Source organism: Petromyzon marinus, chromosome 51 (assembly GCF_048934315.1).
Source record: "Petromyzon marinus isolate PM22_M1 ecotype Great Lakes invasive population chromosome 51, UKy_Petmar_22M1.pri1.0, whole genome shotgun sequence".
Classification (NCBI taxonomy): Eukaryota; Metazoa; Chordata; class Hyperoartia; order Petromyzontiformes; family Petromyzontidae; genus Petromyzon; species Petromyzon marinus.
The window spans coordinates 14,635,709-14,707,797 of NC_133717.1; the positions used below are offsets into that span (position 1 = coordinate 14,635,709).

Genomic DNA, 72,089 nt, shown 5'->3' on the forward strand with positions numbered 1-72,089 from the left:
GCACGCGCCCGGCTCTCACTCACCCCGGACTCGTTTTACATCTAATAAAGATTAGTTTTTTAATTGTTCGTTACACGCATGGAATCGTGACAGGGGATGGTGCAGAGACAGAGAGGGGGGAGCGTGTAAACTAATTTCTTGAGAACTGCTTCTTGTGTTTAGGTTGTTGTCCTTCCCTTGCACCGGACGTGGCCAGCCGTGATAATTGGGAGGTGCGCGGGAAAGGCAACAAACTATGGGTCTCTGTGTGAGTCTATGGGTCTGTGTGTTAGTCTGTGGGTCTCTGTGTGAGTCTATGGGTCTCTGTGTGAGTCTATGGATCTGTGTGTGAGTCTATGGGTCTCTGTGTGAGTCTATGGGTCTGTGTGTGAGTCTGTGGGTCTCTGTGTGAGTCTATGGGTCTCTGTGTGAGTCTATGGGTCTGTGTGTGAGTTTATGGGTCTCTGTGTGATTCTATGGGTCTGTGGGTGAGTCTGTGGGTCTCTGTGTGAGTCTATGGGTCTCTGTGTGAGTCTATGGGTCTGTGTGTGAGTCTGTGGGTCTCTGTGTGAGTCTATGGGTCTATGTGTGAGTCTATGGGTCTGTGTGTGAGTCTATGGGTCTCTGCGTGAGTCTATGGGTCTGTGTCTGAGTCTATGGGTCTGTGTGTGAGTCTGGGTTTGTGTGTGAGTCTATGGGTCTCTGTGTGAGTCTATGGGTCTCTGTGTGAGTCTATTGGTCTCTGTGTGAATCTATGGGTCTCTGTGTGAGTCTATGGGTCTCTGTGTGCGTCTATGGGTTTCTGTGTGAGTCTATGGGTCTCTGTGTGAGTCTATGAGTCTCTGTGAATCTATGGGTCTCTGTGTGAGTCTATGGGTCTCTGTGTGAGTCTATGGGTCTCTGTGTGAGTCTATGGGTCTCTGTGTGAGTCTATGGGTCTCTGTGTTAGTCTATGGGTCTTTGTGTGAATCTATGGGTCTCTGTGTGAATCTATGGGTCTCTGTGTGAGTCTATGGGTCTCTGTGTGAATCTATGGGTCTGTGTGTGAGTCTATGGGTCTCTGTGTGAGTATATGTATGTATGTTGAACTTCGTTCGCACCGTACATAGCCAACCGTGCTAATTCGAGGTTCGACTGCAGTGGCATCCTCTGGACATCCGTGAGCGAGAGCTTCATTGCTCATCCAATTCTCTGCCTCCTCCTGCACGCGTATGTTTAGCCACAAGTGGGCGTCATTTGCTTTCCCCAATGGTGAATAAAATATGAAACTATTTTTTATTTTACCAGCTAAGGTCCACTGAGCTATACAGCTCTTTTTGAGAAGCCACAAATTATAGCTCCACAAAGTGGCTTATCGTGTGGAATTTTATAGTAGCAGCCAAATAATCTAACCGCGTGATGTTGATTCTAAATGTGGAGGGAGAAAAAACGCAGAAAAATCCACACAACCATGGGGAGAGAGAAAGACGCAAACTCCAAATAAACAGCAGGCACTTCCTACGTACGGCGCGATAGAAGTTCAACATAAATACATACAGGCGTCAGAGTCGGGACCGAACCGACGATCTCCTGCAATAAAGTATGGCCACTGCATCAGTCCTATCGTTTTTTATGAACTTGTAACGGACGAACCGGCTCTCTTATTCGATCGATATAGTCATTTGTTAACCAGGTGAGGTGAGGGCTATAAAGTGGATTCCACAGCTCGCTGTGTCATCGGTTTTAAGTGGTATCCCGAGGGCAATGACATCAGCTGCTTCTCGGAAGGGAACTCGGGGCGAGGCGCGGGGATGGGGTCTGGGCAGGCACGCGAGCTGATGTAGGCGCAATATTTTAACTGTTCACTCACAACTATTTACAACTGATATAGCTGCTCAACCCGAGATATACATGCTCTGATACGAGTGGCATTGTCTTTGTACCGTTCGCCTTTTGGCGTTCTCGAGTCTGACACTGGTGGTGAGACTCGGACATAAAGAAGGCTATCTCTAGTGTAGGCCAATCAGTTTCAAGACAATGCAAATATTATCAGATCATGTTTGTGTGCATGTTCACCACAAGTATGTTTGGTTTATGTAATCATGATTCCTTGCAAAAGGTTTATATTTGGTATTTGAACATCGTAACACCTGTTTTATTGGCAGTGTAAAACTTATTCTTATTTTTCATATTTGCAATGAATTATATTAATTGTACCAGGTAAATTTTTGATAATATCAGCTTCATAGCTTTTTTTCAGAAGCGACTTGACCAAACGTAATGATAGCCAAATTAAGTGGCTTATCGTCACGCAGAAATTCATTGCAGCCAAAAACTCTAAGCGTGTGATGTTGATTCTAAATGTGGAGGGGAAAATCGGAGGACACGGAGAAAAAAATGCATGCGGATTTTTCTCCGGGTCCTCCGTTTTTTCCCCTCCACATTTAGAATCAACATCACACGGTTAGATTATTTGGCTGCTACTATAAAATTCCACACGATAAGCCACTTTGTTGAGCGAAAATATGTGACCAGGTCGCTTCTCAAAAAGAGCTGTATAGCTCAGTGGACCTTAGCTGGTAAAATAAAATAAGAAGTTGTATACTTTGTTCACCATTGGGGAAAGCATTGATGTTCACGTGTGGCTAAACAAACCCGTGGAGGAGGAGGCAGAGAGTTCGATGAGCTATGAAGCTCTCTCTCACGGATGTCCAGAGGACGCCACTGCAGTTGAGCCTCAGCTTCGCGCGAATCTCCGCAGCTCCCAACTCCAGCAGGGAATGCGAATGGAAGTTTACTTCCCGAGTAAAGCGCATTGAGCGACTAATCCCTTCTTCAAGAAAAAACTCGGTTGGCGGACAACAATCAAAGGGCCCGCCACGTAGATAATCTTCCCTCTGGACACGGGTCCCCTTGCTCGACTAACCACCTGCACGGTCCAGCAATGCAAAGGTTTACGTTGGAGGGTGCGTTTCATGAAAAGTGCGACAACGAATATCGAAACGACTTAAATCAAAGCGATTTACGGAGCAGTAGTAGCAAGTGGGTGGTGGAGGCAAAGGCCGAGATGCTATGGATAACGAGAAAGGAACGGACGATGTTGCTATCAGCGACGTAAGTGTATGTGTGTCGGGGGTGGGGGGGGGGGTTAAGGCGACGCAACTCGGGTGGCGTAGCTTCGAAACGATGTTAAAGGGGGAGATGTAAATCGGGATATTGCTGTACTGGATACCTTTTGTCAACGGAAACTCGGTGACTGGAAAAGTTGGACATTGTCCGTCAGCCGTTGCGACACCAGTGTTCAAACAGGAACAATATGTAAACGCTGCATTGCGATGTTTATGCAATGGCTCGAGATCATAGTGCACATTTCCATGGCAAGAGCCAGTCTCTCCAGATAAGGAGGAGGATTTGCATTCATATGGGGCTTGTGCGCATCGGTAACTCAAAGCGCCTTACAACTCGTCTCAATTATACCAAATGCCCTGCTGCAGTCTAGCCAAGGGGACCCCCTGTGGCAGCTATCCCCACGTGGCACAAGGTGCACAGCACGGCACCAGCCAACAAACGGGTGCGAGTCCTCTGTGTGTAGGACTTCTTTCGCACCCCGACGTAGCCAACCGTGCTAATCGGCGGTGCGGGGGAAGGACAACAAACAACACAAAAGCAATTCTAAGGAAGTGAGTTTTCAATGTAGTATTGTGGTGTAGTGTATAGTGTAGTGTATAGTTGTGTAGTATGTATTTTGAACTTCTTTCACACCTATATGTAGCCAACCGTGCTAGTCAGAGGTGTGCGAGAATGAAGGACATCAAACTCAATACCGTTCCGGGACGATGTTAAATCCGTGCACGACAGCAGCTACAACAACGGAGCATTTTCGGAAGAAAACACGACAAGCACAGGCTCCGTTTTCCTTCCGTCCCGCTGACTTCTCACGAGGTGTTCCCGTCCCAGTCGTGACGACTGCCGTGCTGCATCACGTCCCGGGATATCCTGCTCTCGCGCGGGTTTCGTCTCCATGCTGCCATCTCTGTCCTCATGTAAACTTGACCCTCTAATTAATATCAATAAATTTTTAGAGTGAATGCAATTTAACTACCTGGTTGGTATTATTACGGTTTTTTTTCTTAATTGTGGAATGCTTTGATGTTATCTGCCGGCCGAGTCGCCCTTGAAAAAAGTGCGTGGGTGAGTGCACATACGAGTGGGCAAGTGGATGAGTGTGTCGCCAAATGAGTGGGTGAGTGAGTGGGCGGGTGAGTGAATGAGTGTGTGAGTGTGTGGGCGGGTGAGACAAGACCTACATCTTTGCTTTATTGACCTGGTAAAGGCCTATGATACCATCAGTAGGCCTGGGCTTTGGGTTGTTCTTCATGCTTTCGGAATCCCTGGCCCTCTGCTCACGATCATTAAGGACCTTCATGATGGTGAGCGGGCCGGGAGTCAGAGCCATTCCCTGTACACCTTGGGGTGCGACAGGGATGTCCTCTGGCTCCCACATTATTTAACATCTATTTCGACCACGTAGTTCGTGAAGCCTTCAATAGCTGTACCGGAGGAATTTCCATCTGGTACAGATACAATGGGAGGCTGATCGATGCCCGGGTGCGGTCAAGGGATGGCTCCCTATTGCTCAACCACGTTATGTATGCGATGATCTGGTAATTGCTGCTCACTCAGAGGAGGAGTTGGAGGCGCTGCTACTGAACCTGGAGCTTGCCACTAAGAGGTGGGGCCTTACCATCAGCCCAAACAAAACTAAGCACCTGCCTGGGTATTTTGTACCATCGGACACTCCACCCCCACAACTCTCAATTGGGGATGGGGCAGTTGTGGAGAGAGTGGAGAGTTTCCCATACCTGGGCAGTGTGCTCATTACCGGCTTCGGTTTAACAGCAAAGGTCTCCGAATCAGTCGAGTGGCAATATATTTTCATCAGTTGCGTCACGCTGTGTGGAAGCTACCTGGTCTGTCGCTCCGCACGAAGCTTCAGGTCTTCTCGGCCACAGTCATTCCCTTCCTTCTCTATGCTTGGGAAACGTGGACCCCTCCTCACACAGAGACCCATAGACTCACACACAGACCCATAGACTTACATACAGAGACCCATAGACTCACACATAGACGCATAGACTCACGCAGAGACCCATAGACTCACACACAGACCCATAGACTCACACAGAGACCCATAGACTCACACAGAGACCCATAGACCCACACAGAGACCCATAGACTCACAAAGGGACCTATAGACTCACACAGAGACCCATAGACTAACGCAGAGACCCATAGACTCACACACCAAAACCCAGACTCACACAGAGACCCATAGACTCACACACAGACCCATAGACTTACATACAGAGACCCATAGACTCACACATAGACGCATAGACTCATGCAGAGACCCATAGACTCACACACAGACCCATAGACTCACACAGAGACCAATAGACTCATACAGAGACCCATAGACTCACACAGAGACCCATTGACTCACACACAGACCCATATACTCACACACAGACCCATAGACTCACACAGAGACCCATAGACTCACACAGAGACCCATAGACTCACACACAGACCCGTAGACTCACACAGAGACCCATATACTCACACAGAGACCCATAGACTCACACAGAGACCCATAGACTCACACACAGACCCATAGACTCACACAGAGACCAATAGACTCACACAGAGACCCATAGACTCACACAGAGACCCATATACTCACACAGAGACCCATAGACTCACACAGAGACCCATAGACTCACACAGAGACCCATAGACTCACACAGAGACCCATAGACTCACACAGAGACCCGCCTCCTCCACGGGTTTGTTTAGCCACACGTGAACATCATTGCTTTCCCCGATGGTGAACAAAGTATACAACTTCTTATTTTATTTTACCAGCTAAGGTCCACTGACCCATGGTCACATATTTTCGCTCAACAAAGTGGCTCATCGTGTGGAATTTCATAATAGTAGCCAAATAATCTAACCGCGTGATGTTGATTCTAAATGTGGAGGGGAAAAAAACGGACGACCCGGAGAAAAATCCGCATGCATTTTTTTCTCCGTGTCCTCCGATTTTCCCCTCCACATTTAGAATCAACATCACGCGTTTACAGTTTTTGGCTGCAATGAATTTCCGGGTGACGATAAGCCACTTAATTGGGCTATGATTACGTTTGGTCAAGTCGCTTCTGAAAAAAAGCTATGAAGCTGATATTATCAAAAATTTACCTGGTACAATTAATATAATTCATTGTAAATATGAAAAGTAAGAATAGGTTTTACACTGCCAATAAAACAGGTGTTACGATGTTCAAATACCAAATATAAACCTTTTGCAAGGAATCATGATTACATAAACCACACATACTTGTCGTGAACATGCAAACAAACGTGATCTGATAATATTTGCATTGTCTTGAAACTGATTGGCCTACACTAGAGACAGCCTTCTTTATGTCCGAGTCTCACCACCAGTGTCAGACTCGAGAACGCCAAAAGGCGAACGGTACAAAGACAATGCCACTCGTATCAGAGAATGTATATCTCGGGTTGAGCAGCTATATCAGTTGTAAATAGTTGTGAGTGAACAGTTAAAATATTGTGACCACTGGGAACAAGCGCGCCTACATCAGCCCGCGTGGCTGCCCAGACCCCATCCCCGCGCCTCACCCCGAGTTCCCTTCCGAGAAGCAGCTGATGTCATTACCCTCGGGATACCACTTAAAACCGATGAAAAAGCGAGCTGTGGAATCCACTTTATAGCCCTCACCTGATTAACAAATGACTATATCGATCGAATAAGAGAACCGGTTCGTCCGTTACAAGTTCATAAAAAACGATAGGACTGATGCAGTGGCCATACTTTATTGCAGGAGATCGTCGGTTCGGTCCCGACTCTGACGCCTGTATGTATTTATGTTTAACTTCTTTCGCACCGTACGTAGGAAGTGCCTGCTGTTTATTTGGAGTTTGCGTCTTTCTCCCCGTGGTTGTGTGGATTTTTCTGCGTTTTTTCACCCTCCACATTTAGAATCAACATCACGCGGTTAGATTATTTGGCTGCTACTATAAAATTCCACACGTTAAGCCACTTTGTAGAGCTATAATTTGTGGCTTCTCAAAAAGAGCTGTATAGCTCAGTGGACCTTAGCTGGTAAAATAAAAATAGTTTTATATTTTATTCACCATTGGGGAAAGCAAATGACGCCCACTTGTGGCTAAACAAACGCGTGCAGGAGGAGGCAGAGAATTGGATGAGCAATGAAGCTCTCGCTCACGAATGTCCAGAGGATGCCACTGCAGTCGAACCTCGAATTAGCACGGTTGGCTATGTACGGTGCGAACGAAGTTCAACATACATACATAGACTCACACAGAGACCCATAGACTCACATACAGACCCATAGATTCACACAGAGACCCATAGATTCACACAGAGACCCATAGACTCACACAGAGACCCATAGACTCACACAGAGACCCATAGACTCACACACAGACCCATAGATTCACACAGAGACCCATAGATTCACACAGAGGCCCATAGACTCACACAGAGACCCATAGACTGACACAGAGACCCAATAGACTCACACACAGACCCATGGATTCACACAGAGACCCATAAACTCACACAGAGACCCATAGATTCGCACAGAGACCCATAGACTCACACAGAGCCCCATAGACTCACACAGAGACCCATAGACTTACACAGAGACCCATAGACTCACACAGGGACCCATAGACTCACACAGAGACCCATAGACTCACACAGAGACCCATAGACGCACACAGAGACCCAGAGATTCACACAGAGACCCATAGATTCACACAGAGACCCATAGACTCACACAGAGACCCATAGACTCACACAGAGACCCATAGACTCACACAGAGACCCATAGACTCACACAGAGACCCATAGACTCACACAGAGACCCATAGACGCACACAGAGACCCAGATATTCACACAGAGACCCATAGATTCACACAGAGACCCATAGACTCACACAGAGACCCATAGACTCACACAGAGACCCATAGACTCACACACAGACCCATAGACTCACACAGAGACCCATAGACTCACACAGAGACCCATAGACTCAGACAGAGACCCATAGACTCACACAGAGACCCACAGACTCACACAGAGACCCATAGATTCACACAGAGACCCATAGACTCACACAGAGACCCATAGACTCACACAGAGACCCATAGACTCACACACAGACCCAAAGACTAACACAGAGACCCATAGACTCACACAGAGACCCATAGACTCACACAGAGACCCATAGACTCAAACACAGACTCACAGATTCACACAGAGACCCATAGACTCACACAGAGATCCATAGACTCACACAGAGACCCATAGACTCACACACAGACCCATAGACTCACACAGAGACCCATAGACTCACACACAGACCCATAGACTCACACAGACCCATAGACTCACACACAGACCCAAATACTCACTTAGAGCCCATAGACTCACACAGAGACCTATAGACTCACACAGAGACCCATAGACTCACACAGAGACCCATAGACTCACACAGAGACCCATAGACTCACACAGAGACCCATAGACTCACACACAGACCCATAGACTCACACAGAGACCCATAAGCTCACACAGAGACCCAGACTCACACAGAGACCCACAGACTCACACAGAGACCCACAGACTCACACACAGACCCATAGACTCACACAGAGACCCATTGACTCACACAGAGACCCATAGACTCACACAGAGACCCAGACTCACACAGAGACCCACAGACTCACACAGAGACCCACAGACTCACACACAGACCCATAGACTCACACAGACCCATAGACTCACACAGAGACCCATATACTCACTTAGAGCCCATATACTCACACAGAGACCTATAGACTCACACAGAGACCCATAGACTCACACAGAGACCCATAGACTTACACAGAGAACCATAGACTCACACACAGACCCATAGACTCACACAGAGACCCATAGACTCACACAGAGACCCATAGACTCACACACAGACCCATAGACTCACACACAGACCCATAGACTCACACAGAGACCCATAAGCTCACACAGAGACCCAGACTCACACAGAGACCCACAGACTCACACAGAGACCCACAGACTCACACACAGACCCATAGACTCACACAGAGACCCATAGACTCACACAGAGACCCGTAGACTCACACAGAGACCCATAGACTCACACAGAGACCCATAGACTCACACAGAGACCCAGACTCACACAGAGACCCACAGACTCACACAGAGACCCACAGACTCACACACAGACCCATAAACTCACACAGAGACCCATAGACTTACACAGAGAACAATAGACTCACACAGAGACCCATAGACTCACACAGAGACCCATAGACTCACACAGAGACCCATAGACTCACACAGAGACCCATAGACTCACACAGAGACCCACAGACTCACACACAGACCCATAGACTCACACAGAGACCCATAGACTCACACACAGACCCATAGACTCACACACAGACCCATAGACTCACACAGAGACCCATAGTTTGTTGCCTTTCCCGCGCACCTCCCAATTATCACGGCTGGCCACGTCCGGTGCAAGGGAAGGACAACAACCTAAACACAAGAAGCAGTTCTCAAGAAATTAGTTTACACGCTCCCCCCTCTCTGTCTCTGCACCATCCCCTGTCACGATTCCATGCGTGTAACGAACAATTAAAAAACTAATCTTCATTAGATGTAAAACGAGTCCGGGGTGAGTGAGAGCCGGGCGCGTGCAGACGTGGCACTAAGCTCTGTCGAGCAGTGACGGGGCGGGATTGCTCCGACGTGACGTCCGCTCGCCGCGGTTCGCTTCCACGAAAGAGGGCAGTGACACCGGGCAAGGGGGATGCTTAAATAAGAGACGCGAGGGAGACGCAGCAGCAGTGCCAGCCACAGCAGCAGCAGTGCCAGCCACAGCAGCAGCCCCAGCCACAGCAGCGACTCGCAGAGCCCGGCACGTGGTAGTAATTGTGTGTGTGTAATATTGTGTGTGTGTAATATTGCGCGTGTAATATTGCGTGTGTGATATTGTGTGTGTGTAATATTGTGTATGTGTAATATTGTGTGTGTGTAATATTGTGTGTGTAATATTGTGTGTGTAATATTGTGTGTGTGTAATATTGTGTAATATTGTGTGTGTGTAATATTGTGTGTGTGTAATATTGTGTATGTGTAATATTGTGTGTGTGTAATATTGTGTGTGTGTGCGATATTGTGCGTGTAATATTGTGCGTGTAATATTGTGCGTGTGTAATATTGTGTGTGTGTGTAATATTGTGTGTAGCGGTTAGCGCGCTGCGCTATGAACCTGGCGACCCGGGTTCGATTCCCGCTCACGGCCAACACGCAGTGACGATTATCTGAACCGGTCCCGGGCCTCCCCTAGGTCGACTCAGCCTCAAATGAGTACCTGGTGCGGTGTGTAAAACATCGCAACTAGGGAGACAAAGGCGGTCGGGCGTGGTGCTGGCCACCCACCCCCTCGTGTACCGTTCCGGCCTTCATAGGTGCTGCTCGCTAACAGCACTTGCCCCTACAGTCTGTTAAGGCTACATGAAGGATTTTGTGTAATATTGTGCGTGTAATATTGTTTGTGTGTGTAATATTGTGTGCGTGTAATATTGCGTGTGTTTAATAGTGTGTGTGTAATATTGTGTGTGTGTAATATTGTGTTTAATATTGCGTGTGTAATATTGTGTGCGTGTAATATTGTGCGTGTGTAATATTGTGTGTGTATGATATTGCGTGTGTGTATTGCGTGTGTAATATTGTGTGTGTGTAATATTGTGTGCGTGTAATATTGTGTGTGTAATATTGTGTGTGTGTAATATTGTGTGCGTGTAATATTGTTTAATATTGTGCGTGTAATATTGTGTGAGTGTGTAATATTGTGTGTGTGAAATATTGCGCGTGTAATATTGTGTGTGTGTAATATTGTGTGTGTGTAATATTGTGTGTGTGTGTAATATTGTGTGTGTGTGTGTAATATTGTGCGTGTGCAATATTGTGTGTGTGTAATATTGTGCGTGTGTAACATTGTGTGAGTGTGTAATATTGTGTGTGTGTAATATTGTGTGTGTGTAATATTGTGTTTGTGTGTAATATTGTGTGTAATATTGTGCGTGTGCAATATTGTGTGTGTTTAATATTGTGCGTGTGTAATATTGTGTGAGTGTGTAATATTGCGTGTGTGTAATATTGCGCGTGTAATATTGCGCGTGTAATATTGTGTGTGTGTAATATTGTGTGTGTGTAATATTGTGTGTGTGTGTAATATTGCGTGTGTAATATTGTGTGTGTAATATTTTGTGTGTGTGTAATATTGTGCGTGTGCAATATTGTGTGTGTGTAATATTGTGTGTGTGTGTAATATTGTGTGTGTGTAATATCGTCTGTGTTATAGTGTGTGTGTGTGTTACAGTCGTGTTAGTAGCAATTATCACGCTGCGCTACGAACCCGGCCATACGAGTTCGATTCCCGTTCACGGCCAACAACAGTGACGCTTATATGAACCGGTCCTGGGCCTCTCCTAGGTCGACTCAGCCTCAAATGAGTACCTGGTGTGGTGTGTAAACATCGCCACGAGGGAGACAAGGCGGCTGGGCGTGTGCCATTCCAGCCTTCGTAGATGCTCGCTAACAGCACTTGCCCCCACAGTCTGTTTAACGCTATGCGGGGGGATCTTTGTCTTTGTGCAATAACGTGGGGAGCGGTCGGGTAGTCGTTAGCGCGCTGCGCTGCGAGCCCGGCGACCCGAGTGATTGTCGCATTATCCCTACAGCTGTCTCACAGTCGCTTCCTTATCTTCTGCGTGCTTCACAGAAACATAATGGGAGCTTCAGGATCGAGGTAACTGCCCTTACCCTCCCCATCTCCCCCGCACACGCACTGCTTCATAGCCTCACGATGCCTCTCCGATCTCCACTTCCCCCCTCCCTCTCCTCTCTGTTCCCCTCAACGTCGGCCTTCGGTGCTAAACGGACTTCTTGCTCCATCGGGAGTCGTCCGCACGGTTCCCTCCCACCGTCCCGCGCCTGTTAGCCGCGTTCCGCCTGATGCAACCTGCATATCAGGCGGGCTAATTAACATCTCGGTGGTGAGATGTTAACTACCTCGCCTGGTATACATGAGGTCGTGGGTTCGATCTCGACCCTGACGCCTGTTGTATATTTGGAGAATGCATCCCTCGCTCCCCGTGGTCGCGTGGATTTTTCCCTCAACATTTAGAATCAACATCACGCGTTTTGAGTATTTGGTTGCTGTAAATGTCCACGTGACGATAAGCCACTTCGTTGTGCTATCAATTGTGGCCAGGTCGCTTCTGAAAAAAGCGCTATACGGTTTAGCGCAGTTGGGCCTTACCTCGTAAAATAAAGGTAGTTTAGTTTTAGTTGCGTGTCTCATGGACTCTCGCCAGACTTTGTGGACTTCCAAAAGAATCGTGCTCGTTCAACGACAGCCGTTGCGAAAGAAAGTTCGACGTGCCTACACACATACACACACAATCCTCGCGGATTTCAATGCAGGTCAACAAAACAGAACCGCATTCGCGTGCGCGTGCAGCAGTCCAACCTTGGACGACATCGGATTCACCAGGAGTGGTGTCCGCAGCGGATCGTCCGCTTCCTCGATGCACTCATCTGCAGCTAAGAGCAGCGGTGGAGGAGTCTCCTCCGGGAGCACTTTTTCCACGATCCAGAAGATTGGTGAGTATCACCAAACAACAGAGTAAAGCCGTAGAGCTGAGAAGCTCCTTTTCATGGTGGGGGGACTCGGGCGGCTAACATCAAAGTATTCCACGATTACACCAAACACAAACATCCCCCGTATAGCCTTAACAGATTTTGGGCAAGTGCTGTTAGCGAGCACCCATGAAGGCCGGCACGGCTCACAGCACCACGTCCGGCCGCTTTTGTCTCCCCAGTGGCGATGTTTACGTATCGCACCAGGTACTCATTTGAGGCTGAGTTGACTCACGGGAGGCCTAGGACCGGTTAAGATAATCGTCACTGGTGTTGGTTGCCGTAAGCGGGAATCGAACTCTGGTCGCCTCGTTCACAGCGCAGCACGCCAACCGCTACCGCTCCCCACAATTACACACCTTACACACACACACTCGCCCACTGACACACCCACCCACCCATTCATTCACCCACCCATTCATTCACCCACCTACCCATTCATTCACCCACCCACCCATTCATCCACTTACTCACCCGCCCACTCACTCACGTACTTTAGAGTCGGAATCAGGAGTGTAGAGACAAGGAGCTATTTTGCAAGGGCGACTCGGTCGGCAGACAACATAAAAGTGTTCCATAATTACAGATTTTAAAAAATCAAGCAAAGGTATTGATAATAGCAATTGTATAATTACACTTAAACTTTAGTGACTTTAATAGAGTGGGTTTAAATGAAGACAGAAATGGCAGAATGGAGATGCTAAGAGATGACACTGGGTAGTTCCAAACACTTTGGGGCAACAGCTGCATTAAATTCCTTTGATCCAATTTGTGTGCACATTCTGAGAACTATAAATAGACAATCGCACGCGCGTCGCAGCCACAGTGGCGAGATGTTAACAACTGTTACACAGGAGGTCATGGGTTCGATCCCGACCCTGACACTTGTTGGATATTCGGAGTTTTGCCAATCCTTTGGTTTTCCCTCCACATTTAGAATGATAAGCCACTTCGTTGAGCTATTCTTTGTGGCCAGGTTGTATCTGAAAAACAGCTATATAGCTCAGTGAGTCTTACCTGGTAAAATCAAAAAGGTTAATAGTTCCATAGTTTTTCTAATAGCGATGTGAATGATTATTTTTCCCAATTACAATTGGGGCCCACAATGTTATGTCCGCCTTATTTACTGCTGCTTTATCGTGCTGGATGTGTCTGTACAGTAAGGGCTTCCGTCTGCAGTTGCTTGAGTTTGATTCCCGCATCAACTCTCTCTTCCAGGTGCTTCCGGGTCAGGGAAAAAATAAGTGAGATGGAAGCGTCGTATCCAACCTGTTGGGTCCAGCAGGCTCCTATGGAAAGGATGTAGATCTGTGGTTGACATTAAAATACGCATGCCTAATTTTCTCATGTTTTATTGGATGCATCAATGTGTTATTGTTTAAAAAAGGGAGGTGAGACAGATGTTTGAGAACGCCGTGGCGTGAGCCATGATAAGTGGCTGGGAAGTGGATGGGAAGCTGCTGCTGCGGATTTGTGATGTGTCTTGTGTAGACGGAGGAGGGGAAACATTTCGGCAGGGATTTTGACGAATGCACTACATTACTGAAATCGTGTGGTACTACATTTTCAAACGTGAATAAATCACAACCTATAAACGATCTTCGTTGTTACGAGTATTATTTTCAGCTGCAAGAGGCTCGTGCCTCACGCGTATGTGATAGCGGGGCCCACTTCTAACCCGCCCCGACTGGATGTCTTTGTAAACAAGAACTTCATAGCTAATCGGATTTATCACGGATAAATAAAGATTCTGATTCTCGTCATGAAGAAGTTTGTCGTGATTTTTCAGTTGCCACCTACTGTGACAAGCATTGTCATCGGCAGCCCTGATCAATCCACCATCACCTACAATCTTGTAATGTAAAACAAATCTACCCGCCGCCTACACGGGAAATGGTTTCACGTCTTCATTGCTCGGTGAACATCCTCGTGGATGCGTCGGCTGCAACTCCATCATCGTTAAATTTTGATTTAAAGCTTTCGTGACTGCAGTAATTCATATTCTTAGCTCTTTCGGTAAAGTCACGTTGAAGGGAAACAATAATATATATAAAACAATAAAAATTCTCACGACGTTTCGACCATAACACAAACGGTCATCATCAGGTGTGAAAAGCAATGGCAAGAAACATTTGAAAGAAGTGGCGGTTTGCATTCATTTAGTTCTAAACGGAGTTTTTATTTATTAAAAAAACGTTAGCACCACGGGCAGCGATCTGGCAGTTTGTTTAGAAGGACGAGTCCATCTATGTTCTGAAAAGAGGAGGGGGGAGACGAAAAATTAATGTATGCTGTCTGAAAGCCACCGTAAGCGTGAACAATCAATTAAGATCTGAAATGGTTAATCAAACCCTTCCAATGATTGCTAAGCCAGAATCCATCTTCTCGGTTGAAATTGTCTCTGTGCTTGTATATGTGGATAGCCTCATGAACGAATCTCTCATGGTAGCCAGATGGCTTACAAATAACCTCTGTCTTGGAGAAGTCAATGTCATGTGAGCCTACTGAATTATAAGAATGATCTGCCACGGCCGAGGTGTTGGTCCTACCGTGTTTAAGGTCTGCTTTGTGTTCATGAATGCGGTCCGAGACATGGCATTTGGTTTCTCCAATGTAACTACTACCACAGAGGCAACTTAGTTTGTAGACACCAGGGTACTCTATGTCCGGAATCACATCTTTTACAGACGGAACCAGATCACGGATTTTATGTAATGTGTTGAAACGGACCTGGATCTTGTGTTCATTCAAGATTGTGGAGATCTTTTTTGTGATCCCCGCAATGTAGGGTAAAGTGATGGTTTTGAAAAGCTCCTCAAGAGGGTCCTTCTTCATGGTTTGAGTGATAGCTTTGCGGATTGTATAGTCGGAGTAACCATTAGCCTTAAGAGCTTGGAGTACGTGCTTGAGTTCACAGCCTATGTGTTCCTGGTTGGATATGCATTGGGCTCTATGGTACAGAGTCTTGATGAGATAATTCTTCTGTGATGGATGGTGGGAATCCGATGGCTTTCAGACAGCATACATACATTTTTCGTCTCCCCCCTCCTCTTTTCAGAACATAGATGGACTCGTCCTCCTAAACAAACTGTCAAATCGCTGCCCGTGGTGCTAACGTTTTTTAAAATAAATAAATGCTAACCGCCACTTCTTTCAAATGTTTCTTGCCGTTGGTTTTCACACCTGATGATGACCGTCTGTGTTATGGTCGAAACGTCGTGAGAATGTTTATTGTTTTATATATATTTTATTGTTTCCCTTCAACGTGACTTTACCGAAAGAGCTAAGAATATCCATCATCGTTCTTCACCGTTGGCCATCAACCCCGCGACCAACATGGCCTGCCCATCCCACTTTCAGGCACCAACTTGCCTTCCTCTTTAGTCCACAGCCCTTCCTCTTTGTGTCTCTATGTGCGTCTCCGTGTCTTTATGTCTCTGTGAGTGTATTCGTATCTGTGTATGTCTGTGAGTCGTGTGTGCTTACATATCTGTGTGTCTATCCGTATCTCTGTGTCTCCATGTTTATGTATATATCTGTGTCTCTGTGCGTGTGTGTGTGTCCGTGGCTCTTTGCCCAACTGCGCATGTGCGACCAAGGGAGTTGGGAGGGTCGGGGCTGGTGGCTGATGGTGTCTGCTGTCGACCTGCGCGAGAGCGACCGATGGGGAGAGGGGCGAGGGCAGGAGGTGGGCTGGGGGGTTGAGGCGCTTCCCTCACCTGGGGCTCACCAGCGGATCACCGGTGTGCTCACCTCTGTGTGCCGCGGCACACCGGTTGCGAAGCACTGAGTCGAGCGGTTGCCACTTCTTGTTGAGGTTCGCTCTTCGTGATTCCAGCGTCCGCACTGATTAATACTGCGGGTGTGATAATAATGATGGCAACTATATATGTATAACGAATAATAGGTTTTACCCTTTCCGGCAATAAATCAGGAGGTGTTTAGATGTGCAAACACAAAACAGACACTCATTGCAAGGCATCAAGTCTGCACTAACCACACGTAAAATTTTGATTTAAAGCTTTCGTGACTGCAGGGATTCATATTCTTAGTTCTTTCTTCTACGTGACTTTACCGAAAGAACCAAGAATATATAACCACACGTACTTGTGCAAAAACATGCAAACCAACATGCACTGATATTAATGTATGCATTGTCTTTGAAACACATTGGCCTACACCAGAGACAGCCTTCTTTATGTCCTTATCTCACCAACGGTATTAGACCAGAGAACGCCAAAAGACAAACACAAAAACAATGCAAGTATCAAATTAAAAGCTCGGGTTGAGCGGTCTTCTTCTTTCGTACAGCTGATGTAGATACAGAGCAACAACTACGATTTCACATTCAGGTGGTCATGCCAGATAACCGCGTCAGGAGTAGCGAAGTGTATCGCCGTGATGTCTCCTTCGTATTTACGGATCGTGGCATTGTATCGTTATACGTTGGTCTGTTCTTGATGACCACAGTCGCACACTACTGGAGAGTGTTTAGTATTTTCCATCTGTGCATCAGGTATCCACAATGTACCATGGTTTGTACGGATGCGATTTCAAACTATTAAACTATTTAAATTTTACATGGTAAGGCCCACTTAGCTATACAACTCTTTCCCAGAAGTGACCTGACCAAAAACGATAGCACAACGAAGTGGGCTTGTCACGTGGACATTTATAGCAGCCAAATACTCCAAATGCATGATCATTCTAAATGTGGAGGGAAAAAACCGGAGGACCTGGAGAAAATCCACGCGACCACTGAGAAAGAGAGACACGCAAACTCCAAATATACAGGAGCAGGTGTCAGGGTGGGTATCGAACCCACGACCTCCTGTAAACCAGGCGAGGCAGTTAACATCTCCTAGCCACCGTGGCGCCCTTTAAAGTGGACCATACGCTTCATGGAATATCAAACCAAGGGTAGTTGAGCAGTTACATAAGTTATATATTATACTCGTTGGTTCTTTCGGTAAAGTCACGTAGGTAGAAAAAGAAAAGAAAAAGAAATCATGACATTTCGATCGCAACACAAGCGATCGTCCTCAGGTAAAACAAAAATACAGCAGTCGAACTGCTGAACAGCAACTCCCTTGTTGTAGCAGTTCTCTCGCTATGTTGTTCAGCAGCGAAACGCCATGAGAATTTTATTGTTTTATATTTTTATTATTTTATTGTTTCCCTTCTACGTGATACCGAAAGAACCAAGAATATAGCAGTGGAACTGCTGAACAGCAACCCCCTTGTTGTAGCAGCTCTCTCGCTATGTTGTTCAGCAGTTCAACTGCTGGATTATTGTTTCGCCTGAGGACGATCGCTTGTGTTGCGATCGAAACGTCGTGATTTATTTTTATTTCATTTTTCTACCTCCGTGACTTTACCTAAAAAGAACCAAAGAGTTTGGATTCCTGCAGTCACGAAAGCTTCAATCTAGATTAAAGTTATATAAGTTGTATATTATATAAGTTATATATTATATAAGTTACATATTATATAAGTTATAAATTAAATAAGTTATATATTATATAAGTTATATATTATATAGGTTATGTAACTGCTATACGGGAGATATTTTTACCACAGTATAAAGTAACGCGGCAGCGGGCGTGGGCTGCAGTTGGAGGCGTGGAGGGTGAATTGGCCCCGCCCAGGGACCGCAGGGGGAGGGGCGCGAGGCAGGGTGAGGGGGGGTTGGCATGGCGACCCCGAGTCACAGTGAGAGGGAAGCAGAGACAGGTAACGCACGCAGCTCCACACAGACATTCTCTACACACACAGACAGACATTCTCATACACACAGACACTCTCTACATACACAGACACTCTCTACACAGACACTCTCTACACACAGACATTCTCTACACACACAGACAGACATTCTCATACACACAGACACTCTCTACATACACAGACACTCTCTACACAGACACTCTCTACACACAGACATTCTCTACACACACAGACAGACATTCTCATACACACAGACACTCTCTACACAGACACTCTCTACACAGACACTCTCTACACACAGACACTCTCTACACACAGCCACTCTCTACACACCCAGGTACTCTATACACAGACACTCTCTACACACACAGACATACATTCTCATACACACAGACACTCTCTACACACACAGACAGACATTCTCATACACACAGACATTCTCATACACACAGACACTCTCTACACACAGACACTCTCTACACACACAGACACTCTCTATACACACAGACACTCTCTACACACAGACACTCTCTATACACACAGACACTCTATACACACAGACACTCTATACACACATACACTCTCTACACACAGACATTCTCTACACACACTCTCTACACACAAAGAAACTCTCTACACACAGACTTTCTCTATACACACAGATACTCTCTATACACACAGACATTGTCTATACACACAGACGCTCTCTATACACACACAGATACTCTCTATACACACAGACACTCTCTATACACACAGACACTCTCTATACACACAGACACTCTCTACACACACAGACATTCTCTACACACAGACACTCTCTACACACACAGATACTCTCTACACACAGACAGTGTCTCTACACACAGACACACTCGCTACACACAGACATTCTCTACACACACAGACACTCTCTATACACACAGACACTCTCTATACACACATACACTCTCTACACACACAGATACTCTCTACACACAGACAGTGTCTCTACACACAGACACACTCGCTACACACAGACATTCTCTACACACACAGACACTCTCTATACACACAGACACTCTCTATACACACATACACTCTCTACACACACAGATACTCTCTATACACACAGACACTTTCTATACACACAGACACTCTCTACACACACAGTTACTCTCTACACACACAGACACTCTCTATACACACAGACACTCTCTATACACACAGGCACGCTCTATACACACAGACACTCTCTATACACACAGACACTCTCTACACACAGACACTCTCTATACACACAGACACTCTCTATACACACAGACACTCTCTACACACACAGACATTCTCTACACACAGACACTCTCTACACACACAGATACTCTCTACACACAGACAGTGTCTCTACACACAGACACACTCGCTACACACAGACATTCTCTACACACACAGACACTCTCTATACACACAGACACTCTCTATACACACATACACTCTCTACACACACAGATACTCTCTACACACAGACAGTGTCTCTACACACAGACACACTCGCTACACACAGACATTCTCTACACACACAGACACTCTCTATACACACAGACACTCTCTATACACACATACACTCTCTACACACACAGATACTCTCTATACACACAGACACTTTCTATACACACAGACACTCTCTACACACACAGTTACTCTCTACACACACAGACACTCTCTATACACACAGACACTCTCTATACACACAGGCACGCTCTATACACACAGACACTCTCTATACACACAGACACTCTCTACACACAGACACTCTCTATACACACAGACACTCTCTATACACACACAGACACTCTCTACACACACATACATTCTCTACACACAGACAGACATTCTCATACACACAGACACTCTCTACACACACAGACATTCTCTACACACAGACATTCTCTATACACACAGACACTCTCTATACACACAGACACTCTCTATACACACAGGCACTCTCTATACACACATACACTCTCTATACACACAGACACTCTCTACACGCACAGACACTCTATACACACAGACACTCTCTATACACACAGACACTCTCTATACACACAGACACTCTCTACACACAGACACTCTCTATACACACACAGACACTCTCTACACACACAGACATTCTCTACACACACAGACAGACATTCTCATATAGACACTCTCTACACACACAGACATTCTCTATACACAGACATTCTCTATACACACAGACACTCTCTATACACACACTCTCTACACACACAGACACTCTCTATACACACAGACACTCTCTATACACACATACACTCTCTACACACAGACACTCTCTACATACACAGACACTCTCTACACACATATACTCTCTATACACACAGACACTCTCTACACACACACTCTGTATACACACGGACACTCTCTACACACACAGACACTCTCTACATACACAGACATTCTCTACACACAGACACTCTCTATACACACACAGACACTCTCTACACACAGAGATTCTCTCTATACACACAGACACTCTCTATACACACAGACACTCTCTATACACACAGACATTCTCTACACACAGACATTCTCTATACACACAGACATTCTCTATACACACATACACTCTCTACACACACAGACATTCTCTACACACAGACACTCTCTATACACACAGACACTCTCTACACACAGACACTCTCTATACACACAGACACTCTCTATACACACAGACACTCTCTATACACACAGACACTCTGTATACACACAGACACTCTCTACACACACAGACATTCTCTATACACACAGACACTCTCTACACACACAAACACTCTCTACACACACAGACACTCTCTATACACACACAGACACTCTCTACACACACATACACTCTCTATACACACAGACACTCTCTATACACACAGACACTCTCTACACACACAGACACTCTCTATACACACAGACACTCTCTATACACACAGACACTCTCTATACACACACAGACACTCTCTACACACACAGACACTCTCTATACACACAGACACTCTCTACACGCACAGATACTCTCTACACACACAGACACTCTCTATACACACAGACACTCTCTACACACACAGACACTCTCTATACACACAGACACTCTCTATACACACAGACACTCTCTATACACACAGACACTCTCTATACATACAGATACTCTCTATACACACAGACACTCTCTATACACACAGACACTCTCTATACACACAGACACTCTCTATACACACAGACACTCTCTATACACACAGATACTCTCTATACACACAGACACTCTCTATACACAGACACTCTCTACACACACAAGACACTCTCTATACACACAGACACTCTCTATACACACAGACACTCTCTATACACAGACACTCTCTACACATACAGACACTCTCTATACACAGACACTCTCTACACACACAGACACTCTCTACACACACACAGCCACTCTCTACACACACAGACACTCTCTACACACACAGACATTCTCTATACACACAGACACTCTCTATACACACACAGACACTCTCTACACACACAGACACTCTCTATACACACAGACACTCTCTACATACACAGACACTCTCTACACACACAGACACTCTCTATACATAGACACTCTCTATACACACAGACACTCTCTATACACACAGACACTCTCTACACACACACTCTCTATACACACAGACACTCTCTATACACACAGACACTCTCTATACACACAGATACTCTCTACACACACAGACACTCTCTACACACAGACACTCTCTACACACAGATAATCTCTACATACACAGACATTCTCTACACACAGACATTCTCTACACACAGACATTCTCTACACACACAGACACTCTCTACACACACAGACATTCTCTATACACACAGACACTCTCTATACACACAGACACTCTCTACACACAGACACTCTCTATACACACAGACACTCTCTATACACACAGACACTCTCTACACACACAGACATTCTCTACACGCACAGACACTCTCTACACACAGACACTCTCTACACACACACACTCTCTATACACACAGACACTCTCTATACACACAGACACTCCTACACAGACACTCCTCTCAACACACAGATACAAACAATACAACACGTACCATTCGCCAAGGTGCCTGTGCCAGGCTAGGTGCGACGGTTCGCTGGCAGGAGGTCATAGGACAGACCCAGGAAGTGCCATGGGTTGACTGAGATGACTGACCAGCTGTGCCCCCTACTGTGCCAACTTGCTCCGTTCTAGCTGCACGGCGCTCTGCACGTTGTTGAGAGCGTCGCTCCTCTTCCCTCTGTTGTTTTCTGGAGGGTCACTGCCTCCAAAAGCCCAGTAGCAGCGTCCTTCACGAGCTTCCTCCACAGGATACAAACACTCCTCTCTACACACACACAGACACTCTCTACACATAGACAGACACTCATCTCTACACACACACACAGACACTCCTACACAGACACTTCTCTCTACACACGGAGTCGAGGATTATAGGATTCTCGGACATTGCAGTGCGGATTACAGGAGTCCTATTGCAACTCTTTTTAGACAAGCAAGCTTAATCTACAAACTTAATAATCTGCCCTTTGCTATAGAGAGATAACTGCATACAGTGAGGGCACTTGTCCACACAGCCAGAGTCTGCCATGCGCCCTGAATCGACTGCGACCAAGCTCCCTACCGCTGGTTCAGGCGGACAACTCGCTGAGAGCATGGAGTGGGATGGCCGAGGTATGGCGATTATTGCTGTGTACCTAGCCTGGCACAAGCATCGTGGTGACGTCACCGCCACTTAGTGTTGTTGTTGAATCGAGCCTCGTCCTTCAATCCCACCGAGGGGGGGGGGGGGGGCACGACGCCTGTGCCCCCCGCGGAAAGGCCCTGGCATCACCCATGCTCGTGTGGCGAGATGTTATCTCCTTCGCCTGGTGTACGTGAGGTCGTGGGGTCGATCCTGACACAGCGCTCACACAGCACACACACACAGCACGCTCTATACAGACACACAGTGCACACGTAAAACACTGCACACACACATAGCACGCGTTATAAACTCGGGACCAGGGCCCGATTCAGGCCTACGCAGCGGTGAGGAGATGTGAACTCCCTTGCCAGGTATACAGGAGGTCGTGGGTTCGATCCCGACCCTGACGGGATTTGGAGTTTGTGTGTTCTCCCCGTGGTCGAGTGGATTTTTCTCCGGGTCCTCCGGTTTTTCCCACCACGTTTAGAAATAGGCATTTGGAGTATTTGGCTGCTGTAAATTTCCACATGGTAAACCACTTCGTTGTGCTATCATTTGTTACCAGGTCGCTTCTGAAAAAGAGCTATATAGCTCAGTGGGCCTTACCTGGTAAAATAAAAAATATACTTTAAAGTTCCTGTTCACCATTGTGCATCTGTACACGTGTAGAGTTCGTAAGGGTACACGGTTAGCATTGAGTGATGTGGGGGGATCACCAAGGTTGGCAAGGGAACACGTCCATAGATATTATTAAAGAGGGTTGCTGGCAAGGAAGGCGAGAAATAGAGGGGGTAGGGGATTGGGGGAAAACCCCAGACAGAAACTACATTAATTCCCCGGGTTGCGTTTCAGATGCGCTTCTGCGGCCGTCTGGAATGCTCTTCCATCCGATATTAATAAACCACTGGGAGCTGTGCACTTTTAAATCATTCAGATTGTCTAGAACTGCTTTTTGTGTTTAGTTTGTTGTCCTTCCACTCCCCCCCACCCCCGCACCTCCGATTAGTACGGTTGGCTATGTACGTTGCGAAAAAAGTTCAACATACATACGAAAGGAGCGACGTAAATCAAAGCGATTTACGATGGGATAGGTGGAGGCGAATGGTGAGAGGCGACGGATAATGAGAAAAGACAGGCGATGCTGTCAGCGACGTAAGTGTGGGGTTGAGGCTGATGCAAGTCGGCTAGCAGCATGAAAAACGAAGCGACGACGTATAGCTGCGAAACGACGTAAACGAGGGATACGTAAATCGGGGTATTGTCGTAGGTGATAGAAGAGGAGAGGGTACATAAGGGGGTGGGATACAACGCGAAGCGGCTCCAGGGAAGACAAAGGTTAGTCGCTATCAACAGTATCCGTGCCCTACACAGTGCCCGTGTTGGTGTTATTTGGAACAATAACCTTGCCTTACCAGCTGGGTATAACGTAGTGCAGTGCAACGACTGATCAACTCTAAGAGATGGGTCGCATTGCAGGGAACGTGGGTTCTATCCCGACCTTGATGCCTGCTGTATATTTGTAGTTTGCATGCACAGTTACTCTCCGTTGTGGTCGCGTGGATTTTTGTCTGGGTCCTCCGGTTTCCCCCTCCACATAATAGAATTAACGCGCGTTTAGATTACTTGGCTGATATAACTTTTCACACGATAAACAAGCCACCTCTTTGAGCTATTGTGTGAGGTTTATCCGATTTGCGTTTGGGGCCGTCCATAAATGACATCTCGCGATTTTTGACCCCCCTCCCCCCTTCGTCACACGGCGTCACAAAAAGTCAGACCTCCCTCAAATATGACGTCACAAAGCCCTGCCCCCCCCCCAAAATCATATTTCCATTTTGAAAATAAAACATGCTTCAAATCACTTTAAACTATTGTCATTGTAGTGCGTATATAATGTGGCGTTGCACTCTGATGTAGGAGAAAACATTAAAAAGGAGGCGTTGGGAAGCTGAAATTTAGCATAAAATTCATACTCTTTGGTTCTTTCAGTAAAGTCATGTAGGTGTAAAATAAAATTAACTTGAAAATATTCAACGTCTGACTAAAACTGCAGATGTTCAGAATATTATATTGAAATTATCTTATAATTAGAAAATATTAAAATTATAACTATAAAAAATACATTAAACTTTGTACTAGAACGAAGCAAAATGGAGAGTACAATTATAACAATAACATATTCATTTCACAGAATGAAAAGCCCTGGTAGAATCATTAGAGTCAAAATGTTTAATAATAATCATTCAAAAAATGTACAAAATGTATGCTTCTACATTCTTCCATGGAGAAGCAAAATGCTCCTTCATGGAATAAATAAAAGGTGACCTTAGTACATTTAAATAATCAAATACAGTAGTTAATCATGAAAATTAATCAATTAGTATTGTTATAACAATTCTATTTAATTAAGATTTATTTAAAGTTGCGCATTTTTATGTGACGTCACATTTCTCAAACCTCCCCTCCCCCCCTTGTCACACATCGTCACAAATGTCTGACCCCCCTCGCCTAGGTGCGTGACGTCATTTATGGACGGCCCCTTATGAAAACACGTGCTAAGGGGGAACAGACTGTACGCGTACAACAATATAGTGTGAGTGTTGAGGTGCACACACTTGCAGCCCTTCGTCGAGCCATTGCCTTCCCAATACCGTGCAGCTCATGGGTGTTATTTGACCATACTTCGCCTCGCTGGCCATCACGTCATTGTTTATGTCTGTATAATACACTAGCGGGAAGTACCCGGCGTTGCCTGGGTCTTAAAAATATTTCAAAACTACTCTTAAAAATCTAATAGCAGTGCATACTGTGGTGGTATCTGCTATGTTTGCACATGCGAAAGTCAATGTAAGATGTTTTCTTGTTCATGTTTTTGTTTTTTTGTTTGTTGCGGTTGCACCCGATTCAAGAGCCGAATGGCTCACAGGGCTATACCAAATAAATGAAACTATGAATAACTATGATTACAGCAGTGCATACTGTGCCGAATGGCTCACAGGGCTATACCAAATAAATGAAACTATGAATAACTATGATTACAGCAGTGCATACTGTGGTGGTACCTGCTATGATTACAGCAGTGCATACCGACTGGTGGTACCTGCTATCACTACAGTAGTACATGCTGACTCTATATCAGTATTTATCGACTGTATAGCACAAAGTACTCACCTGACAGTGGCGTGGTGAGGCCTAGTCCCGTGCAGAGCCTCCGGCCTCGCCTAGATTGTCCAGCCGGCCGAGGTGGCACCTTGGCAGGCTGGGGCTGGGCTGCTATCCCTGACCCCCCCCCCCCCCCTAGCCACGATCTCCCCGGCTGCTGTGCAGTAATATCTACGGCCTATAGTGGTAAGATCTAGCGACTGTATAGTAGCAATAACTGCACGCATCGGGTGGGGGGGACATCACACAGTGAAGAATTAACGTCCGCGTTTAGTGTATTTTTATAGCATTTTTTACGCGAAAGAAAATGTCCCCCTCCCACCGAAGGCTTGCGACTTGGCATGGGCCATCCTCCCCACCAAAGGTGCGTGAGTTGGTATGGTCGTGCACGCGTCGTAAATAAATAAAAGGGAAGCGCACAAAATCGCACAAGATCGCTAATTAAACTAATTTAAAGTTGACGGATGTGAAAAAGGAATAGCGCTTGCTCATGGCGGGGCTTACGGCGTGGTACTTGGCTATTTTTATTTTACGTAAACCCCACCGTTGGAGAGCCAAGCGCACGACCACAGACAAACCCACACACAAACCCCGCCACAAACTCACACACAAATTTTGACATATATATAGATAGCGTGCACCACTCCATGTGCGCTACAGAGTGTGTGACCATACATGTATATAGAGCAGTGGCTCTCAACCTGGGACCTTTTTGCCAGTATCAAAGTCTGGTCTGACACTGGTGAGACTAGGCCTTAAACCAGACTGTCTCTAGTGTAGGCCAATCAATTTCAAAGACAATGCATATGTAGTGCCATTGTTAGTCTGTATGTATATTCACCATTGACCCTTACCTACAGTAGCAGACATGTGTAAACAGGGGGTGGTAGACAGGCTAGGTGGGATGAGTCGGGCCCTTGGGCCACCAGGGACCCCAGACCCCAAGAGGGGGGCTGGGGGGATGCCGTCATGTTCCAGAGCCCCCTAGAGAGTTCCAGAAGGAAGGTGTGGCTAGGGGTGGCGATACTCTGGAGCGAGTATAAAAGCCGGACCCCTGAACGGGTCCGGCAGTCCTCGTCCACCTGAAGACCTGGAGACCCGGAGAGCCACCCTGAAGACCTGAAGAGAAGAGCCCAGTGGGCAGAACCCGAACCCCTGGCTAGGGTTGGGTTCAGAACATAACCAGTGTAGGGTTAGCGCTATAACCAGAGCAAGGGTACGTTAGTCCGGAGGGGCTACCTCCTTAGGGTATCGGGTGTAAAGGGCCCTTTGTGTTATGTACCTGTTGTTACAATAAATGTGTTGCCCCTAAAGAACCGTCTCTCCTCGTATTGGACCCACTACACATGTATTATTATCAGAACATATTTGTTTGCGTTTGGTTAATGCAGACATGATTCCTTGCAAAGTTTATATATTTTTGAACATTTTAACATCTGTTTTATTGCCTGAAAGTGTAAAACCTATTCTTATTTTATCATGGTTCTCAACCTGTTTTGGCTACTAATGTGTTACCCCTCTTGTTAAATTTTGTTTTAACCGAGTAACCACCATTGCCTGACCCAATGTGGTTCTGAGAAATAAATATATGAATAATGAATATGAATATTTTAACCAATTGTCCATTTTGTGAGGTATCCTAACTAGCTGCTAGTAATTGCAAGGTAATAAACAAAAATACACGCTTGCTGGTTACTTGAATAGAGGGTTTTTTTTGCTGGTTACTCTTAGAAACCGAATTGTTTCCGATCACTGAGTTCAGAGAGGTATTTTTTATCGTTCAAGGTTACCATGTAGTTATTTTATATCGGAAGGTTCGTACATGATTATTCACCAATGTCTCATGATATTAATTTCACGCATGTACAAATCACCTCACCTACCCCCTGGGACATTGCTACGTACCTCCAGGGGTCCGTGTTACCCCCGGTTGAAAACCACCATTATAGTGTGTATGACGAGTAAACTAAAGTCTCCATAGATGTACATTCCACTACATCGATAACAACCTCCTTGCTCTCTCCTAGGTCGACTCAGCCACAAACCCTCTCTTGTGGGTTTCAGATGCACGGGCGGGCGCCGCGCGTGACGTCACTCCCCGCGGGGGGCACAGCCCCCACCCTCGGGCCCGGCAGCTATGACATCACAAAGGGGTGCCCTTCACGTGGTGAGGATGTGTCAGGGGGGGTGGGTGGCGACGTTCGTCAAGTTGCTGTTCCTACGATCGACCGGCGATGTCTGCTTCGTGTTATCTTTTCAAGCCTGCGAAATTGCGGCTCTGAGTTGCCTTATAGCAGGCAGCTGTGTCCGTTGGTTGACGTCCAGACCTGACTATTTTGGCGGTTGGTGTGAAGTGTGTGTTGTAGAAGTGATTGCAATACACAACTTGAAACGTTAAGCTATAAATTAAATAAAAACATGTTTAATTGTAGGTTAATAGACTGTGTGGTGGCCGATCTAGTTGGCTGTTATAGTTGTTGATTTGTCCTCGAATCAAGAGTCCCAGTTCCGTAGTTGTCAGTGATTGGAGTGATTGTTGTTTTGTCTGTGGGGCAATGTGGTTGTGCCCACGTTTCTCGTTTCCTGTCTCACAGGGGAAGAGAGAGAGGAAAATTGGGGCAATTCAGATAATGGCTGAACCTCGCTAAGGCTCCTATCTATAGAAATGGATTCTGAGCGCAGCCACGGTTAACGAGGTGACCTAACACTAACGCATCATTTAAATTGGACCCAAGGTGAAAAGCAGAGTTTATTTTACAGCGACTGTGCTACGAACCTGGCAACCCGAGTTCGATTCCCGCCCGCGGCCACCAATGCCTGTGATTATTATCTGAACCGGTCCTGGGCCTCTCCTAGGTTTAATCAGCCACAAATGAGTATCCGGTGCAGTGTGCAAACATCACCGCTAGGGAGACAAAGGTGGCCGGGCGTGGTGCTGGCCGCCCAGCCCCTCGTATGCCTTTCCGGCCTTAATAGGTGCTCGCTAACAGTACTTGCCCCAACAGTTTGTGAAGGCTATACGGGGGATCTTTGTATTTGGTTGTTGTAGAGGGTGCATTTGTTGTTGTAAAGGTGTGGTTATTGTTGAAGAAGGTGTGGTCGTTTTTTGTCGTTTTTTTATCAGATCCGGGATTTGCTCCATTCCTGTCTCTGACATCACGTGACCCCGTGACCCCACGTGATTTGCTCTCCCGACCTGGGCCTGGACACTACAACCTCCATTGCGCTCAGGTCGTGCGGTTAAGGTTTAAAGGTTTAATCCAACAATTAATGGGTAGAGACGAATGTTATACTGTACTTGGAATTAAACTGCCAAGTATGATATGTTGCGGTATGATTTGTTTGATGCATAGAGCCAGTACCGTTTGTGTTGGGTAGTACAATGCCACATTGGTAGTTTTTAAGTTATTTCCGACATTGACTACCTATGTGTTTGTCATCACGCAGTAATTAAGTAAAAGTTAAGCAGAGTTCCAGACTGTTGACACATGACAATGGGTTCTTTTTCAGATTAAATAAAGTTTCGAATTAATGACTTGCACGGGACTCAGGTCACAAACTTGCTTGCGAGGACATAAGTGTTTGTGGAAATGCAGCACCATAGAGGATGCATGGACTGCCATAGTACCAATGTACCTACCCAGGTACCATAGACTCAATAATTGAGGTCACTATCATTAGTCACTAATAAGGCTGTTTCAAAAATGTCAGCGTGATATCATTGTCATGGTGTCTTTAGTTTACAATTACATTGCCACACATTGTCTGGACAGGGCAGGTCATGAATCCGCAGATGGTAAATGTTAATAGGTGAATCGATCAGGGCATTCATGAGTTCAATGGATCGTGTGTGTGTGTGCAGAAGTGGCAGGGTCGGGGGGACGGAGCCTTCGGGAGCCATTCACAGCGCTTTATTCATCAAGTCAGCGATGGACCTGGGCCAGGACAATATGAGGTCACGACCCAAGAGCCTGATCACGTGACCAAGCCGGTGAGGAGGAGGGGGACATGGGGAGGAGGAGGAGGAAAACACACGGGGGAGAAAGATGGAGACATAAGCAGGACAGAAACATTGGGTGGAGGGAAACAAAGAGGACGACGGAAATGCAGGGATAAGGGAGACATGGAGTGGAGGACATGACACAGGAGGAAGAGGAGGAGTGGGAGAAGGGATATAAGCACAGACATGGTGCGGTGGAGGGGGGTGACGGGGAAGGAGGCACAGGGAAGAGGCACGAAGACATGGGGGACTGGAAGGGGAGGGAGGCATTGCTCATGTTGTGTGATCGGTGATGTACGTATGTGTTGAACTTCTTTCACACAGTACGTAGCCAACCATGCTAATTGGAAGCGATGTCGTTATGTTTGTAGGTGGTGGGGGCAGCCCCCCACCCCCCCCGCCCCCATGCCCCTCCCTCCATTCCCTGCCCCTTTCAGAGTCACGGCTACCGGGAGTCAAACACTGCCAGGGGACTCGAAGCGATTGCGGCACCAGAGACCGATAGCAGTCTGGGACCGGCCTTCTACTGCCCTCAAGTAAACAGCAACAACAAAAACAATGACAAGTATCCCTCAAAAGCCAAACGACACATCACGTCCAGCTATACTGATATTACTTTGGTCCCTTTCTTCTTATCCACTCATCATTGCTAATTATGTTATTAGTTTCTGTATTTGCCTTTTTCTGTTTCTTCCGAAAAATGTAATAAAATATAAAATAAAATAACTTTATCAAATCCCTTGGTCCCACAAGGCCATGCGGAAGGGCACAATTTTGTGCCAGCTATACTCGAGTGCGGTCGTGTCACTACAGTTCTATTCCACGAGTACAATGTCTTTAAAAACAACGGCACTATGCCTCTCTAAATTATATTAATGCTGAGCCGCTTGCCCGTTCCGAGATTCAGCGGAGAAGGGAACACCCACCCGGCAACTTGCAGACGTCTCGGATGGAAAAAATTTAAGAATCCATTGAATCTCCTCTTCTTGATTTTCCAATCACTGCTCCATTCATTGTTTCATCACCCACCCCTTTGGTGACAAAAATGTAAGAATCCATTGAATGTCCTCTTCTCGATTCTCCAATCACTGCTCCATTCATTGTTTCATCACCCATCCCTTTGGTGACAGACAATATCCAATTAATAACTCTCAACACCATTTTACCTGCCACTTTTAGCACCCATCATCTCGCATGATTTCGTTTCTCCCTACCAACCCAACTCCTTCCAGGTCCCCACACCTCCTTCGTATGTATGGATGTTAAACGTCTTTTTCACCGTATGTAGCCAACCGTGCTAATTGGAGGTGTGGGGGGAGGACAACAAACTAAACACAAAAAGCAGTTCTAAAGAAATTAGTTTTAAATCAAGATTTAAAAGTGCATAGCTCCAGTGGCTTCATAATATCAGAAGGAAGAGCATTCCAGACGGCCGCAGAAGCACATCTGAAAGCGCCGTGATGCAGTGATCGTCTTTGTTCGATGGCTTCTGCCTCACCAGGTGGATATCTCCTTCAAGTTTAAGTTCCCACATCCATTTGACTCTTGTTTTAAGATCATTGACTGATAGACTTCAGTGACTGATGTTGCTCTAATGAAGGCGTGTACTACTTCGAGAACTTATTTTCCCTCCTGGTTCTGTACAGCTTTCCATGAACAAAATGATTGGCCACAGACAACGAGAGAATGAAAAATAAATTGGCCCTAGAGAATCACTATGAGATCTCGAAATCTCACATATTACTTGACAGGTTTGCTCTTCCGAGGTCCATGTTGTATTCTACTCGACTGATTTATAATGTTTCTACATGGACTCGCTCCTACCTACAGATCCCCTCTGATCTTGCTCTACTACCCTCCATATATGCTTCACTCTGGTGTGCTATGGTGGCGAGATGTTGAATATCTTACCTGGTATGCATGAGGTCGTGGGTTTGGTTGCCACCCAGGCGCCTGTATATTTAATGTTTGCATGTTTGGAATGCTCTTAAGTTCCGATGTTAGGAACCCACCGGAGCTATGCAATTTGAAATCTAGATTTAAAATTAATTTATTTAGAAATTATTTAGGTGTTTAGTTTGTTGCCCTTCCCCTGAACCTCCAATTATAATGGTTTGGCTACGTATAGTGTGAAAGAAGTTCAACATACGTACATATATATACATATTTTCCCCGTGGTCGGGTTTATTTTTTTCTGGGTCCCCTATTTTTTTCTGTCCGCAATTAAAATGAACATGTACAGTAAGCAACTTCGTTGAGCTAGCATTTGTCGCCAGGTTGCTTCTGATAAAGAGCTACGTAGCTCAGTGGGCCTTACCTCGTGAAAAAATATATAGTTTTACAGTTTCTGGCAAATTTCTCAACCAACTTACTGTCAATGGGAGTACATTCCTTCTGCTGCCTTTGTGCTCTGGAATTCCTTCTTCCCACGAATGTTGAACTGTTGTTGTTGCTGCTGCTCCATAATAGAGGTTTTTGGGTTAGAGTATGTAGCTGTCTGCCTGATGATGCTGGTTGTAATTACTGCTGAAACGTCGTACTTGAATTGTAAATGTTGTGGGGTTACTCTCCAACACACCGGTGTGGTGAATTAGTAACGAACTGGCATGTTACTTTAAGTAGCAAAAAAATACGAATTGGCTGTCGGGTGCTGGTGGGCTTAACGACACATTTATATTTACACGATCTCACCCAAAAACCTCTATTATGTATATTATTGGTCGCGAAAGCCTACGTGTTGCCGCTGATGCTGTTTTTGTTATTGCAGGTAGTGGAGGTCATTCGTGGTTGTGCCCCATTTGCCCGGTCTTGTTCGGCACGATTCTCTTTCAAGGCAAGAGAAGGGCCTGGACCTGGACAATATGAGCCCCACAGGTGCCACCAAACTTACAGCCATTCAGAACGAACCGGTCAAACCAGCAATCACAATGGCAAAAAAACAGACCATAAAAACCACAAAAAATATACGCATTCGACTTATAAACTCGAACATTCGACTTACAAACTTTCAGAGATACAAACAAACCTGTCCGTATGTCCAGTTGCCTATAATGACGAATACACTTCTTATGAGGCACACTCTGTTTATTGTAATACTGCTCTTACACAGTCCTTAACACACAGAGGGGTATACGGTCCCCTCACCCGATACCCTAAGAAGGTACAGCCTCCGGACTTAGCGTGACCTACACACAGGTCTCTTCCTAACCTAAGGAGGTACAGCCTCCTGTCTTGGCGGGGCTTACTCACACGTCTACCACTATCCTAGAGTCCTCCGGCTGGGACCTAGGGGAGGCTATCTGACCCACCGCTGGCCCGGCGGGTCTTGACCACTGGATACACCGAGCCTTAGCCCTCAGAAGGGCTGGAAGGCTGGGTCCAGGGTCCTGGCTATCTTCAGCCCGGGCTTCGGTCTTCGTGTAGGGAGAGAACTCCCCGCGCTCTGCGCGGTCACCCTTCTTATACCCGTTTGTGGCCAGGTGTAACCAATCCCACATTCCCACATGGAACTGTCTGATTGGTTCTTACCAAACTGTGGCTATGATCCACTTCACCTCGTCTGACCCCAACCGTTATGTACATAGAGGTAACGCTGCACTGCCCCTTTGATACCTAGTGGCAATGCAGGTACCGAACAGTGAGTAGTTAACACCTCTACACCTGTTCGGACTGAGAGTCGTAAGTTGAACCACCGTGCAATAGATGGCGGTGGTGGAATCTACATCTGCAGAACGCACATAACCAGTGGCATCTACATCTACAGGAGATTATACAACTTTTAAACCAATTCCCCGTGTTTAGTATACATGCTGTACAACATGTTTGGAATCAACAAGAGTAAAGTTGAACTTACGAACATATTGACTTACGACCAGACCTCTGGAACCGAACTCGTTTGTAAGTAGAGGAGTCCTATATTCACAACTTACAAAAACAATTACAACAACGAAACAACCACAACAATTAACACCACAGCTAAATAATGTAAACATAAATGTACGTTGAACTTTATACACACCGTACATAGCCAACCGTGATAATCGGATGTGCAGAAAATAAATATGACTTTATGACTCGCAATAGGTATCTATTTGGTGTTTGAACATCTTTGCACCTCCTGTTTTATTTACGGAAAGGGTAAAGCCTATTTATTTTTTTCAGCATTTTGGTACTAGTAAAAAGGGTACCATATATCGTATAAATTAGAAATGCACGTAAAGTAAAACCCCAGCTAGCTGGACGTGGCATACCAGAAATCTGCATTGAGCTGCACTGGGATTGGTTAATCAAAAATATTCACTGCTGAATTTCAGAACTCGAACACGGTTAGGGTTAATTTTATTTAGAGAGGCATAACGCCGTAGTTTTAAAAGACGTAGTCACCGCAGAGAACCGTAGTGACACGACCGCCACACTCTATGATAGCTGGCACCAAACTGTGCTACACACCCTCCTGCATGGCCTTGTGGGAGCCTGGGTACCGATAAAGTTATTTCATTTCAGTGTACGTACACGTACGTACACGTACGTCATCTGAATTGGAAAGGGTTAAGCTGCCTGATGTGATTCTGGCTGCCGCCTGATGATGCTGGTTGTACTTACTGGCAAAACGTCATATTCGTATAGTAAATATTGTGGGTTTACTCTCCAACACACCGGTGTGCTGAACTAGTAACGAACTGGAATGTCTTTTTTAAGTGACAAATCTTACTAATTGGTTGTGTCGGGTGCTGGCAGGTTTAACGACACATTTATATCTACGCGATCTAACCCCAAAAGACACCTCTTATGCCTTATGTGACTCCGCTGGTCGCAGGGTGCAGGTGCCAAGGCCTCTGAACGTGAATGTCGTGAATCAGGTGGGCGAAGGGAGACGAGTTCTCTTTGTGAATCAGCAGCAGAGTCTGCACCAAGTCATGCCGGTAAGCAACTCTATTTGGGTTCATGTTGGCCAGGTGGCGCTTTCCTCTGTACTGTTTGTGTCTCTTTTTTGTCTCACTTATATTGTTTTCTAATGTGTTTTGTCTCAATGTTTCTGTCTCAGTTTTACTTTTTTTGTATGTTTTTAGATCTTGTGTGTAATATCATGAGTTATGTCCCTTGCTGTACTGTCTTTATTGTTCTCTTTTGTTTGTGTTTCTAGGTCTTAATGGTTTTATTACCTTGTTTCTCACTGATTCTGTATCATATGTACCATCTCATGCTTACACTATGAATCATATTGGTTGTAAAAACCTACGTGTTAAGTGTTCACAACGAATGTGAGTTTGTCTTTATTTGCACCCCACACCTCCGATTAGCACGGTTGGCTACGTATTGTGCGAAAGAAGTTCAACATACATATATTTGTACTATATGACTGATTAATAATGTTCGACTCTTTGTTTACTTAATGTGCATGGGCCTGAGTACAGGAAAAGTACATTAAACCTATGTAGCGGGCTGCCTGCTCAGCTGCCGGACCCTAATAACCAAGCATTTATTTTTTGGTTTGGGCGTGGAGTTCTAACCCGAACAAATCAAATTTTTTCTTGAGAACTGCTTTTTGTGTTTAGTTTGTTGTCCTTCTCCCGCACCTCCGATTATTGCGGATGGCTACGTATGGTGCGAAAGAACTTCGACATACGTACACAGAAACCTCGCACATGCAGAAACTCGTTTTAAAACGTTATTTTAAATTAAAAAGTTAACAAAAATGTAACCTCACCCATAATATAACCTAACACTGTGCTATTACTGCATGTGCTCGCCAGAGGACATGACGTTACCATACATCAGTGGTTCTTCACAAATGTTCAGAGGGGGGCCACTTTCGCCTATAAGACATCATCAGTGTGAGGGCCACCACACATTTTAAGCCATTGGGGGTTTGACAGCAGCACGATGATGGTGGGGGGTGTTCTCACCATTTGTGTATTGTTGGGGGTACGTACGTCAGGAGCCGCACTAAAGGCCACCAGGGGCCGCTAATGACCCGTGGGGTCTTGCAATAAAGAACGCCGATTTGGTGAGGGGAAGGTGATCTCGTGTGGGAGAGAGGTAGATATTTCTTGAGCGAGTTTTGCACAGGTAGCTGGCTACCAGCTTTGAGTTAGTCGTTCAGTACACGGGCCCCAAGGTTGTGTGTATGATGGCCAGGCCATATTCGTGATAGCTGCGCTTCGGTTAATCGTGGATGTTGTTTTGTGCGCTTACGCAGCGGCATTCTCCAGGACCCGGGAGCTATGACATATGCGAAAATTTATATCGGAGCAGATCTAGTGGTGGGACGGCATCTTTCCTCTCTCACACCAAGGTAAGGACAGAAAAGAAAACAAATATTCGTGACCAAACAAAGACTTTGTAAAAACACCTGCAATGGGTAACACTTGTGCAGTTAAAACTACAACCACATCGGGTTAAGTAAGACGATGGAAAACGTACGGTTTCTGTTGAGTTGTGTTGTTGAGCTGTGCTTTGTGTATCTTTCGGTAGTTGTAGTCGCGCAGCGCTTGGTGGTGGTGGTTGTTGAAGTTGGGGTTGTGGTTCTAATGGTTGTGCTGGAATACCTCGATATGGGAAGTTTAAGTATAACGAACTTTAGATTCATTACCGTTATTTTAATGGAAAAAGGTAATATAATAAATAACTTTCATCAATATTGAATTTGTTGGTCTCTAGTACAATATAAATGAGAATAAAATTATGTTTTTTCACTTAGTTAATTGTATTAATGTCTGTTTTTTTATTTTAATACCGTACAGTATAACTAATGTGTTATTTTCAATCTAAATTGTCTTTGTTTTCAATATGAATGGTAAGTTCTAAAATGTTTATTCGTGTAGTTTTAAATATTAAGGTATGAAGGCTGGGAACGCATCCTCGTCCTACTAATGTTATACATTACTCAATATATGAAGTTTCAAAATATGAATGAAGCTCCATGAACGCATTTACTTCGTATATCGAGGTATTACTGCCGTTGTTGTGGCTTTTGTTGTAATTGATGTATGTGTAATGACAGGGTGCCACCTGTTGGCCAGGAGGGGTAATCAAGGGTATGGGCGTGTTATATAATGACAAACTAGAAGGGGGTGTATCTGGGTTAAAGATAAAAGATGGGGTCAGTCAGGAAGCTCTGGGAACCTCGAAGGTTCTAGAAGGGGGCGTGGCCGGAGGCGGGGCCTGGTCACGCTGGGAAGTATATAGGGGGGACGGAACCGAAGGTTCGGGGCTGTCGCGGGGTCCCGGGTCCTGGCTGCGTCGCTGCTCGCTGTAATCTCTCTTCGTCGTCCGGTCGCATGGCCAATCTTCTGCACGACACCCGTCGTCGTCATTGCTACATTAGTCAGCCAGCTATGTAGTTAGACGCCGACGATGGGGCTGTGTTGAAAGGTCGGCTGTGTGTAGCTATGTAGATACGTTTCTATATATTGCCCAGTGTTGGTGCTCAAGTGTAAGAAATAAATAAGAAGCCCTCTACACGTTGTGTCTCGGAAGTCGCTCCTTACATGTGTATGTACAGTATCTGAACTTCTTTCGCACCGTACGTAGAAAACTGTGCTATTCGGAGGTGCGGGGGAAGACAACAAACTAAGCACAAAAAGCAGTTCCAAGCAAATGAGTTTTCAATCTGGATGATTTCAAAGTGCACAGCTCCAGTGGCTCCCTAATATCGGAAAGGAAGAGCATTCCAGAAAACTGTAGATGCTCATCTGAAAGCACGCGACGCAGTGACCATCTTTGTGTGATGGTTGGCCAAAAGTCACCTCTGCGTGGATGATGGGAGTTCACACGATGGTTGTTGAGGTAGTTGTGGTTAATGCTGTAAAGGTTGATGTCATGTTAGTTGTTCAAGGTTGTGGTTGTTGCTGTCGTTTTAATAAATGGTCCTTGTCATGTTTGTAGCTGTGGTAGTAGTCATGGTTGTGGTTGATGTTGTTGCGATAGTTGTCATGTCAGTTGTTTTAATAGTAGGCCTCGTAGAAGTTGTGGTAGTTGCTACAAGTAGTAATTGCTTTTCTTGTAGTAATTGTGGTTGTAGGGAAAGGGAGGTCTGTACCACCCTACTCAACACGCTGTCACCACGACCCTCACCAGAACAAGTTGACTGAGAAATGAACGAACAAAATTGTGGTTGTGTTTGTTGGAGTTGCTGTGGCCATTATAGTTGTTGTGTTTGTATTTGCAGTAGCAGTGGTTGTTGCAGTTGTTACAGTGGTTGTGGTGCTGTAGTTGTGGATGTAGTAGTTGCTGTAGTTGTGATCGCTGGTGTGGGTGTTGTAGGTGTTGTTGTAGTAGTGGTAGTTATGGTTGTAATCGTGGTTGTTTGTTGTGGTTGTGGTAGTTTTAGTCGTCAAGGTTGCATTGTGGTTAGAGTAAATTGTAATGGTAGTGGCAGTTCTGGTAGTTGTGCTTGTATGAGTTGTGGATGTTGGGTTCGATTCCCGCTCACGGTCAACACCAGTGATGATTTTTTGAACTGGTCCTGGGCCTCTCAGAGGTCGACTCAGTCTCAAATCAGTGCGCTGAGTAAACATCACCACTCGGGAGACAAAGGCGGCCGGGGGTGGTGTTGGCCACCCACCCCCTCGTGTGCTGTGCTGGCCTTCATCGGTCCTCCCTAACAGTACTTGCCCCAACAGTCTGTTAAAGCTATATGGGGGGATTTTTGTCTTTGTCTTGTAGTGATTGTGGGGAGCGGTAGTGTAGCGGTTACCACGCTGCGCTACGAACCAGGCGACCCGAGTTCGATTCCCGCTCACGGCCAATACCAGCGACTATTATCTGAACTGGTTCTCGGCCTCCCCTAGGTCGACTCAGCCTGAAATGAGTACCTGGTGTGGTGTGTAAACATCGCCACTGGGGAGACAAAGGCGGTCGGGGGTGGTGCTCGCTATCCACCCCTCGTGTGCCATGCAGGCCTTCATTGGTGCTCGCTAACACCACTTGGTTATACTGCAGATCTTTGTCTCTTGTTGTTGCAGTTGCTGTGGTTAAAATTGTTATAGAAATGTATATAGTAATTGTAACGGTCGCAGTTGTAGTAGTGGTGGATATTGTTATTGTTGTTGCAGTGGTTGTGGTTGTTGTGGTTGTTGTTGTAGAGGTTCACAAGTCGTGTGAGCTCCAGTCCCAGCCCTGCCTCCTACTCCGTCATCACGGAAACCAGAGCTGTCACTGCAGCAACCAAGTCGGCCCCATTTAGCCAATCGGGGGCGAGGTTCCAACAATCACAGCAACAAACACCAGGTAACAACAACAACAACGACGACCAGACAGCCACAACAATACCGAATCAAAACACTAAAACACCACAACTGTAACACTCAAACATTAATAATGCCACAGCAGCAAAAAGCAACACCGTGACACTGCAAGCACAACAGAGACCAAACAGCAACATTCGTTCAGTCGTGGCCTTTAAAATAGAGGTATCAATCTTGACTTAAAGCTTTCATGACTGCAGGAATTCATATTCTTTGGGTAAAGTCACGAAAAGAGTTTTTTTTGTTTAACCTATCTACGTGACTTTACTGAAAGACCCAAAGAATTGAGGTATCACTCAGTGACACATTTAGGAACCACCTCGACGTTAATTATGCAGAAACAAAATCCTCAGACACCTGCTCAATGCGATTCACCCGCAATAACCAGGCACCAACCCATGCAATCGGCAAAGATGCAACATGCATACTTTCACTTCAACCGATACACAGATCAAAACGTCCATCTTATGTGACCACCATATGTACGTATGTTGAACTTCTTTCACACCGTACATAGCCAACAGTGCTAATAGGAGTTACGGGGAAAGGACAATAAACTTAAGACCACCCCCGCCTCTGATCTCGAATCCGGATGGGGTTCAACAATGATGACGTCATCCTGCACTATTTAAGACCGGAAGCAGGTGGATGGCTTCACTAATCTGGCAAATCGCCCGTAGATGCTGGATGTAATTTCCAGCGAAACGTCGTACTCAAGTTTTTAATGTTGTGGATCCACTCTTCAACACACCGGTGGGCTAAAGTTGTCAACGTGACACTTTGTTTACTGATTGTCCGTGTCGGGTGTGGAGGGTTGCAGCACATTTATAACTAACGCGATCTAACCCAAAAACCTTTATTATGAATAAACACAAAAAACTATAGGTCTATATGAACCTCCACAAATCTGGTTTATTGCAGTGCGTGCCTCGGCGCTAGATTTGTCTAACATTTTTCTGTCAACTCTGCGGCGTAAATTATGTCCAAATCAGTGATTCGTCACTTCAAGAGCGTCGGCCATAGCCCCAGTGGATGTTGGCGAGTGGCCTTGGTAATGTACCATGGAATTATGCGGCTCGAGAGGATACAGAGCTGAGTGGACCAGCCAATGATGACCAGTACCAGCAGTGTCAAGATCGGCCTATGGATAGTTGCCTCATGAAGGATGCTCCTGGGCATTTGGAGGCAGTCTCCCTCCAGCAATAATGGAAGGCAGAGGAGCAATGCTCACTACAACGAGCGGAGCGCCGGGCGGCTAAAACACAGAAAGTTGGCACAGTTCGGGGCACAGGTTGTGCATTTGTCAGTCATCTCAGTCAATCCATGGCACCTGGGTCTGTCCCGTGACCTCCTGCCAGCAGGCGTTCGATGCTTCACGTGGCCTTAAAGCGCACATAGCCTGGCACAAGCGCCGTGGTCATGTCACCGCCACGTAGTGGCGAATTACGGTTGTTGTTAGTAATGTGTGTATACATCTAACCGTGTGTGTTATGACAGGCATGTATGTAGCCCATACGATGCGTGAGCAAATGTACTTATGTTTGTTGAATTTCTTTCACCTACATAAATATAAGCATATATCTATATGGGTGCATACGTGTGAAAGGATACGTATACCTACTATAATCACCCAGGAATGTCCTTAATGCTCGTGACGTCACTCCACATAGATCAGCCCCCCTCATTAATATTCATGAGCAAGTGACATCCTCCAAATGGACACCCCCCCACCCCTCATTAATAATCATGAATGGGTGACGTCACTCAATATGGAGTACTCCCCCCCCCCTCATCATGCGCACATTACGTCACTCCACGTCGACCAGCACCCCTAATTAATAATCATGAACAGGTTACGTCCTCCACATGGACCCCCCCTCATTAATAATCATGAGCAGGTGACGTCATTCCAAATGGAGCACCCTCCCCCCTCACTAATAATCATGACCAGGTGACGTCACTCCATATCGAACAGCCCCCCTCATTAAAATCGTTATAAGGTGACGTCCTCCAAATGGACACCCCCCCCCCCCATTCATTCATCATAATTAGCGGCTGACGTCACTCCACATGGGGGGCCTCACTACAAAGGCAGAACTTCTAGATTTGAAGCTTTCGTGACTGCAAGGATTCACACTCTTTGGTTCTATTCGGTAAAGTCACGTAAAAAAACAACAACAACATAAACAATTCACGACGTTTCGGCCACAACACAAGTGGCCTTCATCAGGTGAAGGGAGCAGACTGAGGACAGCGCTGGAGTGAACACAGCCAAGCTCAGACCGCGACCTTTAAGCTATATGAGAGGAAGCAGTATGATGACAATCATTTCTTCGACGTTCTTCGACGTTCAAATGAGTAATCACTGTATAAACATACTAAAAATATCTTAAAGATTTCAAGATTGTCCCCATAAAGTATATAACATTATGAATATCCCAAAAATATTGAGTAAACAAATGTCACAGGTTCTGGAAAGATACCAGAAGGTCTCACAAAGATCTACATTTTGTTTTAAGATACCATAGTTGCTGAAAGTTAATTTCAATGTTGAAAAATAAAAAAATATTTTTTAAAAAAATCTATGAAGGATTCTACAAATATCCAAAAATATAGCTAAAAGATCACGATACACTATGCAAAGATTTGTAAAACATAACAGTGAATGTGCAAACGATCCAGTTGTTCCTGCAGAGGAACAACAAACGATCCAGTTGTTTAGGAACAACTGCAGAGGAACAACTACAATTTCACATTCAGTTGGTCAAGCCAGATAACCGCGTCAGGAGTAGCGGAGTGTATATTGTATTTGCGGATCGGGGCATTGCATCGTTATACGTTGTATGGTGTGTTCTAGATGACCACAGTCGCACACTACTGGAGAGTTTTTAATTTTCAATTTGTGCATCAGGTGACTGCATCTGTTGCTGTTGCAGTCATTGATCCGTTGAGTTCATGAGTTGTTTAAAAATCACAATAAGTACTTAAGACTGGAGGAATCCGATGAGCTATGAAGCTATTTTTCACAGATGTCTAGTAGGGGGCGGGTCAGAAAGTTATAACAACAAACAATACAAACACTGATAGGAGTGCAACATATAGCAAACGTGTGGAAATATGTTGACGTATCGTTGTATTTGTTGTTGTTATTGTTCATGTTTTTTTCATTTTGTTGTTGCCAGGCCCCGGCTCATACCAGTTATCACCATCGCTGGGGACAAGCGTGGTTTCCATGGCGACAGCCTTCGGCTCCTCGGCCCCTCGACCAATGAGAGAGCAGTCACTGTCACAGTCACATGACCCTGGGCCAGCACACTATAACGTGACTAACCCCACCCCACACAGAAGTTCCTCACAGACATACAGTACCCGGGCGTTTACAAACTAAAGTGCCTCTGTGGTAGCAGCTACATTGGAGAAACCAAACGACATATCTCGGACCGCATCCGCGAACATAAAGCAGACTTGAAACACGGGAGGACGAACTCCTCTGCCGTGGCAGATCACTGTTATAATTCAGTGGGCTCACATGACATTGACTTCTCCAAGACGGAGGTTATTTGCAAGCCAACCGGCTACCATGAGAGATTCGTTCATGAGGCCATCCACATATACAAGCACAGAGACAATTTCAACCGAGAAGATGGATTCTGGCTTAGTAACCATTGGAAAGATGTTTTAAACCATTTCGGTTCTTAATTAATTGTATTTTACGGTGACCTTCAGACCGCAGCCCTTTCGCTGGCATTGCCTCTTAATACCTCTCACACCACGGTTAATGGTATGGTTTATAACGTGGAGTATAACAGCACATCGTGGCTGTTTCTCCCACCTCCTCCGTTCCAAGCATAGATGAACTCGTCCGTCTGAACAAAGCTCATCGCTGTCCGTGGTGCTAACGTTGAAAAGAAAAAAAACGGCACCCATTTTTTCGCCATATGGCATTGTAATGTATAACGACTTATTGTTAGTAGCTCAGCTGATTGGAGAGTATATAGAGTTTATTGATAACATTGATGTAGTTTATATTTTAGTTTTTTTTTAGTTTACTATATGGTATTCAATATATATATTGAGTACATTTATTATATTGATGTAGTTTATACTTAGTTTCTTCACATCGATTTACTGTATGATAGTTGGGTAGTTGCAGTCCTTTAGCGTCCATATACTAAATGCTTCTGTTGATATGTAAACTTTGACTTTAACATAGCTATTTCCGTGACCAGTCACATGCTAATCCCTCACATTAACATCATGCTAATCTCCCAGTTACATGCTAATTTCTGACTTTAACACCCTGCTGATCCAACACTTTAACACAGCTATTTCAATGCTAAATTCTCCTGTTTGATATGTAAACTCCTTTGTCAAGGCGCTGTACCTCTCCCACCTAGCCTAAAAGACGCTGCAAATCTTAGCAGCGTTCATTGAAGCGCTCAGCTATTGGAGAGTATATAGAGTTTATTGATAACATTGATGTTTATATTTTAGTTTTTTATTAGTTTACTATATGGTATTCATTATATAGTGCAGTGTATACCCAGTTACTTTATGTTTATAGCTCAACTTATTGAAGAATATAGAGTACATTTATTATATTGATGTAGTTTATACTTAGTTTCTTCACATCGGTTTACTGTATGATGGTTGGGTAGTTGCAGTCCTTTAGCGTCCATATACAAAATGCCTCTGTTGATATGTAAACTTTGACTTTAACATAGCTATTTCCGTGACCAGTCACATGCTAATCCCTCACATTAACAGCATGCTAATCTCCCAGTTACATGCTAATTCCTGACTTTATCACCCTGCTGATCCAACACTTTATCACAGCTATTTCAATGCTCAATTATCCTGTTTGATATGTAAACTCCTTTGTCTAGGCGCTTTACTTCTCCCACCTAGCTTAAAAGACGCTGCGAATCTTAGCAGCGTTCATTGAAGCGCTGTCGTCCCAACAGTTCTGTTCTTTCACCTGAAGAAGGCTACTTGTGTTGTGGCCGAAATGTCGTGAGAATTTTATCGTCTTATTTTGTTTTATTGTTTTATTCTCATTCTACGTGGCTTTACCGAAAGAACCAAGAAGAAGTTCCTCATAGTTTGGGGCATTCATTGCGTGCCCTGTAGAGTCTCAGTTGGGACGCAAGGAACCTGCTGCCTCATGATTAATACAAATACTGGACATCTATGGAAAAAAGCTTCATATCTCATCGGATTCCTCCAATATAAATAAAGATCTTGATTCCTAATAATGTATGTATGTATGTTGAACTACTTTCGCACTGTCCATAGTGAACTGCGCTAATTGGAGGTGCATCAAACAGAAACTTCGGAGGCAGACAACGGCTTACCAGAAATTGAGAATATGCCGGAAAGGCACCCGACGTAAATAGATAAACAGAACGCAACAAATAAAACTCCAACCGCAATACGGTCCACGCTAAAGAAGCTGCATCAGGTAGTGTGCGGTGTAGAGCTCTGCTAATCTTGTGTAATAATTTTAAACGCGCGTATTTGGCCTCGGAAGTGTAAGGGTGCTAGAAGTGGTCCTTTATGTGAAGCCGAATTTGTTAGTGTAAAACTCGTTATTGTTATACTTGTTATAATGAAACTCGATTTAAGATTTACACTCTGCAGTTGAGCGACGGCACGGGAGGCCTTCCATTGGCTAGTGGCGATCACGTGATGCTACAACAGTTGTGCCGTTAGACACAGTGGTGGAAGCCTCCTATTGGTCGAGAGCCAAACATGTGACTGCACAACGGCTTTACCGTTAGCCACCGTGCTGGAGGCATCCCATTGGTGTGTCACTGAGCACGTGGTATGACAGGCTCTAATTGACTGTACGACGGTTGTCAATTGGCTGTTTGTAGAGCGGATTTCATTTTGTGGAAGAGTTGTGTAAACAAGAGTGGCGGCTGCTGTTGAGGTGCAGATCCGCGGGACGTCTAGGCCAACTCTGGGGCCTTGGGCCGCTGGCTTCAACTCCCTGCGGCGGTTCATGTATTGTGTTAAGAAAACCTGTTCACGGCTCTAACCGGGTGCTGGAGGATTGTCTTCAATTGCATTGCGTGTGGTGGCAGTCAGAGCTGTCCCTAGGGTGTACAGTGAATTGAGGCGATGGCCCCATGCTTTGGGGGGCCCCCTGCGCTTCGACGTCACAGTGTCACGTGTAATACAGTCTGTTCTCCTATTACGCGTGTTTGCATAACGCAAATTGGATATAACGTGGTGAATGTGTTCAGGGAACAATTTTTTTTTACAACGGGGATGCGAATTGGCTATAATGCGATCGACTGAATGGAACTACGTCGCGTGAGAAGGAAAAGCGGTTGTGTGGCTACCTCGGCGTAGCATCCCACAAGGCGGGATGCTGCTGGATGCTTCATGATGCTACCCACACGCCTCAAGTCTTTGTTCAGCCTGCGTATGCATCTCACTCGTTATTGCAGACTCTGTTTTAATTTATATTATTTATTTTCACGCGATTTTCCCATAATGCGGTGTTTTTCAAGAACGCAACTACTACCCTGTTATCGGAGGACAGACTGTGTAGTTCTGTTTCGATTTAAAGCTTTCGTGACTGCAAGGATTCATCTTCTTTGGTTCTTTCGGTAAAGTCACGTAGAATGAGAATAAAATAATAAATTTATAAAATAAAATAACACAATAATATTCTCACAACGTTTCGGCCACAACACAAGCGGCCTTCATCAGGTGAAGGGGACGAGACTGTCTGGAGGACAGAGACTGTCTGGAGGACAGAGACTATCTGGAGGACAGACAGTCTCGTCCCCTTCACCTGATGAAGGCCGCTTGTGTTGTGGCCGAAACGTCGTGAGAATATTATTGTGTTATTTTATTTTATCAATGTATTATTTTATTCTCATTCTACGTGACTTTACCGAAAGAACCAAAGAAGATGTGTAGTTCTGCTTTAGTTTAAAGGCATTAGGGGCAGCCCACACGGTTTGATAATTTTCTCTGGGCCCCACACCCCCCCGAAGGATTGCCCTGGTTGCAATTCTAAAGCTGGGTGCAGCGCAAATCTGCGTTGCATAGTTTTACGAATCCATGGGACCTGTGCTTCGAAGCATCCACGTGATTTGTCTCATCGCTGTCCATGCCCCCTTTTGTTATTTCACATTTATCTTAACTCTGGTTTACCACGTAGGCTTTCGCAACCAATATTTCTCTCCAACACACCGCTGTGTAATTCTTGAGTTTATTGTTTTGTAACGTGTGACATATTCATGAAGTGTGCGAGCTGTTAATTAAGCGTAAATATAATTCACCTTATAGTAAAGGATTGTACTTTCATTATATAAATAACAATGTTTATTGGAGGATGTGCAGAATTCCAGACATTCCTCATAAGCAAAAAGGCTTTTCCAAATTAGTCAGGCACAGGGAGGTTTAACTTTTGTAATAAACATTTCTCGAGAATATTAACTGACCTCATGAATATGAATGCTTAAACATAGAACCTCATAATAAGATGCATACTCTCTTTGTGGTTGATATGCTTTAAAAAAAATAAATCTAAATTCAAACTATTTTTTATTTGACCAGGTAAGGACCACTGAGCTACATAGCTCTTTTTTCGAAGTGACCTGGCCACAACGGATAGCTCAACGAAAAGTGGCTTGTCATGTGGACATTTATTGCACCAAAATACTCTAAAACACATGTTTCTAAATGTGGAGGGAAAAACCGGAGGACCTGGAGAAAAATCCCAGTGGCATTTAACAAATTGAGATCAATATCTTGCAACTGATGTCCTATACCTAAGTCTAAACTGAATGTTGAATGTCTATTTCCTTATCCCGTGTCCGTGTAGGTGTCTTTACTTGACTCAGGAACTCACAATGGCTCCTGCTCCGTTTTTCTGTCCAAATCTCCACGACTTTTGACATTGAATCAGGTGAGTTGGGGTTAGAGTCATGGGGCTGGTGCTAGAGGAAGGGCTAGTATTAGGGTTAAGGGTAGTGGTAACATTATCGGTTAAGATTTGTATTTATTTGCCCTTAAATATAGAGTGTCTCCGACGGCTTAAAAGGTAGGGGTTCAGCTAAAATTAAACTAAACTTTTTATTTTGCCAGGTAAGGCCCACTGAGCTATACAGCTCTTTTTCAGAAGTGACCTGGCCACAAATGAAAGCTCAACGAAGTGGCTTTTCACGTGGAAATTTATAGCAGCCAAACACTCTAAATGCACGTTTCTGAATATGGAGGGAAAACTGGAGGACCCGGAGAAAAATCCATATGACTATTGGGAAAACATGCAAACTCTAAAGAACGGATGTCAGAGTCGGGATCGATCCCACGACTTCCTGTATACCAGGCAAGGTAGTTAACATTTCGCCACCGTGACACCCATAGAGGGTAGGGCTATGACTTTGAATGGTAGTAGTGTGAGTGTTTGAGGTGTTGCCATCTACAATGGCAGGGGCCTGTAGCCCGCATGCCCAGCCACCGCATGCCGAAACAGATTTTGTTCGACCGGATCGATGGGGCTAAATGGGCGTGGCACGGGTTAGAGAAGAGATGGAGTGATGTGGTACAGGAGGACGTGGAGCTGAGTGGACTTGCCGATGACTGGTACCAGTTGTGTCAACATCGGCCTCTGTGGAGGAGGCTCGTGAAGGATGCTACTGGGCAGTTGGAGGCAGTCGACCTCCAACAACAACGGAGGGCGGAGGAGCGACGCTCACAACGAGCGGAACCCCGGGTGGCTAAAGCACAGCAGGTTGGCACAGTAGGGGGCACAGGTGGTGCATCAGCCAGTCATCTCAGTCATCTCAGTCAGTCGACCCGTGGCACCTGGGTCTCTCCCGTGACCTGCCCGCGGGCGTTCGACACTTCACGTGGCTAAATTTTGATTTAAAGCTTTCGTGACTGCAGTAATTCATATTCTTCGCTCTTTCGGTAAAGTCACGTTGAAGGGAAACAATAAAATAATAAAATATATATAAAACAATAAAAATTCTCACGACGTTTCGACCATAACACAAACGGTCGTCATCAGGTGTGTCGGTTTGCATAAATTTATTTATTTTTAAACGGTGTATTTATTTATAAAAAACGTCAGCGCCACGCGCAGCGATTTGGCAGTTTATTTAGAAGGACGAGTCCATCTATGTTCTGAAAAGAGGAGGGGGGAGACGAAAAAATTAATGTATGCTGTCTGAAAGCCACTGTAAGCGTGAACAATCAATTAAGACCTGAAATGATTTATCAAATCTTTCCAATGATTGCTAAGCCAGAATCCATCTTCTCGGTTGAAATTGTCTCTGTGCTTGTATATGTGGATAGCCTCATGAACAAATCTCTCATGGTAGCTAGATGGCTTACAAAGAACCTCTGTCTTGAAAAAGTCAATGTCATGTGAGCCTACTGAATTATAACAATGATCTGCCACGGCCGAGGTGTTGGTCCTACCGTGTTTAAGGTCTGCTTTGTGTTCACGAATGCGGTCCGAGACATGGCGTTTGGTTTCTCCAATGTAACTACTACCACAGAGGCAACTTAGTTTGTAGACACCAGGGTACTGTATGTCCGGAATCACATCTTTTACAGACAGAACCAGATCACGGATTTTATGCAATGTGTTGAAACGGACCTGGATCTTGTGTTTATTCAAGATTTTCGAGATCTTTTTTGTGATCCCCGCAATGTAGGGTAAAGTGATGGTTTTGAAAGGCTCCTCAAGAGGGTCCTTCTTCATGGTTTGAGTGATAGCTTTGCGGATTGTATAATCGGAGTAACCATTAGCCTTAAGAGCTTGGTGTACGTGCTTGAGTTCACTGCCTATGTGTTCCTGGTCGGATATGCATTGGGCTCTATGATACAGAGTCTTGATGAGAGAGTTCTTCTGTGATGGATGGTGGTGGGAATCCGGTTTCAGATAAGCATTCGTATGGGTAGCTTTCCTGTAGACAGAGTGGCTCATTGAACCATCAGGTCTCTTTTTAATTAGGACATCCAATAAAGGTAGCTTGCCATCTTTTTCGACTTCCATGGTAAATCTGATGGCTGGGTGTATGGAATTGATGTGATCGAAGAATTGATCTAGAACAGGCCGGCCATGTGGCCAGATGACAAAAGTGTTATCCACGTACCTCTTCCATAAGGTTGGGCGCAGAGTGGCAGTCTGGATGGCGTCAGTCTCAAATTTCTCCATGAAAATGTTAGCTATAACCGGAGATAGGGGGGAGCCCATTGGGGTGCCCTCAGTTTGTTTGTAGAAAGTTCCATTCCAAGTGAAGTATGTAATGGTTAAACAGTGTCTCACCAGGGGGGTACCTCAGTGTTTAGTCCTTGATGAACCAAGTCTTCAATGATTGCGATGGTGTCAGGTACAGGAACCTTGGTGAATAAGGAAACTACATCAAAACTGACAAGCAGGTCGTCTGGGGACAGGGAAATACCCTTGATTGTCGATACCAGGTGAGTAGAATTTTGTACCGCAGAGGTGGTTTTTCCAGTGAAAGGACGCAGGATTTCAGACAAAAAACGAGCCAGTTTGTAGGTGGGGGAGTTGATAGTAGAGACGATGGGACGAAGGGGTGTATCTACTTCATGTATTTTTGGTAAGCCGTATAATCTTGGTGGCCTGGCAGCAGAAGGTTTCAACGAAAACGGTTTAGATTGATCAATGCGGTTGAATCAGAAATTATTTTGTTGGTTTGTATGACAAGGCTGTTGGTGGGATCTCTTTTTATTTTTGTATAACTACCATCGTCGAGTAATTATTTACTTTTGTTGTTGTATTCTATTTTATCCATGATGACAGTAGCATTGCCCTTGTCAGCTGAGAGGACTAATAAATACACCGTTTAAAAATAAATACATTTATGCAAACCGACACACCTGATGGCGACCGTTTGTGTTATGGTCGAAACGTCGTGAGAATTTTTATTGTTTTATATATATTTTATTATTTTATTGTTTCCCTTGAACGTGACTTTACTGAAAGAGCTAAGATTATACTTCACGTGGCCTCAAGGTGCACTTGGCCTGGCACAAGCGTCGTGGTGACGTCACCACCACTTAGTTGCGAATGGGGGTTGTTGTTGCCATCTCCAAAACATCTCTCCACCTCCCCTCGCAGGACAACCCTGGCCCTGGTTACTATGATGTGAGTGAGGTGGTGAGGACAAAAAAACGGGCACCCCATCGTACTCGGACTTCAACGCCTTTGCCCAGCTCACTGCTGTACAGGTCTCCAGTGCCCAGAGAGCAGGGCACTCCAGGTGGGAATTCACTTACGAGACACCAACTCGTTTCACTCACACACTCGCACACTCACGCACTTGCTTGCTCACTCACCTATTTAATAACTAAATCAGTTAGTGTATCAACGACCTACTCACTTCCTCACTCAATCAGGAAATGGCTTGCTTACCCACCCACCCATTCCATAACTCACTTATCCACTCATAAACTCACTGAATGATAAGTCATTGACACAACCACTCAATCACACACTCATTACCCACTCATACACCGACTTACTACTTTTTTCTCATGAACATCTAATTGTATATTTATTATCGTGTGATATTGTCCACCTCTGACCATTTACCCAGGCCCTGGCCATTATGAACTGAGGCCTCAGGCTTGCCCTCGCCTGACTCTGCTGGTGTCCCGTGAGGACCGCTTTACTGAGCGATCAACCCCGGGCCCAGGGCCTGGAGAATATGAGGTACAGACATTAGCACATCACCTGACTCACAACCGTGTTATATATACACACACACGGAACTTACTGCATTCACCAATAGCATAGCTTTATTACGTGATTATAAATAACATATCTTCTTCCCGTGCATCCATCTACCTCCCTGTGCCTGCCTATCCCACATGTCTGCCTTCTCCCCGATTCCTTCCTTATCTTGTACCCCTCCTATTCCCCATGTCTCCCTCCTCCCCGTGTCTCCACTTGTCTGCCCTCTCCTCCCCTGTTCTCCCTGTGTCTTTCTCTTCTCTTCTCGCTGTGTCTTCTCATCACTACATCTCCTCATTCTCACCCCCTTGTCTCCCTCCTTTCCTGCCTCGGGTCATCCGTCTCCCCTCTCCTCCCCGTGTCTCTGCCTGTCTCAGTGTGCCCCCCTTCCTCGTTCTCAGTCCTTTAATGTGACCCTGGGAGCAAAGATTCCACTGAAAATGAACACTCGGTGAGGAAAATTCATTCACCTGCTCACCATACTCACTCACTTGCCCATTGATTCACCAGTTTACTGATTCACTCCATCACTCACGCACTCACTCATCCACTCCCTCAATTGCCCACTCATCCTACTCATCTTATCACCCAACTGCTTATCGACCTACTCACTCAATCCTCGTGTTTACTCCATCAACTCATTAATTTCGCGCATTGCATGTTTTTCTCTTTATTAACAAACTCATGCACAACACTCACTTCCCACATTCAAACATTTCCTCACTCACCATACTCACTCAATTAATTTATAATTTCAGTTACTCACACCGTTCCATCAATCGCTCACTCATCCAAAAACCCATCCACCTCACATGCATTAAATTACTGACCGACTCAATCACACAATCACCCAGTAACCTTACTTGACCACAGTCACTCAATTATGAAATCTCCACAATCGTCCATAACACTATGGCCTAGAAAAATAGAAACAGGAACGTTTCAGGCGATGACCCTTCTTCATAGCACATAGAGAGACCATAGATACAAAGTGGATAATTTATACTGTGGAACTTTGGGTAGTAAATGTTATTTTCTAATTGCTTATGCCTTAAAAGTACAGAAAAGGGCTATTATTCCCCACAAACTTTGCTTTTGTGACCAGGACACAAAAGCAAAGTTAATAATCCACTCCATTAATAACACTGTGTAACAAATTTATAAAAACAATTGTTCCTGGGTAGTAAGTGTTATTGCCTAATTGCTTATGCCTCAAAAGTACAGAAAATGGCTATTATTCCCCACAAACTTTGCTTTTGTGACCAGGACAGTGATATTTTGAAATTTACCTATTTTCAATGAGAAAACATGGTGTGCATTTGTGTCATTCCTTCACATAAAGTCCTGGTCACAAAAGCAAAGTTTGTGGGGAATAATAGCCATTTTCTATACTTTGAGAAATAAGCAATTATAAAATAACACTTACTACCTAGGAACAAAAATCGTGTTACATAGTATAACCAAAGTTGGAGGCTGCAATTGTTCACACCATGGGGCATGCTGAGAATTAAATGTAAAATTTCTCCCTGATGAACAGTTTTAATTTGGCATCTGAATTGTTACCTAATAATAGCTCCCGAGTAACCAATAAACCCTTTAATAATCGCAAATGTATTCCTAAATAATCTCAATTATGTAAAAAGGTAAATATAAAAAATGCTGCTGGTACATTGCATGATGGGTAGAACTGTTAAGCTCAATGTGTAATCCACTTCGGGATTCTGGGCCCAATTCCCATCAATAGGGTTAGGGGAGCTCTCAAGAAATGAAATGGTCAAAGGAATCAGAGGGCTGAGCCTTGCACCTGTGTTAGGTGCATGCACTGGTGGGTCAGGCCAGGGCACACGAAGGGATGGGTGGCAAGCGTCACACACGGCCACCTTTGTCGCCCCATTGGTGATGTTTAGACATCATACCGGGTCTTCATTTGAGGCTGAGTCAACCCTAGGGGAGGCCCAGGACCGATTCAGATAATCGTCACTGGCGCTTGTGCCAGGCTATGTGCACTTTAAGGTCACGTTAAGTATCGAACGCCCACTGGCAGGAGGTCACAGGATAGACTCAGGTGCCATGGGTTGACTAACTGAATTGACTGACAAATGCACCACCTGTGCCCCCTACTGTGCCAACTTGCTGTGATTTAGCCGCCCGGCGCTCCGCTCGTTGTAGTGACCGTAGCCCCTCTGCCTTCTATTGTTGCTGGAAGGCGGCTGGTTACAACTGCCCAGTAGCATCCTTCAAACACCAACTGAAACACATATACTGTATGCTACCAATACACCACTCACACATTTACACACATTCTCAATAAATGACCACATATGTAGATACATAAAAACTATGGATGTATACACGCACTCACACTTTATCTTTCTGTGCATCTCAGATCTCCAGGGCACGCGATTGAGCCTTGAAATCAGGCGTCTTGAAGGTCATTAATTCCCGATGCAAGATGAACCACAACAGTAATCAACATTAGCTTTTGTGATCCTACCAATTAAACAATTGGAATATAACTTTTTTGAGCATGTGATGATCATAATAATAATTATAATTAATCATTGTTTAACCAATATAATTTTACATTATAACGTAATTTTACTTGAAAAAGATGTATAATCGACTGTGTGTGTATTGTGTGTATGCATGAGTGCATACACACAATGGGACAGTGGTTAGCACGTTGTGCTATAAGCCCAGTAACCTGAGTTTGATTCATGGCTAAGTCGAACTTTACTGGAAAGCTATATCTAATCCGGTTCTGAGCCTCCCCTATGTCGACTCAGCCTCAAATGAGTACCTGGTGGCAATGTAAACCTCACCACGAGGGAGACAAAGGTGGCCGGATGTAGGGTCAGTCACCCACCCCCTCCATGTGCCTTGCCGGTCTTCATAAATTCCCCCTAACAGAATTTCTCCGAAAGTCTGTTCAGGGCTACACGGGGGATCTTTGTGACTATCTCTGTGTCTGTGCAGCACCACAATGTGTGGCAGTCTTCGTCATTGCAAGGTCCCCCGGGCCACTCGCGGCCCCGACAATATACCAAAGTTAAAACACCCCCACCATCATCGTGCTGCTGTCAAACCCCCAATGGTTTCAAATGTGTGGCAACCCTCAATACTGATGATGTCTTATCAACGAAAGTGGCCCCCCTCTGAAAATTAGTGAAGAACACTCATATATGGTGACGTCATCTCCTCTGGTGTGCACATACATTGGGTTATGGGTGCGGTCAGTTTTGTTAACTTTTTAATAAAAAAAAGCAAGTAAAAAAATGTTTCTGCACGTGCGAGTTTTCTGTGTGTGTATGTGGAACTTCTTCCGCTCTGTACATAGCCAACTGTGCTAATCGGAGGTGAGGGGGAAGGACAACAAACTCCAAACAATAAGCAGCTCTAGAAATATTAGTGATCACCCGAACACCACGTCAAAACAAAAAAACATAAACTTGCACTCGCTAAAAAAGTTTTGCAATTGGATAAGTTCTGGGAAATCTGATACCACATTAAACAGATGTTGTTGGTGGTGGTGTAGGTGTGTGAGTTTGTAATCAGAAGATTGATATAACAGATCAGAATTTTAATTTATCCCGGAGGATTCCGATGAGCTATGAAGCTCTATAGAAGTCCCACCGTGCTGGCCACTGTTGTATATGTCGGTTATGAAAATTTGATGAAAATAATAAAAATGAAATGAATTTTAAAAAATTGCGTAATTATCCGAAATTGTGTTAATTGATGTAAGTATGCACATAAATTATGTTAATTCAAGATATAATCGTATTAATTTATGCGAGTGTGTGTGATTATGCTAAAACGAGCCGTTATGATAATTAGGCCCCGCCTCGCTGACGAGGGTCGTATCATCAATCGGGAGAATACTATTAATCGTATTAAGTTATGCAGGTGTGCCGTAAGTATGTCAGATTAAACTCGGCTTCATTGTCTAGGTTCGTATTATCAATCGGTAAAATACAATTATTCTCGCTTTTAACATTTACTGATTGTATTAGTGTGTTTATGTCAGGTCTCCAAATTCAATCTCAACGCAGAATACAGTTCTTGTAAATGAGATTATTATGCATGGACTTCAGGACAGAAATACGCAACCGCTTCTGCGTTAATCAATTGTATTCTAAACGAAACTTTAACGTTATGATATGCGAACCCTCAAGCTTGGAATTTTCAACACAGCATCAACCCAGCAAACATCAACGATTGCGTTGTTTCACTTTGGCAACCGCACATATGATTAATTCCACCGCGTAACGCGAGCTTAATTGGTGATAGAGAGAGTCGTTAAAACATGCATGCACGCTATTCTAAACAAAAACCTTAACACTATAATATGCAAATTCGTATACTTGAAATTGGCCACACAGTACTGCACTCGTTCATTGATCCATATGCAACCCTCAATGCACTTCTTGTCACGTTGTTAACAGGGTAGCAGGACCATTGATTATTATGCAGAGTAACCTGAGCCGGTACGGAAATTAGGAGTGAAAGGTCCTTAATATTATGCAACGATATTCATACGAAAGGGCAATCAAACAATTATTATTTCCAAAGGCACAAATATACGTCAATAGATTCATCGACAAGATTGTATAATTGAAGAAATGGCTTGGAGTAAGGGCGTGCGATGGTGTACGTTTCTTTCATGGGAGATTAATTCATGGACAAGATTGTATGATAAGGAAACCAGGTTAACCCGATATTCTCCTCGTGAGCGTAGCTCCGTGGCAAAGGTGTCAAGGATTAATTCGTATTGATGAATCTATTCGTAATTTATGCAATTAGAAGTACAACCCAAAACAAAAGAATTAAGAAGGAAAAAAAATATTACTGTACTTATAAACGACGGATTGTTATCACTCGGTCTGCCGCGATGCCTTCACGGCCACTGATTGTTCATGTACTTGAGGATTAGACTTCTTGTTAATGATTTGTGTATGTTTTGAGTCATATGGATTGGGTTGACGCGCTCTTCTTGGGTTCGCTGAATCTTTTGCTCATGGGCGGCTGGTCAGGTTCTTTCCGCTGCTGGATGAGCCAAGTCGGCACATGCTTGGCCGCTGGCAGCAGATGCTCTTGCTTGGTGGCGCTGGTTGCGCTGCAGCTGGAAGCTGGCACTCGATGTAGAAATAAAAGTCTTTGAGCGATACTTCGTCTTTCAGCTCTGAACTCACGCTCGTTGATACATCGCTACTCGGCGAGCTTCGCTATTCTCAGTTGATCGTGGGGCCCTTTGGAGCCAGCCGCTCGCCGCCCTCTTCTGTAGCTTGCCGAGCTGTGCTGAAAGTGTGTGTCGTGCTGCTGTTATATCTGAAAATCTCCGCTCTGCGTTGGTGGGGGTGTGTCCGTGTGTGCGTGTGTGTGTGTGTCCGTGTGTCTGACAAAACAACCCCCTACCTCCTCGCGGTGCCGGACGGGCAACTCTGTCGTGGACAGTGCTGTGGGGGGAGGTCCAATTGTGATTGGCTCCTCCCCTCATGGCATATGTGTCCACCACAGGGGCTAAACGGGGGCTCTGGATGGGTGTGAGGGGCTGGTAACCCCTCCACCTTCAATTAATTACCACTAAACTGCGAATTAAGTATATAACTAATAAGCTTGTGCCGGAGGCCCCGGGGGGCCAGGCGTCTATGACGTCTCCTGGCCAAACCCCAATTGGCGGAGCCAGCAGATTGAATATCTACCCTCGGGGCTCCTCCAGAAACAATGAAAAACCACTACGGGTGGCCACGTGGAATGTTCTAACGCTCACTGCGGAGGAGAGGCTGCCACTCCTCTGTCGGGAGCTGGACCGGTACCGCCTGGATCTATGTGGCATTCAGGAGGTCCGGTGGACCGGCTCTGGCTCCTGCCACCATGAGGGGTGGACAGTCCTCTACTCGGGGCAGCAGACTGCCAAACAACAGGGTGTAGCTCTTCTTTTGAACAAAAGAATGAAGGGGGCGTGGGAGCGTGGCGGTGAGATGTGGGAAGCTGTAAGCCCCAGGCTACTTTGGGCTCGCCTTCCCATCAACCGGAGGCGAGGAATGGTGGTTGTGGTTACTTATGCCCCCACCGAAGATGAACATCCGTGGAGGGATGTAGGTAAAGCCGATGAGTCAGATGACTTCTATGACCTCCTGTCACAGGTGCTGGCTAAAGTGACTTCAATGCCCGAGTTGGTCATGATACTGGCACCTGGTCTGGAGTGATTGGAGGGCATGGGCCAGATCAGCTCAATAACAACAGTAGGAGGCTGCTAGATTTTTGTGCAGCCCATGGGCTTGTAATTACCAACACGCTGTTCCGGCATCGGTGCATCCACACAACATCATGGATGCATGCCGGGTCCAAGCAAGAACATCTGCTGGACTACATAGTGACGGACCAGCGGATGCGAGCCCATGTCCTTGACACCAGGACCTACCGTAGAGCTGATCTGCCCTCTGACCATCGACTAGTCATCTGTAAGATGCGCCTGCCATTCTTCCACTCCGGTGGTGGGTGTACACCCAGGACACCATTCCAACCTAAAGTGGCCTGGTCTCAGTTATCTGATGAAAGTTGCAAGCGAGAATTTCATCATCGCTTGCGGCTGGGATTGGCATCGTCCCCGACTCCTCCTGATGTCGAGGGTAAATGGGCGAGGTTTATGACTGCGACTCATGCAGCTGCAATGGCTGCTTTGGGTATGCGGTCCAGACCTCCCCAGAGACCCTGGCTGACAGAGGAGGTGTTCAGGATGGTTGAGAAAAAGCGACAGGCCCACTGTCATCAGCTACAGAATCCCACGTCAGAGAATGAGGAGGCTTACCACAGCCTTCGCTCGGAGGTTCGGAGAGCCGTGAGGCGCTGCAAGGATGGGTGGTGGTCGCGGGTTGCTCAGGAGATGGAGTCTGCCTCAGTGGCCCGTGATCACAAATCTCTATTTAACTCCATCAAAAAAGTAATATGCAGCGCCACACTTATTACCATCATCAAGGGAAAAAACGGTGACCCAATCTCCGACCCCCAGGAACAGGTTTGCAGATTTGCTGAGCATTTCTGTGAGGTCCTGGGGGAGGGAAAATCCCTCAGCCAGGAAAACATCGTGGCACAAAGGAGGATGACCCTGCTGAGGCTGCGGTGCCTCAAATATTGGAAAAAGTCACCCCCTGTGAGTGGCTGGCTGAGGTCCCATCTGTTGAGGAAGTACTGAAGGTGATCCGGAGTCTGAGACAAGGAAAGTCAGCGGGCAGAGATGATCTCCCAAGCGAAATGCTGAGGGAGGGCGGCGTTTGTGCACAGACTGCCCTATATGACATCATAACAACAGTCTGGACCACTGGACGGGTTCCGCAGGATTGGAAGGATGCCCTGGTGGTCCCCCTTTTTAAGAAGGGGGACCGCACAGACTGTAACAACTACAGGGGCATCTCACTCCTCAGTGTGCCGGGAAAGGTCCTGGCAAGGATTGTTCAACATCGCCTTGCCAGGCACGCTTAGGAGAGGCTTGTGGAGCCCCAATGCGGTTTCAGGAAAGGGCGGTCCTGCACAGATGCCATATTTTTTGTCCGTCTGCTACAGCAGAGGTGTAGGGAATTCCAACAAGACCTACATCTCTGCTTTATTGACCTGGTCAAGGCCTATGATACCATCAGTTGGCCTGGGCTGTGGGTTGTTCTTCGTGCTTTTGGAGTACCTGACCCTCTGCTCACGATCATTAAGGACCTTCATGATGGTGAGCGGGCCCGGGTAAAACTACGTGGCCGGGAGTCAGAGGGATTCCCTGTACACCTTGGGGTGCGACAGGGATGTCCTCTGGCTCCCACATTATTTAACATCTATTTTGACCACGTAGTTCGTGAAGCCTTTAATAGCTGTACCGGGGGAATCTCCATATGGTACAGATATAATGGGAGGCTGATCGATGCCCAGGTGCGGGGTCAAGGGATGGCTCCCTATTGCTCAACCACGTTATGTATGCTGATGATTTGGTAATAGCTGCTCATTCAGTGGAGGAGTTGGAGACGCTGCTGCTGAGACTGGAGCGTGCCACTAAGAGGTGGGGCCTTACCATCAGCCCCACCAAAACTAAGCACCTGCCTGGGTATTTTGTACCATCGGACACTCCACCCCCACAACTCCCAATCGGTGATGGGGCAGTTGTGGAGAGGGTGGAGAGTTTCCCATACCTGGGCAGTGTGCTTATGACTGGCTCCAGTTTAACAGCAGAGGTCTCACTCCGAATCAGTCGAGCGGCAATATCTTTTCATCGGTTGCGTAACGCTGTGTGGAAGCTACCTGGTCTGTCGCTCCGCACTAAGCTTCAGGTCTCCTCGACCACGGTCATTCCCTCCCTTCTCTACGCTTGCGAAACGTGGACCCCCCTAATGGAACATCTTCGCCGGTTAGAAACATTTAGGCTGGCCTGCCTACGATCCATCCTGGGTTTAACCAGACTGGATTGTGTGAGCAGCTCACAAATCCTTGAAAGATCTGGGCAAGGTCCCATCGGTGAGCTCCTCCGGCGGGGAAGGCTGCGATGGCTGGGTCATGTAGCCCGCATGCCCAGCCACCGCTTCCCTAAACAGATATTGTTCGTCCGGATTGTGGGGGCTAAGCGGGCGCGGCACGGGCTAGAGAAGAGATGGAGTGATGTGGTACAGGAGGACGTGGAGCTGAGTGGACTTGCCGATGACTGGTACCAGCGGTGTCAAGATCAGCCTCTGTGGAGGAGGCTCGTGAAGGACGCTACTGGGCAGTTGGAGGCAGTCGCCCTCCAACAACAACGGAGGGCGGAGGAGCGACGCTCACAACAACGAGCGGAGCGCGGGGTGGCTAAAGCACAACAGGTTGCCACAGTAGGGGGCACAGGTGGTGCATCAGCCAGTCATCTCAGTCATTCGACCCGTGGCACCTGGGTCTGCCCCGTGACCTCCTGCCAGCGGGCGTTCGACACTTCACGTGGCCTCAGGGTGCACATAGCCTGGCACAAGCGTCGTGGTGACGTCACCGCCACTTAGTGGCGAATGGCGGTTGTTGTTGTTGTGTGTCATTTTATTACATTGATCACCATCCCCTCCTCAAGCCATCCCTTCATCCGTGGGATACAGATGGCTCCCCCTTGCAACAACAGTGTAATTTCCCTGATCTGGTGTTACATTCCTTTCTCGTGCTGAGGGAAGACAAAGGCTGCCGAGAGGCTCTCTTGAACATAGTTCATCCTGGCCTCGCAAGCTTGACCCGTTTGCCTCACCTCCTCTGGACAACCCTTGATTCAACACTGCACCATTATCATTTGCTCATGCTCCCCAAGATTTGTGCTTTAACATTGTCAGAGTATTAAAGGTGAAAATCATTTAGTATCGAATTAATAAATGGGTAATGATTCACTGATATAGATTGTGGCCTGGTTTTGTTATTGGAGTGAGTGTGAGGATTGATAATGTTAGCTTATTCTTGTTGTTGAATTTTGAACTTGAACCGTTGTTTAATAGCAAATAAGAGGAAAACTGATAAACTCGCTTGTATGCGTCGGTTTGTCTGCGCTGACGGAGGGGGGGGGGGGCAACTCCCAAGCTTGGGATTCCCCCTCCCCTCTTGGTGACCCCGAAGTTGCTGCGCAACATCAATTTTGATGTTTGTTTGCCCACCCTTTGGCGATGTGGAGATGTGGGAGATAGTCGCTAACCTCTTTTTGCCCCAGAGTTTATTATTTATTATATTTTTAAAAATGGCCTTTTTACGATCTCCATCTGCTGTTTGCTGTGAGGCTGGGTTTGTTATTTATTTATTTCGGTTACTATTAAAAATATATATCGGTAAATTTTATTATTAATATCAATTTTGGAAAAAGGCCTATATATCCAACACCACGATAGGCGCAGCGGACGCCCCGGCAATATCCGTGGTTCCATACTCTTTGGTTCTATTCGGTAAAGTCACCGAATAGAACCAAAAAGAATGGATCCTTGCAGTCACGAAAGCTTCAAATCTAGAATATTCGTGGTCTCTGCGGGGTTGCTTGGCAGGGGTCGTGACACCACGGGAGGTGCCACCCCGGGCAGGCTGATCACGAGGGAGGTCCCGGGTGTCAGACGGTCTGCGTGTAGGTAGCGCTGACACAGCAGGCACGCAGACATGTTGGGGGCCTTGGAACGTTAATAGAGTGACCGCGGTGGCGAGATGTTGACTACCTTGCCTGATATGCACGAGGTCGTGGGTCTGATCCCGACCCTGACGCCGTATGTTTGGAGTTGTCATGTCTCTCTCCCCATGGTTGTATGGGTTTTTCTCCAGATACTCCGTTTTTTCCCTCCACATTTAGAATCAACATGCAGTTAGAGTATTTGGCTACTGCTATCCATTTCCACACGATAAACCACTTGGTTGAGCTATCATTTGGAATGTCTAGGACGCTTCTGACAAAGAGCTGTTTCGCTCAGTGGGGCCTTGCCTGATGGAAAAAAAATATTGTTTTAGACTGGTCCCAACCACAGCCGGAGCGGCTTTGGTGATGCACTCGGTGGGGCTTGCTAGCGGTGAAATCCCGGGCCAGAATTGAAGGCCTTGGCCAGGTCAATGATGCAGAGATGTTAGGCCCTGTTGGAGTTCCCTTGGGAGTTGTGGACCCCTTGTGTCAAGGTTGTAACAGTCCAGAGTCACGTGCCTGGCACTGTAGTAAGTTCGTTCATGTTGTGGATTGCATCCAGGGAGTGCAGGACTTGTATGGAGTGTGTGAGATTATTGGTCCAACCCTCCCATCTAAAACTATTAAAACTAAACCATTACCAGCAGCAGACTAACCAGGGAACACATCTCCTTACGTGATACACGTGGGTAATGGATATATAGTTACACGTGTTCATTATTCACCGAAATCATGATGTCACTCTCTGGCACAATGTCACCCACCTTACGTAATCGTCTGGTCAGCCAACTCAATGTGATGTGATCGTTGGCGATTGGGTGAGTGTGTGCTCGCTAACAGCACTCTCCCCAAAATTATGTTAAGGCTATGTACGGTGCGAAAGAAGTTCAACACATACATCACACGCCACTATTATATGCTTAAGTTAATGTTTGTTCTTTGTCCTTCGATCCATCCATGAATAGCGATTCACATATTGACCACCACTGTTGTTAACATTTTCAAAGCATATTCTTTGGGTCTTTCGGTAAAGTCACGTCGATAGGTTCAAAGAAAATAACAAAAAACTACGACGTTTCTATCGCAACAAAAGCGGTCGCCCCTTTTCCTCGTGACGACCGCTTGTGTTGCGATCGAAACATAGTTTTTTGTTATTTTCTTTGAACCTATCTACGTGACTTTACCGAAAGACCCAAAGAATACGAATTCCTGCAGTCACGAAAGCTTTAATTCAAGATTTTCAAAACAGTTTATATGAGAAAAAATGCTCATACACACTACTTTATACAGCATCCATAAGAGGTTTTTTGGGTTAGATCGTGTAAATATAAATGTGTCGTTAAACCCGACACCGCCCGACACAGTCAAGTATTATTAAGGTTTGTCACGTAATCAAAACATGCCAGTTCCTTACGCGTACAGCATATCGGTTTGTTGGAGAGTAAATCTACCACATTTACAATTCAAGCACGACGTTTCGCCAGTAATTACAACTATCATCATCAAGCGACAGCCAGATTTGTGACACATCGCGGTCACTCAAAACTCAACCCTTGCACGCCCTTGCCATCTGTCTATTTTGTTAAGGTTGTTTCGACTATGTTAAGCACCTTGAGTGAGAGCTCCCGATCAATATGAAATAAGACAGGTCGAGTACGATGAGAGAATATATACATTTTAGAAGACGTGTAAGAGAAAGAGATCGCATTCATTCAGAAGGATACTATGAAATAGATGGCAGAGAGATGTACAGTAGTCAATTCTCCTATAACGCCGCGTGTTTTATTAACGCGAATTGGATATAACGCAATTAAGTGAACATAAATTACGTTCTCTTTGGTTCTATTCGGTAAAGTCACGTACGTGACTTACCGAATAGAACCAAAGAGTATGGATCCTTGCAGTCACGAAAGCTTTAAATCTAGAAATAAATTACGTTGCACGAGTAGGAATAAGCGGTCATACGGCTGCCTCGATGTAGCATCACACCAGGCAGGATGCTGCTGGATGCTTTAGATGCTACCCACGCGCCTCAGTCTTTGTTCAGCCTGCATACACATATCATGTGGTATCGCGGACTGTGCTTTACCCTATATTATTTACTCGCTTGTTTGCCCATCCTAGGACGGAAGCTGGAATATTTACGAAAAAAATGAGCAGAGTATAATTGTGTCTTGTGTAAATGTAATGGCAGTGAATCTTGCGCAAAAGTATGTCATCAAACACTTTACTGCATTTCACTGTAGCACTGTATATAACTGACCTTCACTTTGATATTCTTGGTTCTTTCGGTAAAGTCACGTAGAAGGGAAATAATAAAATAATAAAAAATAAAACAATAAAATTCTCACGACGTTTCGATTGCAACACAAGCAATCATCATCAGGTGTGAAAACCACAGCAATAAAATTTTGAAAAAAGTGGAGATTTTTTCTTAACGTTAGCACCACGGACAGCGACTAGCGGTTGTTCAGATGGATGAGTCCATCTATGCTCGGAACGGAGGAGGGGGGAGAGAAGGAGAATGTGTAGTGGGTTCCCAGGACACGGAGACGGCAGAGTAGAGGCAGCACTATTTATTGAACAAGGGGTCACACTGGAAGGGGTAGCGGCCCCTTCACCCGTATATACTCAGGGATAACCCCAGGCTATCTAGCCTAAGCCCTAGGCTCCCGATTCCTCCGACTATAGGCGCTAGAGGAGGCTATTTCATCTGGCCCTAGTCAGACAGATCTCGGCACCCCACCAACCAGACCAGCCCTTAAAAGGACTCCGGCTCTGGGGCTCTGGGGCCGCACCACTGGCTTGCCGTGCCGGCCCTGAAAAGGACAGCGGTCACAGGAGTCCCAGGGTCTATCCTAGCCGGCCTTCCTTCTTCACTGGCTCTTCAGTTTTGGCCCCAACACACTGCCCCGAGCCCTCTGGCTCCCCGCCTTTAATACCCACTGAGGGTGGAGCCATAGCGGACGTGGTTGCAGCCACCAAGGTGTGGGTGTGCCTCACCTTCCCACACCGTGTGTTTCTTCCCCATAGCACCCCTACAAATGGTATGCGGTCTGAAAGTCACCGTAAGCGTGAGCAAAAGCAACCAAGACCCGAAATGGTTTATCACATCCTTCCAATGATTGCTAAGCTAGAATCCATCTTCTGGGTTGAAATTTTCTCTGTGTTTGTATATTTTCAGTTTATTTATTTCAGTTTATTTATTTTGGTATAGCCCTGTGAGCCATTCGGTTCTTGAATCGGGTGCAACCACAACAAACAAAAAACACGAACAAGAAAACATCTTAAAGTGACTATGTGACTGTGCAAACAGAAAATCCATAAAAAAACAGCAAATTATTCCTGAAAAAAGCACCGTACACCAACGCTGTATGCAAAAATTCCCAGTGGGATGCAAGTTAAACAACAACAACCACAAGAAAACTTAGATTAAGGCCGTCAGTTTAACTCCGTACTACAACAAACCAAACATGTCCAAACCAAAAAACTTTTCGAAATCACCAAAAAAATAAAGCCATAATTGCAATGTAACAGTGACCATAGGGACTGTGACCGAATTTTCACAATAAACTACATAAATAACATGTAACACCAAATCCTAGAGCCATAGCTGGTTGCATGAGTTACTCCACAACAACAGAAGCATTAGTCGGAGTATCAAATTTTTCAATGCACCTTTAAAATCAGCACGCTAAATCAAAATACAGATAATACTTTGCAGCGTCATCCAGAGCGAAACATTTTATTTTATTTTACGCCAATGAATAGCAGTGGCAGCTAAGGGGTGTACAACTCCTTTAGAGCAGTTTTGAGTGACGATCTCATTGGTAGCGATTCAAGTTGCAGTTTATTGGCAATAGCATTCCAGACCCTGGGGGCATCAATAGCAAAGGCCCTTCCTCCAGTTTTTGTACGGCAATAGGGAATGTGAAGCTGGTAAATGAGCGAAGACCTGAGGTCAAATTTGTTCTTTGAAACAATGAGGAGATCCAGCAGGTAGTCTGTGGATTTTTTTTGTAAGTACATCGTGAATAAATAAGATCTGGTGCACAAGCCGTCGAACATTAAGATATGTTAAGTTTGACCCAATGTAGAGATCACAGTGGTGAGTCCTATATGGGCAGTTCAATGTAAATCTTAAGGCCGAGTGATAGATGGAATCAAGATTCTTCAGTACAGTACTTGGGGCTGATTTATACACGATGTCACAGTAGTCAAGTAGAGGCAGTATGGTCGCTTTTATCAATTCCAAACGGAACATTGAATCCAGGATGACCCCAAGATACTTATAAATCTTGACTTGCTCTATTTGATAATTATTTAAGAAATGTAATTGGGGAAAAATAACTTCCTACTTTAGTCCTGGTGAGAAGCATAGCACCTTGGTTTTGGAGGTATTCAGGACTAGTTTAAGAGCAACTAGCTGATGTTGTAGTTTGTTGAAATCACCCTGTAGCTTAGAAATCACGTCATCCAGAAAGCGGCCAGCAATAATCAGTATCGTGTCATCTGCAAAAAGATTTACCCTGGAATGATCCAGGTCAGTGCCCAAGTCATTGGCATAAAGAGAGAACAAAAGGGGGCCGAGGATGGAACCCTGTGAAATCCCTTTTGTTATCTTAACACTATTTGACCTCCAACCATCTGTGAATACAGTTTGGGTGCGAGGAAAGAGGTAATTTTGTAACCATTTTACTGCGTTTTCAGAAAAACCGAGGCATCTTAGTTTACTAAGCAGGGTGTCGTGGTCTACTGTATCAAAATCTTTGGACAGGTCGAGAAAAAGACAGGCACAGTACTGCTTATTATCAAGGCTACTGTAAATGTGATTCAGAGAGTCTAATGCAGCACATGTGGTGCTGTATTTTTTTCGGAACCCAGATTGTTTTAGATGTAGTAGATTGTTGGTGGACAGGAAACTGCTAATTTGGTAGGTCAATAATTTTTCAAAAAATTTCATCAACGGGGACAAAATTGAGATAGGTCAGTAGTTATTTGGATCATCTTTAGGGCCCCCTTTTGTAAAGTGGACGGACATAGGAATGTTTCCATTCTAGAGGAACTAATCCTTCTTTGATGGACAGGTTGAAAATATGGCCTATTGGTTTGTATATTAGGTGACCAACAGTTAGTAGAGCAAAGACGGGAATACTATCTGCTCCAATAGAGGAGGACCCTTTGAGGTAGGACAGTTGTTTCAGAACATTACTTTCATGGATTGGCTGGAAACTAAATTCGTTTAATGTTTGGACAGGGGTCAAGGAATTTGCATGAGCAGGGATGACTCCCAATACATTATCAAAAAGATTACCAGCTTCAGAAAAATGAAGGTTAAAATTTTCAACTATTTTTTGGGGATCTGAAAATATTTCCCATTTCGTTAAGCTCAAAGGGCAGATTGTCTGTTTTGGATGCCTTTTCGATACATTTGATTGTTTTCCAGAAAATCCTGGCATTTCCATGTGATTCCAGGAGAGTGGAGGAAAAGTAGGCATTTTTTGCATGCCGTATTTTTTTGACGGATCTATTCCTTAATATTCTGTATTCTAGCCAGTCATTGACCAAATTACTTTTCTGAGCACATGCCCAAGCCTTGTCCCTAGTTTTCATGAGCTTTGTAATCAAAGGATCAAACCATGGTGGGCGGTTGCCTTTAGTTTTAAATCTAACCAACGGAGCATGTTTGTTAAGAATTTGGAGAAACGTGTACCTGAAGGTCTCCCAAGCCATAGTCAGGTTGGGGATACCACAGACCTTGTCAATATCCGAGTGAAGCACATCATTAGTACATCCTAAGTGCTGAAGTGTCTCATAGAGTGCTTCTCAACCGATTTAGGGGGGGCTTTGGGATTGGCTGATGATCTCACCCCAAAAATGAAGGAGTGATCACTAAGGTTATTACCCAGAACACCAGTCAGTGTGAAATTGTGAGGGGCATTTGTCAATAGTACGTCAAGCAGAGGTGACTGTCCCGGATTTTTTAGGTTGGGTCTTGTGGGGACATTTATTAATTGAAACAGATTAAGTTCATCTGCAAAATTTGTGGCCACGGCCGGCGGGTTTAGCCAATTCCAATTTAGATCACCCACTAAAACTATTTTACCTTTAGGGAGGCCCCAAAAAATCTCTCTCAGTGCAGATGCAGCTTCAACATCCTTCCCACTAGGCGGTCGATAGCAGCACACTACCAATATCTGTTGATTATTTGGAGAGTTATTTTGAGAGCCAGACCTTCAAAGCAACATTTTTTAAACAAGGAGTGAGCTAGTGAACATGCAATAGTATTACGAACATAGATGGCAATTCCACCTCCTTTAGATCCTCGGTCAAGCCGAAAAAGGTTGTAGTTGTCAATCGCAATCTACAAGTCATTGACGGCAGGAGTGAGAAACGTTTCTGTTAGGCAAAAAATGTCCGGGTCAAGATTTGCCACTTCTAATTTTAGTTGCCTTAATTTAATTACAAGCCCTCTGATGTTGACATGTAGAACACCGACACCTTTCCTGCCAGAAAAATCTACAGAATTATACGAGTTCTTTTCATTTGGGCCAGGATGAAGCTCAATACCACCCAGAAATAAGAAAAGTAGAATTAATAGTTTGCACAAGTATTTTCTGTGAAAGGATGAAGAGCTGCGAACCTTGGACGAATAGCAGTAGCTCGCAGATGGTGTTATTTTAAGAGCAGAATGAAGTTTGGAAGGAGTGCTGGTGAAGTAATGGTGCAAAGATAGGGTTTAAAAGGATACAATGATGGAGTGTAGAAGTGTCTATGAGCTGTTTCATTAGCAGGTGTAGTGACTCAGGCTGTGCCACGTGCACTATTAACTAGGCCTCACTCAGGCTGCGCCAGGTTCACGATTAGCCAGGCCTCACTCAGGCTGCGCCAGGTGCATGATTTACTCGGCCTCACTCAGGCTGTGTCATGTGCAGTATTACCTAGGCCTCACTCAGGCTGCGACAGGTGCATGATTAGCTAGGCCTCACTTACGCTGCTCCAGGTGCACTATTAGCTAGGCCTCACTCAGGCTGCGCCAGGTGCACGATTAGCTAGGCCTCACTCAGGCAGTGTCACGTGCACAATTAACTAGGCCTCACTCAGGCTGTGTCATGTGCAGTATTACCTAGGCCTCACTCAGGCTGCGCCAGGTGCACGATTTACTCGGCCTCACTCAGGCAGTGTCATGTGCAGTACTACCCAGGCCTCACTCAGGCCGTGCCACGTGCACTATTAGCTACGCCTCACTCAGGCTGCGCCACGTGCACTATTAACTAGGCCTCACTCAGGCTGCGCTCGGTGCACGATCAGGCAGGCCTCACTCAGGCTGCGCCAGGTGCACAATTACTCGGCCTCACTCAGGCTGTGTCATGTGCAGTAATACATAAGCCTCACTCAGGCAGCGTCAGGTGCATGATTAACTAGGCCTCACGCTACTCCAGGTGCACTATTAGCTAGGCCTCACTCAGGCTGCGCCAGGTGCACGATCTAGCTAGACCTCACTCAGGCTACGCCAGGTGCACAATTTACTCGGCCTCACTCAGGCTGTGTCATGTGCAGTATTACCTAGGCCTCACTCAGGCTGAGCCAGGTGCATGATTAACTAGGCCTCACTTACGCTGCTCCAGGTGCACTATTAGCTAGGCCTCACTCAGGCTGCGCCACGTGCACCATTAACTAGGCCTCACTCAGGCTGCGCTAGGTGCACGATCAGGCAGGCCTCATTCAGGCTGCGCCAGGTGCACAATTTACTCGGCCTCACTCAGGCTGTGTCATGTGCAGTATTACCTAGGCCTCACTCAGGCTGCGCCAGGTGCATGATTAACTAGGCCTCACTTACACTGCTCCAGGTGCACTATTAGCTAGGCCTCACTCAGGCTGCGCCAGGTGCACGATCTAGCTAGGCCTCACTCAGGCTGCGCCACGTGCGCGACCAACCAGGCCTCACTCAGGCTGTGCCACGTGTGCGACCAACAAGGCCTCACTCAGGCTGCGCTAAGCTCACACACGAGCGCACATCATCACACCATCACACCATCACACACACACAGAGTGCACATCATCACACCATCACACACACACACGAGTGCACATCACCACACTATCACACACACACGAGCGCACATCAACAACAACAACAACCGCCATTCGCCACTAAGTGGCGGTGACGTCACCACGACGCTTGTGCCAGGCTATGTGCACCCTGAGGCCACGTGAAGTGTCGAACGCCTGCTGGCAGGAGGTCACGGGGCAGACCCAGGTGCCACAGGTCGACTGACTGAGATGACTGGCTGATGCACCACCTGTGCCCCCTACTGTGCCAACCTGCTGTGCTTTAGCCACCCGGCGCTCCGCTCGTTGTTGTGAGCGTCGCTCCTCTGCCCTCCGTTGTTGTTGGAGGGTGACTACCTCCAACTGCCCAGTAGCGTCCTTCACGAGCCTCCTCCACAGAGGCCGATCTTGACACTGCTGGTACCAGTCATCGGCAAGTCCACTCAGCTCCACGTCCTCCTGTACCACATCACTCCATCTCTTCTCTAGCCCGTGCCGCGCCCGTTTAGCCCCCTCGATCCAGCCGAACATAAGCTGTTTCGGCATGCGGTGGCTGGGCATGCGGGCTACATGACCCAGCTATCGCAGCCTTGCCCGCCGGAGGAGCTCACCAATGGGACCTTGCCCAGATCTTTCAAAGGTTTGTGAGCTCCTCACACAATCCAGTCTGGTTAAACCCAGGATGGATCGTAGGCAGGCCAGCCTAAATGTTTCTAACCGGCGAAGATGTTCCATTAGGGGGGTCCACGTTTCGCAAGCGTAGAGAAGGGAGGGAATGACCATGGCTGAGAAGACCTGAAGCTTAGTGCGGAGCGACAGACCAGGTAGCTTCAACACAGCGTTACGCAACTGATGAAAAGAGATTGCCGCTCGACTGATTCGGAGTGAGACCTCTGCTGTTAAACTGGAGCCAGTCATAAGCACACTGCCCAGGTATGGGAAACTCTCCACCCTCTCCACAACTGCCCCATCACTGATTGGGAGTTGTGGGGGTGGAGTGTCCGATGGTACAAAATACCCATGCAGGTGCTTAGTTTTGGTGGGGCTGATGGTAAGGCCCCACCTCTTAGTGGCAAGCTCCAGTCTCAGCAGCAGCGTCTCCAACTCCTCCTCTGAATGAGCAGCTATTATCAAATCATCAGCATACATAACGTGGTTGAGCAATAGGGAGCCATCCCTTGACCGCACCCAGGCATCGATCAGCCTCCCATTATATCTGTACCATATGGAGATTCCCCCGGTACAGCTATTGAAGGCTTCACGAACTACGTGGTCAAAATAGATGTTAAATAATGTGGGAGCCAGAGGACACCCCTGTCGCACCCCAAGGTGTACAGGGAATGGCTCTGACTCCCGGTCACGTAGTTTTACCCGGGCCCGCTCACCATCATGAAGGTCCTTAATGATCGTGAGCAGAGGGTCAGGTACTCCAAAAGCACGAAGAACAACCCAGAGCCCAGGCCTACTGATGGTATCATAGGCCTTGACCAGGTCAATAAAGCAGAGATGTAGGTCTTGTTGGAACTCCCTACACCTCTGCTGTAGCAGACGGACAGAAAATATGGCATTTGTGCAGGACCGCCCTTTTCTGAAACCGCATTGGGGCTCCGCTAGCCTCTTCTCAGCGTGCCTGGCAAGGCGATGCTGAATAATCCTTGCCAGGACCTTTCCCGGCACACTGAGGAGTGAGATGCCCCTGTAGTTGTTGCAGTCTGTGCGGTCTCCCTTCTTAAAAAGGGGGACCGCACATCACCACACCATCACACACACACGAGTGTACACCATCACACCATCACACACACACACACACGAGTGCACATCACCACACTATCACACACATACAGAGTGCACACCACCACACTATCACACACACACAAAGTGCACATCACCACTCCATCACACACACACAGAGTGCACATCACCACACCATCACACACACACAGAGTGCACATCACCACACCATCACACACACACGAACGCAGAAGTCCCTCTCGTCACGGCCACTCTCACACGGCTCACCCTCACACGGCTCACTCACACACACGGCTCACTCACACACTCACACGCAGCTCACACACAGCTCATTCTCACTCACATTTTCACACATTCTCACGCACAGTGTACACTCACGCAAAACAACTCACAAAAACAACTCACACGCTGCTACACACGCTGCCGCCGCTATCGTGCTACAACATGGATGGCTTGCAGAGAACCTCTGTCTTGAAGAAGTCAATGTCATGTGAGCCCACTGAATTATAACAGTGGTCTGCCAAGGCTGAGATGTTGGTCCTACCGTGTTTTAGGTCTGCTTTGTGTTAACGGATGCGGACCGAGACATGTCGTTTGGTTTCTCCAATGTAACTGCTACCACAGAGGCAACTTAGTTTGTAGACGCCAGGGTACTGTATGTCTGGAATCACATCTTTTACAGACAAGACCA

At 45.8% G+C, this 72,089-nt stretch overlaps 1 protein-coding gene and 1 long non-coding RNA gene across 2 annotated transcripts; both read left to right on the plus strand.

Annotated features, from left to right (window-relative positions):
• Positions 1-9,877: 9,877 nt before the first annotated feature.
• Positions 9,878-14,401, plus strand: LOC116953309 (uncharacterized). The gene is made up of 4 exons (XR_012947291.1): positions 9,878-10,014; positions 11,884-11,910; positions 12,625-12,767; positions 14,022-14,401. It is a non-coding gene; the product is annotated as an uncharacterized LOC116953309 (long non-coding RNA).
• A 12,365-nt stretch (positions 14,402-26,766) lies between these two features.
• LOC116953308 (sperm-tail PG-rich repeat-containing protein 2-like) lies at positions 26,767-56,660 on the plus strand. The gene is made up of 14 exons (XM_032973404.2): positions 26,767-28,653; positions 29,611-29,717; positions 30,349-30,477; positions 30,858-31,022; positions 33,254-33,360; positions 35,303-35,408; positions 36,686-36,781; positions 39,573-39,717; positions 42,917-43,056; positions 47,578-47,661; positions 50,851-50,992; positions 51,329-51,444; positions 51,843-51,916; positions 53,852-56,660. Exons 1-14 carry the CDS (start codon positions 28,551-28,553, stop codon positions 53,877-53,879), a joined length of 1,542 nt encoding a protein of 513 aa, XP_032829295.2. The 5' UTR covers positions 26,767-28,550; the 3' UTR covers positions 53,880-56,660.
• Positions 56,661-72,089: the final 15,429 nt, after the last annotated feature.

Coding starts and splice junctions, on each gene's coding strand:
- LOC116953308 (XM_032973404.2), top strand. CDS start 28,551: ATGCACGGGCGGGCGCCGCGCGTGACGTCACTCCCCGCGGGGGGCACA. Junction 39,718..42,916: donor ATCACAGCAACAAACACCAG/GTAACAACAACA, acceptor TGTTGTTGCCAG/GCCCCGGCTCATACCAGTTA. Junction 51,445..51,842: donor CAGGGCCTGGAGAATATGAG/GTACAGACATTA, acceptor TGCCTGTCTCAG/TGTGCCCCCCTTCCTCGTTC.